This window comes from Oncorhynchus nerka, linkage group LG22 (assembly GCF_034236695.1).
Source record: "Oncorhynchus nerka isolate Pitt River linkage group LG22, Oner_Uvic_2.0, whole genome shotgun sequence".
Classification (NCBI taxonomy): domain Eukaryota; kingdom Metazoa; phylum Chordata; class Actinopteri; order Salmoniformes; family Salmonidae; genus Oncorhynchus; species Oncorhynchus nerka.
Window position 1 is genome coordinate 32100762 of NC_088417.1, and position 72089 is coordinate 32172850.

General features: G+C 43.3%; 2 protein-coding genes across 3 annotated transcripts; one reads left to right on the forward strand and one right to left on the reverse strand.

Moving 5' to 3' along the window:
* Window positions 1-15040: 15040 nt before the first annotated feature.
* Window positions 15041-27695, reverse strand: LOC115105104 (mitogen-activated protein kinase kinase kinase 8-like). Of its 2 annotated transcripts, none has more exons than XM_029626710.2 (8): window positions 27246-27695; window positions 26422-26845; window positions 24805-24978; window positions 23795-24056; window positions 20208-20314; window positions 18897-19049; window positions 17268-17511; window positions 15041-17045 (listed from the first exon to the last, which is right to left on the reverse strand). In XM_029626710.2, exons 2-8 carry the CDS (start codon window positions 26767-26769, stop codon window positions 16915-16917), a joined length of 1419 nt encoding a protein of 472 aa, XP_029482570.1. In that variant the 5' UTR covers window positions 26770-26845; window positions 27246-27695; the 3' UTR covers window positions 15041-16914. The 2 variants fall into 2 exon arrangements, with proteins under 2 accessions (XP_029482570.1, XP_029482569.1); XM_029626709.2 differs by having other exon boundaries at window positions 26422-26795; window positions 27246-27694.
* A 117-nt stretch (window positions 27696-27812) lies between these two features.
* Window positions 27813-54899, forward strand: mtpap (mitochondrial poly(A) polymerase). Its single transcript, XM_029626708.2, has 9 exons — window positions 27813-28002; window positions 36003-36169; window positions 36295-36528; window positions 37001-37225; window positions 40488-40699; window positions 42638-42864; window positions 45852-45944; window positions 46054-46127; window positions 52870-54899. Exons 1-9 carry the CDS (start codon window positions 27825-27827, stop codon window positions 53206-53208), a joined length of 1749 nt encoding a protein of 582 aa, XP_029482568.2. The 5' UTR covers window positions 27813-27824; the 3' UTR covers window positions 53209-54899.
* The last annotated feature ends 17190 nt before the right edge of the window (window positions 54900-72089 follow it).

The window sequence follows — 72089 nt, forward strand, 5'->3', positions numbered from 1 at the left end:
CGGTAGGTCAAAGTTGAAACAGAGAAATTGGATTGGCTGAAATATGGGAAATGTCCTCAAATCGAAGGATAAGTGGGAGCTAGCCAGCCAACTGGCCTTGCTCCCCGACAGGCGTTGATTGCGGCGAGTACTGAGGACGCGGCTACGGAGGATATGGAGAGAAGTTTGGAGAAGCAACAGCTGCGCTCAATACGGTTGACAGTTCTGATGATATTGGTTGGGAGGATGAGGATCAGCAATAAGAACAAGAGAGACCATCCTACCGAAAACAGTGGCATTTCTAGTGGAGAGAGCGTGATGATGGTTAAGTTAGGGAACAAGAGTAATGATGTATCAGAGTGGAAGGTAGTGATGGTGTTTGATGTGACCACAGGGCCACATCTACACCCTGTCCCATTAACCAATGACGTAAAGAAAGAGATAGGAGAAGTAAAACTAGCTAACTAACTTCATTGGAAATGTTAGACTGCTAATATTCTGTGCTAGCCATGCTCAGCACAGATGCTAAGTTCAGGGGAACCCACTACTTATGCTAAGTTCAGGGGAACCCATTATCTCTGTGCATAGATGATATTGAATCAAATTTGAAGGGTGGCATAGTGATTTTTTAGTTTAGCATTGCTACTGAGGTTTGAGAAGATTTTGCCTGAAAAAGTATGGACAGGATTCCTTAGTTTCAATGTCAGAGAATTTGTCCCATCCCCTTTGCGGTGTTTAGTAGCTGTTCAGTGGAAAGTAAAGAAAATATGTGCCAAGTATGGAGGGGAACATAACTACAGTCACTGTGGGAACAATGTGAAGGCTAAGTGTTGTAATTTTAGGGGGGAACATAGTGCAGCATTTGCTGACGCCAGGTGCAGAGAGATGCCCAGAGATATAGAATCAATCATGATGTCTCATATGCAGAGGCTGTAGGCAGATTGGTGGAACTACTAGGTGGACTGATGGTGCTACCATGGCTGCTCCCGTAGTAAGTGGACCTACTGTCAGAACTGGGGCTTCTACTAATCCTGGCATGCTTTCGAGGTCCGTTCAGAGAAATTGCTCCCATAAATGTCAAAGGACACTTTGATAGTAAATAAATTTGACTTATAGCTTTCATTGGAAAGGTTATCATCGTGACTCGGATTGTAGAAAGCAGAAATGGCAGGTGGAATATTATTGTGGATACGGCAACAGAGTTATTGGGGTCAACAAATGTCACCCACTAGGCACACACTGTTGAATCAACATTGTTTCCACGTCATTTTAATGAAATGACGTGACTTTTCTGGCCTAACCAAATCATTTTTGGCATAAGGAGTGCCAAGGAGTCGAATGATGGCACAGACTGCTACCCTACCCAGGCTAGACTTGACCCAATCAGAGACCTTCAATTCCCAATGTTCTACCATTCAGTTCATTGTAAACTCAGGGTTTTTAAACACATCACGTTTGTTATTTTATAATGTTGAAGGCCTCAGCAAGTACAGTACCCATCCCCAACACCCCTATCACCACCACCCCATGAGAACTAATTACATTTTCTACCCTCTGGACTCACCATTAACACACCACACCCAAAATACCATTACAACACTTTCCTACTTCCTTCCTGCATCACATCTTACCCCCCCACCTACCAATTTCCTCATGCTATCACCCCACTTCCCAAACGCCACACCATCCCATTCAGCAAACTCCCACACTTTTACCCTTGCACTTTCCCCAGGACCTCTACACCAGGCGGTGTCAGAGGAAGGCCCTAAAAATTGTCAAAGACCCCAGCCATCCCAGTCATAGACTGTTCTCTCTACTACCACATGGCAAGCGGTACCAGAGTGCCAAGTCTAGGACAAAAAGGCTTCTCAATTGGGCGAACCAACCAGTGCTCCCGCACATTGGCTAACTGGGCTATCTGCACTGTGTCCCACCACCCACCACCCGCCAACCCCTCTTTTACGCTACTGCTACTCTCTGTTCATCATATACAGTATGCATAGTCACTTTAACCATATCTACATGTACATACTCAATCAGCCTGACTAACCGTTGCCTGTATGTAGCCTCGCTACTTTTATAGCCTCGCTACTGTATATAGCCTGTCTTTTTACTGTTGTTTTATTTCTTTACTTACCTATTGTTCACCTAATAACTTTTTTGCACTATTGGTTAGAGCCTGTAAGTAAGCATTTCACTGTAAGGTCTACACCTGTTGTATTCGGTGCACATGACAAATAAACTTTGATTTGATTTGATATACACTGAGTATACTGTAGCAAGCATTAGGAACACTTACCTAATATTGAGTTGCAGCTAGGGCTGTGGCAGGAATGAAATTAGCTCAGCAGGTCATTGTCATGCAAAAGACTGCTGGTCTCACAGTAATTGACTATTAGTTAACATAAATACGTTGAGCGTCTCCAGGCCTCCATACAAGCAGCCTTATGGACGTCTACATTATTTTTGAAAAGTAAATGTATTTCAGAAGAAGAGAAAATGAGTTGATAACATTTAACTGTATGTAATCTGGCTATACACCATGCCATAGGCTGTAGGCTTGTTCATTTAGCAGACAAGATATGTGTTTAAGTCCCGTGGCATTATTTTATATGATTTTATTGTAAGAAGAATATAATTGAACTTAGCTGAATAAAATAGAAAGGATATTTTCCCCATTACGGCGCGAGTGCACATATGAAATGTCTATGTTGAGCATAAAAGTGATCATTTGAAACCGGTCCTATAAGCTAGATTTAGAGTTATTTGGTAACTTTAGTTGTGAATGATGCAAACCTTAGAATGTCTTAGAAATCAAAACATATATTGAACAAAAATATATACGCAACACTTAAAGTTTTGGTCCTGTGTTTCATGAGCTGAAATAAAAGATCCCAGAGATGTTCCATACGCACAAAAAGCTTATTTCTCTCAGATTTCGTGCACAAATTTGTGTACATTCCCTGTTATTGAGCATTTCTCATTGGCCAAGATAAACCATCCACCTGACAGGTGTGGCATATCAATAAGCTCATTAAACAGCATGATCATTACACAGATGCATCTAAAAGGCTACTCTAAGCATTTTTGTTTTGTCACACAACACAATACCACAGATGTCTCAGGTTTTGAGGGAGCGTGCAATTGGCATGCTGACTGCAGGAATGTCCACCAGAGCTGTTGCCAGATAATGTCATGTTAATTTATCTATCATAAGCCGCCTTCAAAGTCCTTTTAGATCATTCGGCAATACGTCCAACTGGCCTCGCAACCGCAGACCAGGTTTAACCACGCCAGCCCAGGACCTCCGCATCCGGCTTCTCCACCTGCGGCATCTTCTGAGACCAGCCACTCCTTTTTATTGATGGCAAATTGAATGCACAGAGATACAGTGATGAGATCCCGGCCATTCATCCACCGCCATCGCCTCATGTTTCAGCATAATAATGCACGGCCCCGTGTCGCACAAAACTGTACACAATTCCTGGAAGCTGAAAATGTCCCAGTTCTTCCATGGCCTGCATACTCACCAGACATGTCAGCCATTGAGCATCTTTTAGATGCTCTGGATCGACGTGTATGACAGCGTGTTCCAATTCCCACCAATATCCAGGAACTTACAGTCCGCACAGCCATTGAAGAGGAGGGGGACAACATTCCACAGGCCACAATCAACAGCCTGATCAACTCTACGCGAAGGAGATGTGTCGCGCTGCATGAGGCAAATGGTGGATTCTGACTGGTTTTCTGATCCTGTGACCAACAGATGCATTATCTGTATTCCCAGTCATGTGAAATCCATAGATTAATTGTATTTCAATATCCTTATATGAACTGTAACTGTAATTGTTGCATGTTGCGTTTATATTTTTGTTCAGTTGTATATGGGCTGCTAGTTAGAGAAGTCAATGAAAGAAGTGAAACATTCTTCCTTAGTTATTCATTTTCACGAAATATGAAGGCAGAACCTAGAATCGAGCCAATGTCTTAAGCAGTTGAACATGTTATTACTCAAACCTCGTGAAAGTGACCAACTGACACGTTTGAATTTTGGTCAAAAACAACTTTATATCGAAGGAGTGCTTTTGAGTTGACGGCCTGCACATGCACAGTCCGGCATAAGACGACTGGTAGACCCGACAGCATGTTTCATCGCATGAAATCTTCATACAGTACCGTCTGTCTTTAGTTTTTGTGGCCCCCACCCCCATCAAAGTTGCCCATCCCTGGCCTAAATGGAAGACGGGCGCCAGAAACATTTTGTCACTGAAAAATACTGTCGGCTGCAACTGTTAAAATCGGTTACAACATTGTACAGTAAGTGTATATTTTGAATTTGTGAAATTCTTTTTGATGTTATGTTGCCAGGCTGGAGGAGTATGCAGCCTCTCGCTGCACTACAGGTGATATTCTGCCCAAACTCTGTATGCCATGTGCTCTCCAACCCTGTTCCTGCAGCTAGCCAGTGCTTCATTTGGGAAACCAAGTGAAATCTGTTCGGGAACATCGATAGTAACATGTTTCACAATGAAACATATTTCATTAAACTGTTGACAGCCCCTGTCTGTGTGTGCTTGAGGAAGGAATGAAGGAGACAGGGGAGGACATGGAAATGCACAGTGGTAAGATCTGAGTCTGTAGTTAAAGGTAATGTGTCAGCCTATTCATTGTAAAAAAAAATGCCCTATTACTTGACTATTCAAAATCAAATACAAATTCACTATAATTGAAGGCTAACTCGGTAAGCCGGCCTGCACAATCAATGAACCAACAGCATCGCCTACGCCTATAGTCCCGCACAGTGGACGCATTATAATACCTATAAAACCTAGCGGTCAAACACGGAAACAGTTCCAATTGTCTTTCCACCATTCATTTTTCACATAGTGAATTTTAAAAACACTTCAAATTAAGTATTGTTTGGTGTAGGCTTACCTTGGTGTTACGTTTTGATAACCGTATAATTCTTTCTCGGACAAGTTGAGTTTTATCAACATACTCGCCGAATTTACTCTAAAAACAATTATTAGCAACAGAGAAGAATTTGCAACAGAGAAGAGCTGAGCAAGAGATACAAATTCCTGCAGGAAGCTCCTGCACGTCTTCTCTAGCTGACACTGTCAGCTATCATTCACCAGCAAGAACAGAGACCTGTGCCCAATCCATGATAAATCCATGAGCTGTCTCTGTTTTAGCTAGCCACTGACTACACTTTAGCTAGCTAGTTAGCAGAGCAGTAGATCAAAAATACATTTTTGCCTAGATAATTGTTTGTACAGTATGTCGACTTTTGGTGTCTATTTCATACCTTAAGGCATTTTTCAAGGATGAGCATAAGAGCATTAAAAGGGGAGAAGACCACTAAGTCTGGCCACGTGGAGAAGTGCAGCAATAGTGAGGGGCAACTTACTGGTTTGGTCAGGGCCAGCATGAGGGATAAAGTGTATCCTGTGTCGGTCAGTGTAGCTATTAAGTTAAGTTTGAGCATCTTAGCAATACAATGCCTTCTATATACACTACCGTTCCAAAGTGGTGTAAAGCTTGCCGCTATCAGACTCTGGAGCCGTGGAAAAGCTTGATCTGGTGTGATGAATCTCTGGCAGTCCGACGGACAAATCTGGGTTTGGTGGATGCCAGGAGTCACCTGTCACAATGCTTAGTGCAAACTGTAAGGTTTGATGGAGGAGAAATAATGGTCTAGGGCTGTTTAAAAAATGGTATATACAATACCGTTCAATAGTTTGTGGTCACTTAAATATGTCCTTCTTTTTGAAAGAAAGGCGTTTTTTTGTCCATTAAAATAACATCAAATTGATCAGAAATACAGTGTAGTCATTGTTAATGTTGGAAATGACTATTGTAGCTGAAAACGGCTAAAATGTTTAATGTAATATCTACATAGCCGTACAGAGGCCCATTATCAGCAACCATCACTCCTGTGTTTCAATGGCACGTTGTGTTAGCTAATCCAAGTTTATCATTTAAAAAGGATCAATACAAAACCATTTTGCCATGTTTACAAGAGAGAACTTGTAAATCGGTCCATGTTAGCACAGCTGAAAACTGTTGTCCTGATTAAAGAAGCATAAAACTGTCCTTCTTTAGACTAGTTGAGTATCTGGAGCATCAGCATTTGTGGGTTCGATTACAGGCTCAAAATGGCCAGAAACAAAGACCTTTCTTCTGAAACTCGTCAGCGTATTCTTGTTCTGAGAAATGAAGGCTATTCCATGAGAGAAATTGCCAAGAAACTGAAGATCTCATACAACGCTGTGTACTACTCCCTTCACAGAACAGAGCAAACTGTCTCTAACCAGAATAGAAAGAGGAGTGGGAGGCCCCGGTGCACAACTGAGCAAGAGGACAAGTACATTAGAGTGTCTAGTTTGAGAAGTCCTCATGTTAATTCATTCTGTGTTCCCGGTCCAAAATTACTGCCCCGTTATAGCTGATTATAAATCCATAATAATACATATATTATCACCTAATGTTGTGTTAGATCTTTTTGTCAACTTAAGTTCTTGTGAACTTTACACGTTTTGAATTTGCTAGTTATAGCCTGTAGTCATCATTGACCTGAGCTCATACAACTGGTTTTTGTTTTAAAAAGGCATGTATGGATTATTTTGACGATAACAAATTCTCAGATGAAACGTATTGTGCTATTTATCACAGACTACCTTGTGTCAAAGTTTAACAAGGACTACAGTGTCACGATCAAAGATATGATCAAGAGCCTCACATACAGTATATCGTTTGGTCATTGTGCTGCCACAGAATGAATTGTGAGCGAGGCCTTTATATACCAAAGCTGCGAGAAAAGTTCTATATATTATTGAAACGATGTTGCGATTGTTTGTGAGAATGCCAACAGGTGTGGTTCCCATGGGGGAAAGATTCTATTGGGGAAAGGTTCCCGTCGGGGTTGCCATGGAAGCCAAGAAGAGGAGTGAAGTGTGTCTGTGCGTGTGTGTGCTCAAACACACATGCATGTGGGGGTCTGGGAGAGGAAGTGTGTCCATCTTATGAATGGGCATGTGCCTGAACTAGATTTTATATACTAATTGTAGTCTCACCCATTGATTTCTAATGACCGGTCAAGACCGGGAACACCACAGGTGTACAAAAGTTAAATAAAACACCCCAAATTTGATGAAAATCATCAAAATGTATTTTTTTATTCAGATGCCTTGTGGACAAAGTCATGGAACCGTATGACAATCAGATTAAATGAACTACATTTTTCAGAGAGAACTTGTAAATCGGTCCAATTCGACCGGAACACAGCAGGAGGGTTAAACAAATGCATTTCAAGGTGTTCAAAGTCATGCATTGAAAGGCATGTGGCACTTAACATCCTTCCTGTTGGCAGATCTCTATAGGTGACCAGGGGATTCTCTCGACCACATGGGAATGCCTCCGTGGAGTTCATCAGTGTAGCCATGGAGCCTATTTTAACAGTTCACAATATCATCTGCATGGTTGTGGAATGCGAGTGGATGAAGATAGCCATGCCTAACCAGGTGCAGTCAGTGGAGGACCTGTACGGCCAAAGACTATCACCCTTTGTCCCGAGAGCCCACAGAGAAGGATCTTTAGTGGATAAGGAACCGGACGGAGCAGGTTCAGTGGAATGGCTTGTCAGACCACTGAACAACTATTGATTTAGAACCACAGAGAGTTACCACAAGTCGCAAAGAAAACAGGAGCTGCCTCCACTATTCCAGCACCATTTCAACTTCAACATTTCAACATCATCAAATCACCTCTGCTTAGTTTAATAACTAAAAGATACCAACAACTATTTTGTCCAATCAACATAAGCTAAATATAATGTGGCTATCCATGGTTCTGATTTCTGTTTGTGCGTGTGCGTGTGTGTGTATGCACACGCGTTTGTGCAAGTAGAAAAACAAGTAGACTCCCCGTACTTGTAGAGAAACACCTATGCCGTCCTCCTCTCTTTCATGTTGACGAAACGGTCTATCACTGTCACAGTACACACTTGTAGTTGTTGTCCTAGGCTACATGTCTAAAACGCTTTCTCGCAAGCCTAACTTACATTCATGGGCAACGTTATGTAACAGTGTAGCTTCCGTCCCTCTCCTTGCCCCTACCTGGGCTCGAACCAGGGACCCTCTGCACACATCGACAACAGCCACCCTCAAAGCATCGTTACCCATCACTCTACAAAAGCCAGGGGAACAACTACTTCAAGGTCTGCTCAGTTTAGCTCCATGCTGATTTACATACCGATTTCCATTTTTCCATCCAACAGTGCAGTAGTATCTAACAATTCACAACAATACACGCACACATTTAAAAGTAAAAGATTGGAATTAAGAAATGTATCAATATTAGATTGAGCAATGTTGGCATGGCATTGACTAAAATACAGTAGAATAGAATGCAGTATATAGAGTTGAAGTCGGATGTTTACATACACTTAGATTGGAGTCATTAAAACTCATTTTTCAACCACTCCAGAAATTTCTTGTAAACAAACTATAGTTTTGGCAAGTTGGTTAGGATATCTACTTTGTGGATGACACAAGTAATTTTTCCAACAATTGTTTACAAACAGATTATTTCACTTATAATTCACTGTATCACAATTCCAGTGGGTCAAAAGTTTACATACACTATGTTGACAGCTTGGAACATTCCAGAAAATGATGTCATGGCTTTAGAAACTTCTGATAGGCCAATTGAGTCAATTGTAGATGTACTTGTGGACGTATTTCAAGGCCTATCTTCAAATTCAGTGCCTCTTTGCTTGACATCTTGGGAAAATCAAAAGAAATCAGCCGAAGACCTCAGAATTTTCTTTGTAGACCTCCACAAGTCTGGTTCATCCTTGGGAGCAATTTCCAAATGCCTGAAGGTACCACGTTCATCTGTACAAACAATAGTACGCAAGTATAAACACCATGGGACCACGCAGTCGTCATACCGCTCAGGAAGGAGAAAAGTTCTGTCTCCTAGAGATGAACGTACTTTGGTGCAGAAGGTGCAAATCAATCCCAGAACAACAGCAAAGGACCTTGTGAAGATGCTGAAGGAAACGGGTACAAAAGTATCTATACCAACAGTAAAACGAGTCCTATGTCGACATAACCTGAAAGACCGCTAGGCAAGGTAGAAGCCACTGCTCTAAAACCGCCATAAAAAGTCGGACTACGGTTTGCAACTGCACATGGGGACAAAGATTGTACTTTTTGGAGAAATGTCCTCTGGTCTGATGAAACAAAAATAGAACTGTTTGGCCATAATGACCATCGCTATGTTTGGAAGGAAAAAGGGGGAGGCTTGCAAGCCAAAAAACACCATCCCAACCGTGAAGCACAGGGGTGGCAGCATCATGTTGTGGGGGTGCTTTGCTGCAGGAGGGACTGGTGCACTTCACAAAATAGATGGCATCATGAGGTAGGAGAATTATGTGGATATATTGAAGAAACATCTCAAGACATCAGTCAGGAAGTTAAAGCTTAGTCGCGAACGGGTCTTCCAAATGAACATTGACCCCAAGCATACTTACAAAGTTGTTGCAAAATGGCTTAAGGACAACAAAGTCAAGGTATTGGAGTGGCCATCACAAAGTCCTGACATCGATCCTATAGAACACTTGTGTGCAGAACTGAAAAAGCATGTGTGAGCAAGGAGGCCTACAAACCTGACTCAGTTACACCAGCTCTGTCAGGAGGAATGGGCCAAAATTCACCCAACTTATTGTGGGAAGCTTGTGGAAGGCTACCAGAAATGTTTGAACCAAGTTAAACAATTTAAAGGCAATGTTTCCAAATACTAATTGAGTGTATATAAACTTATGACCCACTGGGAATGTAATGAAATAAATAAAAGCTACTATTATTTTGACATTTCACATTCTTAAAATAAAGTGTTGATCCTAACTGACCTAAGACAGGGAATTTTTACTCTTATTAAATGTCAGGAATAGTGAAAAACTGAGTTTAAATGTATTTGGCTAAGGTGTATGTAAACTTCTGACTGTACATATGAGATGAGTAAAGCAGCATGTAAACATTAAAATGACTAGTTTTCCATTAAAGTGGCCAGTGATTCCAGCTAACGTAAACTCACTCACTTTTGTACATCGCCTTGGTACAATTGACCTTATTTTAGCTCCCCAAAAAGGTAATACTTCCAGATCAACTGTACTCTCAATACCATTGTAAAGCACAATTTCTCCCCTTTCCAACAGAATCAATTACATGACCCCCACGCTGCCCGTTTCTGCATAATTCAAGAAGACAATGAGCCCCGTCGGGTCTTTTTAAAAATGGCGGGTAGGGAGGCGAAACTAATGCGTGATAGTGAGAAGGAGAGATGTTACGTGGGAAAATTGCTTTTTTCACTCGATCTGTCAAACTTATCACCTTATCGCCTCTAAAATGTAAATAAAACAATATAAAGAGTTTATATAATGTGTCATTACATATCTATTTGAAGGTTTGTGTCGAAGTTTAATCAGGTTTTTAGGGTGATCTTAGAAGTAAACAGTGGCTTTGAGAATGATGATCGCATGCAATGATGACGCAAAAAAATTACTAGGTATCCCCCCTTTACCCCCGTCACTGTTCATTTCTGGTTTTTAAACGATGAGAGAAGTGCTACACCTGGTGGAGAGAGATTGTAAGACAGAAATGGTTGCTTTATGTGTGCTGTACGTTACGACATGACACGTCACGATGTAATGGAGGGTCCGTTTTTTCAACTTTTCTCCAATACTTTAGAGCCATTACCATGTCGAGCAATGCTTGAATAGAAACCTAGTTCACACCCCCGATTTTGAAGTCAACACAGTCGCTACAGTCCCATTAGTTTTCTTTGTAGCCTCGTTTGAATGTTGCGGTTGCGCACATTTGTACGGAATGGGGTGAGTTTACGTTATATCCATGCACTGGTGGGCTAACGTTAGCTAGGTAGCATGTCACCACATGAAAAAGTATGACCACACAAACCATGAGCTAATGTTAACTAGCTGGCTAGCACACAAAGGACTTGTCAGTGATAAGGTCACAACAGACATTATGCTAGCCTATGCTGGTTTTCTTTTTACTTGTAAGGAATATAATGTGCAACTACAGTCATTGGTTATCTAGCTAATTTTCAAAAGCATATAGTTAACCACAGATCTTTGACTTAATTAGCTGCTTGTTAGCAGCTAGCAATCATGGTTGGACAACCATAAAATGCATGTGTTCTTATCAGAGTAGTGGTTACAATCCGGTACATAGCACAGAACCATCCTTGCTTCTGATCGACTGAGAGACCTAAGGTTAGCTACAAACGCAAAGGTAATTTAAAAAAATTATAGTAATTCAAAACTGCTAATGTAGCTTGTAATGGAGAAATGTGGAGGTTTTACCCACCCTGCACCTTAAGTGATTACTTCAAAGCGTCCGACAGGATGTGTAGTTCTGTATGATATCCACATTAGCGGTTAATTACAGGCGAAACACAGACCTGTACGAAGTAGTTCTAAAATCCCCTACGGAAAAATGAATGTTGTAGAAACGATTGGAACCATTTCCGGGTTTAACAACTAAGTTATATGGGTATTATGACTCATACTGTTGTACTCAATACGCTCTCTAACAGACGCATGGATAGAATGTTTGGAGCGTCGTATAAGGTAACCAGTACATCCACATAATAATACAGTCCACAGTCAAAGGCGATTACTAGAATTTGTTACATTTTGGACTATAGGCTAGACCAATTATATTCCAAAGACATCTTAAATCTTTTTTCATCAATTTGTCCCGTGCGTAATATGCGGTAGGCTAAGTATTGTAAGAAGATCCGGCCTCTTCGCTGGCCATGGCAGCCATGGCAGAACACTGACTTTCCTGTCTTGCAGGAAATCACGCACAGAACGAGCAGTATGGCTGGTGGCATTGTCATGCTGGAGGGTCATGTCAGGATGAGCTTGCAGGAAGGGTACCACATGAGGGAGGAGGATGTCTTCCCTGTAACACACAGCGTTGAGATTGCCTGCAATGACAACAAGCTCAGTCCGATGATGCTGTGACACACCGCCCCAGACCATGACGGACCCTCCACGTCCAAATCGATCCAGCTCCAGAGTACAGGCCTCGGTGTAACGCTCATTCCTTCGGCGATAAATGCAAATCTGACCATCACCCCTGGTTAGACAAAACCATGACTCGTCAGTGAAGAGCAATTTTTGCCAGTCCTGTCTGGTCCAGCGACGGTGGGTTTGTGCTCATAGGCGACGGTGTTGCCAGTGATGTCTGGTGAGGACCTGCCTTACAACAGGCCTACAAGCCCTCAGTCCAGCCTCTCTCAGCCTATTGCTGACAGTCTGAGCACTGATGGAGGGATTGTGTGTTCCTGGTGTAACTCGGACAGTTGTTGTTGCCATCCTGTACCTGTCGCAGGTGTGATGTTCGGATGTACCGATCCTGTGCAGGTGTTGCTACACGTGGTCTGCCACTGCGAGGACGATCAGCTGTCCGTCCTGTCTCCCTGTAGTGCTCTCTTAGGCGTCTCACAGAACGGACATTGCAATGTAATGCCCTGGCCACATCTGCAGTCCTCATGCTTCCTTGCAGCATGCCTAAGGCACGTTCGCGCAGATGAGCAGGGACCCTGGGCACCTTTCTTTTGGTGTTTTTCAGAGTCCGTAGAAAGGCCTCTTTAGTGTCCTACGTTTACATAACTGTGACCTTAAAGATCTGTGAAGTTATTTGGATTTTTACTAATTATCTTTCAAAGACAGGGTCCTGAATTTTTTTTCAGTACTATTTTAATTCAGTACTTTATAGGCCTATGCATATGGGTGTTTTGAATGAATCATTACCTTGGAAAGCGCTATCCATTTCATTGTGTTAGGTTTTAAAGAACATCCATGTTGTCCACTTAGTTTCAACCTGTCAAATCAATCAATCACAATGAGGTGAGTTTTAAAAGCACATACTGTTTTCTGGATAAGTGTTTGGTGTGATTTTCAATTGCATTGATGTCAGAATGTTAGAGGGACAATAGAGCCCTAGGCCAGTAGTACCAGGCCAGTAGAGACCTGATTGATATTTAAGGAGTTGGGTACTACCAACTCATGTCCAGAGTGCATAAGAGGAGATTACCGTGACTCAATGGTCACTCAGCGGAATTTTACTGCTGTCATGACACATGACTGTCGGTTTGGCGTTGATATGGTCAACGCAGCAGTCTGTCATGAAGAGGGCAGGTGTCCTTAATGTTTTGTATACTCAGTGTACATCACCGGATTTACCTCATACTCTCCCTTGGGGGCTCATTGATAAACAGCGACATAAAATGGCTTCAGTGGATTCCCCTGCAACGCTCATCGCTGATAAGATCAAAGACTGACTCAGTGTCAATAATGAGTTGACCATAGCTTCATAATGAGAAACCAGCTATGGTCTCTATCTCTCAATTTCAATTTAAGGGCTTTATTGGCATGGGAAACATATAAAGCAAGTGAACTAGATGATAAACAATAAAAATGTACAGTAAACATTACACACAAAATTGTCATTGAAAATAAGAATTTGTTCTTTAACTGACTTGCCTGGTTAAATAAAGGTAAAATTAAAATAAAAAAAATGTGCAAATAGTGAAAGTACAAAAGGTTGCCTTGTGGCAACAAGTCGCAAATCTTCCTGTTGTGATGGCACACTGTGGTATTTCACCCAATAGATATGGGAGTTTATCAAAATTGGATTTGTTTTTGAGTTCTTTGTGTATCTGTGTAATCTGAGGGAAATTTGTGTCTCTAATATGGTCATACATTTGGTTAGGAAGTGCAGCTCAGTTTCTACCTCATTTTGTGGGCAGTGTGCACATAGCCTGTCTTCTCTTGAGAGCCAGGCCTGCCTACGGTCGGCCTTTCTCAATAGCAAGGCTATGCTCACTGAGTCTGTACATAGTCAAAGCTTTCCTTAAGTTTGGGTCAGTCAATGTGGTCAGATATTCTGCCACTGTGTAATCTCTATTTAAGGCCAAATAGCATTCTAGTTTACTCTTTTTTTTGTTAATTCTTTCAAATGTGTCAAGTAATTTTGTTTTTGTTTTCTCCTGATTTGGTTGGGTCAAATTGTGTTCTGTACTGGGGATATTATGATGTGTCTGTTTGTTCTCTCTCTTTCATTCTCTCTCTCAGAGATTCCACCTCAGGGCGAACGTTGGTGTGAGCTATTTATCATATTATCTCTGCGTGCATTTCCCTTTCACACTGACTGCATCCCAAATAGCACCCTATCTCCTATATAGTGCACTACTTTTCACCAGAGCCCATTGGGCTCACTATGTAGGGAATATGGTGCCATTTGGGATACTCGCTGTGTGGGGGATGGTGATCATCAGAGGGGTTTGCCTCAGATCTATTAGTGAATAACACAGAATTTACAGTAGCAGGTTTCTCTGCATCTCAGCCACTCATACAGCCATATATGGTCATCACGTCAGTGTTAGTCATAGTTATCTGAGGTCAGGGAATACCTAGTTGATACCCGCCCTCGCCCTGTCACCGGTCCTGCCCACACACTGTTACCATGACATCAGCGAGATTGGAGCAACATGCTTCCTGATAAGGAAATTGATCTCCGATGCTATCGAGGAACTGTTCTTCATACACAAAGTACCAGAAAACACAGAGACGGATACTGTAGTTGTGTAACAGAAACATTTGAGCATGTTGGATGGAGCCCACTCACATAGTAGTTGAAGGAAGAGTTGTAAATGTATATAGTATGCATTTACATTTACATTTAAGTCATTTAGCAGACGCTCTTATCCAGAGCGACTTATATGCAAACTTTATAATAACAATTTGCAATTCTTCAAAAACATTTCAGAATAGGAACTAGTAACTACAGGTGTTTGTGTGTATGAGCTGACTGCCTGCGCTGTGACATGTTCACACAGAGTGGAAGCTGACCAAAAATGAAAACCTCCCACTCGTTCACCAGATACCTTCAATATACCTTCAATATGATGTCCCCCTTCCATTTGATCTAGTTATTCAACCATTAACATGACAAAAACACAGGTGTTGACTTTTTCATTTTATTCAGATGAATTATATGACATGTTATTCAGTAATTCAACTTCATATTGAGACAAAGTACCGTGTAAGAGACTGAAGTCAATTTACAAAATGCTACAGACATTTATCTCGTTAGAAAACCACAAATCCAATAGGTAAAATACATGTAAAAGATCATTGATTACACATGTACTACATAGTGTAACTTGCATAGCAAGTACTCAAAATATAATATTCAGATTCCACAGGAACAAACAAAAAGTTCATTCAGACAATATGGTTTGTACAAACCGCAAATACATTGTCAGAAATCATATTGACACACAGAATGTCTCAATCATAAGACACATGCAGACATTTCTTTACGCTGAAAAAAAAAAAGGTTTTTAAATGGTTCTTCCTAAACTCTGAAGGTTCCTTGGGGAACTCTTTCTCGATAAAGAACCTTTGAGTTAAATGTGGGGTTCTTAACGTGATGATTCTTCGGAATTCTAAAAGGTTTTGGAATTGTATTGAAGCCTGCAGATGTGTGTCCCTTTCATAGCACACAGTAAATTGGCCAGTGTTAACTAGTGTTGATTTTTCAGTGTAACATTTCTAGTGTTGAATCAAGTTAAATTAACACTGTAGAGGTAAATTAACACTCAGTAGTGTAAAAGAACCCCATTGTTGGTGTTAATAACCAGAGTTGAACCAAAACCACACCCATCATTATCATATTTCCCAGCAGGCCCTAGTGCAGGTCGATTTTTTTTACATTGTTTTTTAAAATGTTTTTGCATGCACATTGATTGATTCATAAATCCTATGCTACTCAAATATAAATAACATACATTCTTATAAACAAATCCAATCTGTTACTTGGACTTATTGCACCCGTTGCTGAAATGGTTGTTCCAGTTTAGATGTTTAAGATATGAGTATCTTAGTCTCTCCAACCCTGGCAGTCATTTTGAAGGCAGGTTGTGGGTGAATAAAAATGTCAAACATTGAATATCCTCAGTCTGGCTGGATTCCAATAGGAATTACACATCACTTATAAAGCCAGCATATTGTGGCCTGTAAACTATGAGTTTCAGGCCACAACTAGGCACTCGAAAAAGGCCTTATGAAATATGTTTTGTTTTAAATAATTTGACTTAGGATTTCTCTTGGTGAAGCCAAAAAACTGAAAATGAGTGAATGCATCAAGCATGTCTTTATCACTAGCAAACAGTCATGGGTAGTACTTTTAACTCTAATATTCACTCGAAAGGCACCCTGGGAAATATGCAAATAAGGCTTAAAAAAAAAACCACACCGGTTTTGGATTTTTGTATGGTTGTTCAAAGAACCATCCCATTTATGCTTCTTCAAAGACCCTAACATGGTTCCCCTATGGCATCGCTCTCGAGAATGTCATTTGGTTCCAACTTGCACCTTTATTTTTAAGAGAGCAAGAAACAAACTTGTAAAACATGCTAATATATCATGTATCTACAGAGCACATCACAAGATGTCGCTTATTCCACTGTTGACCAATGAAACCCAGAGTTACTGAGTAACACATCTCTTTCAACCAATGAAGCTCAGCACTGTTGAGAGATGGCAAACTAAGATAGCTACAGCGTCCATTTCACCTGCTCTACCCAACCCTCTGTCCTTCTGGTGACTCTTTCAAAACATATCAGACACACATTCACCATTGAGTCTTCATGAGTTCCAAACTCAACTTCCTGAGAGTCTCTGACCTATCAGTTCACCCATACCAAAATGTCCCCATGGGGATAATAAAGTCATTATCTTAGTACCAGGCTAAGGTTAAAGGTTACAGTTATAGCTTTACCAGACCAATTTCTGTCAGAGGTCTTACTAAATGTGTCTTTGGGTTACGCTCAGGGTTAGCCATACTCTGTAGCAGGGGGGCCTCTTACTAGATTATAGTACCCAGTCATTGCCCCCAGGTCAATGTACAGTGATCCCTTCCTCCTCAGGTGGGCAGAGTCCTCAGGCTCAGAGTACAGAGACGATTCTGCAAAAAAAGGGAATTGTATTGTTATTGGTAACATACGCTCTCATGAAGTTTCATACAGATATTAGTGTGTACGTGTCGCTTGAGGAAGTGCGTAGGCATTTTACCACAGCACAGTTAACATTTGAAGTCCCTGCCTACCTTTGTAGGGAATATGAGGAACAAAGTATATTTTAGGGAAGTACGATGATAGAGAACAGGAAGATATATATAAGTCCCTACCCTGTGTGGTGTCAGGCTGCTGGCTGTGCTGCCTCAGAGGGTGGGAAGCCTCCACCAGGGCTGAGTCCAGGCTCCAGCAGCGTGGCTGCTCCTCCCTGGGAGGGTTGATGGCCTCGTCCCTCAGGAGCTCGGCAGCAGAGCTGCGCTGGGCAGGGTTCCTCTCCAGGGCTCGCTCCAGGAAGGACCTCATGGCACCACTGCAGTCCTCTGCTATGTCCTCCAGGGGAGGGGCCTGCTTGTGGATCTGAGGGGAGCCATGGAATTAGAATTGTAGTAAAGCCATCCTACCTCTGTGGTAGAACCATATAGATAATTAGGGTTTCACAGCTATTCTTATAATTCTACACTCTAAAAAAAAAATGCTGGGTTAAAAACAACAAAACTGCGCATCCAGTCTTCCGGTCTGACCCGCTGGGTCATTTCTCAATAACCCAGCATTGACAACCCAACACTGCTCTATTTAAAGAAAACAACCCAACTAGGTCTGATGCAACAGTTTCACATATGAGTCTTCTATTGGAACGTGAGAATGCGGTGTCAGGTTAGGCGAGACCTAGCCACCATCACTATAAGCATTCCTTGTCTTTTTAGTCATGGTGATGGCTAGGTAAGAATAAAAGCGATCCTGCAACTCATGCTATCTCTGGGCACAACTCCCCGAGTGTAAAACAAGTTTGATGTACAAGTAGGGTTGCAAAATTCCTTGAACTTTCAATAAATTCCCTGGTTTTCCCGAAATCTTGAATCCTGGAATAAGATCGAATTGCTAAACAACCTGCTTGTGTCATGCTTATGTTTGCAATAGCCTAATATATTACAACAGACAAATAACTACATTTGTTCCAACTGTTTTGTGTACAGGCGGCAGCGTGGAGTGACTGCACACTGAGCAGCAGCTGAAAGGACATAGGCTATTGGATGCCGCATAAGCAGAAATCTCAGTATTTTTAGCGACAGAAAGTCAGGTTCGGGAACTGCAGCCAATCCAAAAAAAGAAACGTGACCTCTTCAAATCAGGAATGTGATCATGAACAACACTGTTAAAAGCAAAACAGAACTATTGTACTGAGCCTGAAGGAGTATGCTGATAATGTGCCAGAGACAGATGCAGCATCCCAAATGGCAACTTATTCCCAACATAGTGCACTACTTTTGACCAGGGCCCCTAAGGCTCTGGTCAGAAGTAGTGCTCCATACAGGGAATTAGGGTGCCATTTGGGATGCAGGCAGTCACGTTAAGGGATCACATGATGTTTGAGAAATGATCTTGCAAGAATCTAGGCCTATGCCGTGGAAATGTAAACTGGGTGATGAAAACATCTGTCTGCTTCAAAGACTGGCTACAAGTGGGGGTTTCCCCTCCTTCAGCCCTGTCAGTGTAGCAAGAGGAAGGCCTGTATGTTCACCATTCTCTTATTTATACACTTCATCCATCCACTTTCCATTGTCCCATTACTTAGTGGAATGACTATGCAGAAACAACTTCTGCCACACTACTTTATATATTTGTGCATTTATTGGAAGTGCATAAATCACCTAATAGTTTTTTTTTTTTTTTTTACTTTTAGGAGATGCTTACTATGTAGAGGTAGGATGGGTAGAGAGGGAGATAGGGAGAGTAGCACTTACTATGTAGAGGTAGGATGGGTAGGACCTGCGTGGGTATCTCCTGACCCAGGGCGGGCTGCCAGTTTGCATGTGGATAATGGTGGTTCCCAGACTGTAGATATCCGTCTTGGTGTTGTGTCCTCGACACAGAACCACCTCCGGGCTCATATACATCTGAGGAAGAAAACACAAGACCACAGTTACTCAAAGGGTCAATGGTTACTCACAGGGTCAATGGCATAATGTCAATTGTTGAATAAGAAAATGAGTGTTTGGACAGTACCCAAAATTTTTCTTCATCAAATGTAAAAAATAAATAAAAATGTAGTCATGTTGCCAGTGATAATCATAATCATAACAGTTATAAAATTAATAATAAAGTGTCTCTATGACTATGTATTAATACAGGAACCCTAAGAGCAGCTGGGCTGGTGTTAGGCTCGGAACTGCACTGTGTACGGTCTGTGAAATGTGAAACAGTAAACATCAGACCAGAGTCCATCTCTCAACTGGAATTTCCAGCCTTCCCCCATGTTAGCTAATGTCAGCCTAGTCTCAGCAGCTCCACTCTGTTGGCTAGCTATCTCCCTCCCTGTTATTAATGCTGGGTGTCAGTCTCTCTGCCCTGGGACTTTCCCACTCAGCCATCAGGGGTATAGGTCACCACAGAGGGGAGGAGAGGGTTGAGGAGAGGATTAGGAAGAGGACGATGAGCAGAGGGAGGGTCGTGAGAAAGAACAGAGTGAATGCCTCCTCCAAGATTTTCCCAACTGAATAAGGATGTAAATTGGAATCTGAAAATGCTAGTGTTCAAAGGCTTTCAACCTACTGTATTATTACTGATAAACAATGTCAATTTGAGACAACTCTGTAGCCTAAGCATTGCTCACAAAACCTATAGTCCACCTATAAACCTATACAATATCTCTTCGTGTTTGATGTGATTCCCCTGCACCATTTCCTTTGCTATGGGACACTGTGAGACAAGCACTGACACGTCTACTAACTAAATAATTTTCAGAATGCCCTGAGGCATCGCTTGATCTCAATCTTGAACGGAAAAACTGCCATTTTCCCTTCTAGTAAACACACCTATTGAACTTCTCACGAAGTAAGAATTTGCTCTTGTTGTTGTCATGTCATAGGTCACCAGGAAGTAAACTGAAATCCCCCCCAAAAATGAATTGACTGAATTGAAAATTAATTGACCCTAACCCTGTATGTCATGTCGTAGGCCTGAGAGTGTCTTTTGTTGTTATGTCATAAACCTAAGAGTGTCTTTTGTTGTTATGTCATAGGCCGGAGGGTGTTGAAGAGAGCAGAGTCACTTACCTCTGTGCCGCGCAGGTCCCTAGGGGTGTACAACTCCTCTGTCATCTGCACCGTCAGGCCAAAGTCCACCAGCACCGCTTTGTCTGACATCAGAACAATGTTGCTGGCTGAATAGAGAAAGGGGGGAGAGAGGGTGAGTGAGATTCACCAGAAAAGCTGTGCAGTTCAGCCATGTCAAAGCTAAAGAACATGTGCTGCAAGATACAGTATAATCTCAGAGCCTAATATAGTGTGTGCTAACATGCGACTCTGTTAAATGTTTGTCACAAGGTCCACATTTCTTCTATCATTTGCTGAAATTGCTCTTGACATACAGTATGTGTGATAGGAACTGTATGTACATTTAAGGAAGCGAGAAGTATCAACATTTGCACTGATGTAAAGTTAAAGTTCACACAGAGCATGCTATGAGGCATGATGAGTCTCTGAATATGGCTTTTGACTGAGCTTAAAGAAAAAGGGAACTAAAGCATTTAAAAGTCATTACTGAAGTCAAACAAACATCTTTCAGGGTTTTGGCACAGAATTTGACAGTTATAATGAATAAGCAGGCTTTCCCAAACCTCCTCTCCCTCCTTGTCCCCCTGATCCCTTACCTCACTGAGGTAACATTACATATTTTGTGTGTCCCAAATAGCACCCTATTCCCGATATAGTGCACTACTGTTGACCAAAGTCCTATGGGCACTACATAGGGTACTTCATAGGGAATAGGGCGCCATTTGGGATGCACCCTTTGACTGGAGGACAGGAAGAGCACAAGACCACAGTGAAACATCAGAAAGTAATAACTCACTGGTTTTTCCTAAGAAGCCCTACAGTCAATCCTGCTGCAGGGAAGGAGGGAGGGTCTGACTGGAATTTCCAGATGCTACATATAGTGCATTTAGTCTTTAGTCAAGCCCTGATTGACTGACTGAACAATAATAGACTGGTCCACAGGTCTTTGTTTAAAGTTCATTGCAATACATTAACCCCTATAGATAGTATAACTTTTACTAGGGAACACCCAACATTATAAAGTTAACGTTAATACAATACATTTACTGGAGGAGAGGGTATCGCTCGCTGAGTTTAAAGCTCTGCTGCTGACCATTGTAATTGTTTTTAATTTACAGTATTGTGCTCGTGTCGCATGTACACGCCGACTACTTCCTGCTGACCTCTCGCCAGGTCCCCCTCAAAAAAGGGGGTTTCTAACCTCAAAGGTCTTTTCATGGTTAAATTAAAATGCATTTATCAACACCGTGTTGACTGATAGCTGTAGCGCCACAGAGCTTTGAATGCTGTGTTGTGATTGACTTTAGCTCACTACAATCTTGGAAGCAAATCTCACGTGCGACGGACAGCGCTGCGCTACTCCACTGTTAGCTCACTGCCACCTGCCTGCAGCCCTACTATCTAATCTATCTCACTCTAAAATCCTGTGTTTCAGCAACTTCAGTAGCTAGCTAATCAGATACTGGGTTTCGCCCCAAATGGCTCCTATTCCCTATATAGTGCACTACTTTTGGCCAGGTTAAAGGTAGTGCACTAAATAGGGGTTTAGGGTGCCATTTGGGACAACCCCTATAAAAAAAACCGTTAGCTACCTGACCTGAACACCGTCAGCAACACCACAGCTTCATCCTGCCTTCTTACAAGGCTCACGTGGTTTCTTTAGTTGTCTGTGGTCGGGTTTCCTATGAAGCCGTTGGTTCAAGGTGCAGTTTACTCTAAAGTCCTATCTTGGTTACATTTGACATAAAGTGGATAATGACAGTAGCAGCCCACTGGGCACACCATGTCATTTCAATGTGGAGCATTGGGCAGTATTGGTTACATACGTTGATCAATGAGATTTTAACCTTTTTTCCCAATATTGTTATCACCATGCTTTCAACCATGTAAAAGCACAACCAAATTCCAATAGAAAATCACTGTCTGGTTTTTGGTTTGGTTGTCACCTAAACTGCACTTTCAACCATTTAAAAGCACACCAAAGTTCAAATGGGACTACAATGTCAGATGTTTTGTTTTTACAACAACTTAATGTGTCATCACTGCTTCATCTAATAGCACAACCAAATTAACTGGAATGCAGTTAGTTGAAATGACATTAAAGTACATGGTGCAAGTGAACAATGCCATTTGAGAATCTGTGCAAATTATTATAGCCATTGTTTCGATTTCCAAAGACCTTCAACCCTGAACATGCACGCTTTCCACGATTACATAAAAATACATTTGTTACAGTAACTTCAAAATGTGGTCATGGATGCGTTACTCATTTTAAAGTTGAATGTTACATTAGTTTGTTAGTAAATAGCCTATCTTACAAAAGTCATATTGAATTGTGTTTGATTGACAATGCAATCAAGCACAATTCTACTGGTTGGATAGTTCCCTCTAATCCACTGGCTTAATCCTATTCTTTAACTTTTATTTTTGGTTGAGCTGGAGATGTGAATCCAACATGTAATTTGTTAATTTCTCGACAGTTAATAGGCTATTTACTGTATTGCAAAAGTGATATTGAATTGTGTTTGGTTGTTAACGCAACCAAATATAAACTTTTGAAGGAGATCGCTCCATGTTTGCCAGTGAGTCTTGCTTTAATTCCAGTTTGTCTACAAATTAATAATTGACAATGTCGGATTCACGTCTCCATTTTGACCTAAAATCTAGGTGAAAGAATAGGACGAAATCAAATCAAACTTTAAATTCATTAACTTCCATTTTTGGTTGAGATGGAGACGTGAATCCAACATATGCTATTACCTGTATGTTTCATTTGAAATCCTAGGCCTACAAGGGCTGAATTTAAACAATATCTGTTGATGACTGCTCAAATGCTATATAGGCCTAAATAGCATCATTGAGGATATATGATTCATAAAGTATGGTTACATTTCACTTACTCTGTTGAACCTAATGTTTGGAATTCATTTGATAGTTCCAGTGAATCTATTAAGTGTAGATTTCTCCACAACAATTCTCACGATAGCACATTGGTAATAGTCCGTGACAAATATCAAAGCTAAGCTGGGCTTGGTTAAAACCCTGGATGGGAGACAGAAATAAAAAAAACTGCTGGTGATAGATCGACTCTCCGGTAGGAGGTGCAGCCCAGCCTAGTTTTTTTCTTCTAGTGGATATTGCGTTGAAGATCTGACGTTGTTTCAAAGGTACAAATTCAACATATCTTATACAAGGTTTGTCTCTGTTGAAAATTGGTTACCGTGATGGCATAATCCTGTGGATGAAATGTTACCCTCAAAACAACTTTTTTTTTAAAAATCCAATGTATTTTCCACGTAGATTCCATGTCATAATATACTAACAAATTATGTTGAAACAACGTTGATTTAACCAGCTTGGGCCCAGTGGAGGCCACACATATACTACTAATGTGCATGTGTGTGTTTTGGACACATACCTGGGTTCCATTTTTATTTGTTTGGGGCTAGAATTTGAGAAAAACTGAGTTTCGAAACCGTGGTAAAAGCAGAGGCTATAGGCCTATAACTTGCTCTAACTCTAATGCTTACTAATTGAGTGTACTAATGTGCATTTTTTAACGTTTGTTTTGGGCACTTTCCACTCACGTTTGATGTCGTGGTGGATGACATTGTGAGAGTGCAGATACTCCAGGCCCCTGAGGACCTGCTGGGTGACCCAGATGATCTCAAACTCCCTCATGGGTCCACAGCTGTCCAGTTTCTCCAGAACCGAGCCTCCCTCGCCGGCCTCCATGAACAGATGGATGTTCTGGTCCCAGAGGAGAGCACCGTAGAGCTCTGCAATGTTCTCGTGGCGGAACCGGGCCTGGATCTCCACATCGGCTGGTTTGAAATGCTCCATGGGGATCTAGTAGCATGAATAGAACCATTAAGGCATTAAAGAACATCCTATAGACATTATATTTAAAAAGAGATTTAGACATGTACAGTAAAATATGTCTATTATGCAAAGTATCTACAAAGTCTTTAGTATGTAAACATTCCACTGACTATGGAATTGCCAGACCAGGAAGCCACTCCCATCGTGTGTAACTATTTGTGGGCAGAAATAATATAAAAGCCATATCCTCTTCTACCCCAGGTGAAGTACCATTGTGATTAGAGTGCCTGCCTCAGATTGGAAAGTTGGGAGTTCAAACCTTGGCCGGGTCATACCAAAGACTGTAAAAATGGGACCTGATGCGTCTCTGCTTGACACTCAGCACTAAGGAGATAGATTGGGGGTTAGGCCCTGCGATAAACTAGCGTGGGGGGTTTCCTGTGGGGTAACCAGACAAATACTTTCAGTTTCTATCTGTCTGCAATACTGGCTTTTGAGATGTCGCAGATAAATATTTGTCTCTTTCTACAGTACATAGTGTTCCTCTTTCTAGATGTTCTGTTGCAGCTTTCAAAGTTTATGGGTGCAAATACCTGACTGACTTCACATGTGACATTCTGCTTTTATATTGGCCTAACAAATTAGTTTCTATTGCTTTGAAAACAAAACTTCCTGCCAGAAATCAATCTTGGCACATAGATCGGCCAGAAGCATTTTCGAGAAATCCACTCTGCAAACATGCCAGACATTCCTGCACGCGGACTCATTGACTCACTCGTTTACATGCCATCCGCTTCCTGGTAACGGTATCCTGGGCCAAGTGGACTTTCCCAAATGAGCCCTTTGGAACATGGCCGCCGGAGCCTGGAGTCTTGTAGGTCCACATCCATGGAAACAGAAGTACATCCAAATCGATGCGATAGCGTCCCTTCTTCAGCACCATGTGTTTCTGCACAGAAGTAGTGAAATACGGTGTGAAAGGTGTTGCTGAACCAGTAAAGGCTTTAAATAACCCTACAGACAGATTGTCTATACTTGACCACATACATACACGCAGACAAACAGACGGACTGATTGACTAACAGACGAAGGGACAGACAGTTTCAACCACACTTATACACACAATGCCACTTCTAAGATTTCATTGTCCTTTGCATATGACAAATAAACTTTGATACACTGTATATACAAAAGTATGTGGACACCCCTTCACATTAGTGGATTTGGCTATTTCAGCTACACCCATTGCTGACAGGTGTATAAAATCTAGCACACAGCCACACAATCTCAAAAGACAAACATTGGCAGTAGAAGGGCCTTACTGAAGAGCTCAGAGACTTTCAACGTTGCACCATCATAGGATGCCCCCTTTCCAATAAGCCAGTTCATCAAATTTCTCCCCTGCTAGAGCTGCCCCGCTCAACTGTGAGTGCTGTTGTTGTGAAGTGGAAACATCTAGGAGCAACAACTGCTCAGCCACACAAGCTCACAGAACGGGACTAGGCCACACAAGCTCACAGAACGGGACTAGGCCACACAAGCTCACAGAACGGGCCTGCCGAGTGCTGAAAAATAGTCTGTCCTTGGTTGCGACACTCACTACCGAGTTCCAAACTGCCTCTGGAAGCAACGTCAGCACAAGAACTGCTCGCCAGGAGCTTCAAGAAATGGGCTTCCATGCCAGAGCAACCACCATGCGCAATGCCAAGTGTTGTCTGAAGTGGTGTAAAGTTTGCCGCCATTGGACTCTGGAGCGGTGGAAATGCGTTCTCTGGAGTGATGAATCCCGCTTCACCAGCTGGCAGTCTGATGGATTAATCTGGGTTTGGCGGATGCCAGGAGAACGATATCTGCCCGAATGTATAATTCCACCTGTAAAGTTTGGTGGAGGAGGAATAATGGTCTGGGGTTGTTTTTCATTGTTCGGGCTAGGCCCCTTAGTTCCAGTGAAGGATAATCTTAATGCTACAGAGTACAATTACGTTCTCTAGACGATTCTGTGCTTACAACTTTGTGGCAACTGTTTGGGGATGGCCTTTTCCTGTTTCAACATGACAATGCCCCAGTGCACAAAGCGAATGTCAATACAGAAATGGTTTGCCGAGATCGGTGTGGAAGAACTTGACTGGCCTGCACAGAGCCCTGACCTCAACCCCATTGAACACCTTTGGGATGAATTGGAACGCCAACTGCAAGCCAGACCTAATCACCCAACACCGGCACCCAACCTCATTAATGCTCTTGCGGCTGAAAGGAAGTCTGTCCCCGCAGCAATGTTCCAACATTTTGGATTGAGATGTCCACATACTGTACACCACATGACCAAAAGTATCTAATGAGACCTTTGTGGGGACAGATACAAAAAAAAAACACTAGTGTCCTGACGTCTCACCTTGTTCAGTAACACACCCATCTCCTCGGGCTGGTGCTGCAGTGATTCTGGTGGCATGTTAGAGATCAGGTTGACGAAGGAGAGCAAGTCCGACACCGTCCCGTACCGGACCATACCACCACCGTTCCCCTGCTGTGTGCCCTGGGTCCCTCCCGTCACTTCGTCCCCCGAATCATCCACAGTCTCCTCGTTCTCATCCATCTCCTCATGAGAGAGACCTTCTTCACACAATGCCCCAGCCTCTTCCTCCTCGGTGTGATAGAGATTCTCAACAGCGCCAATGATATCCTCTATGTTCATGTGAGCCAGCAGGAGTTCTATTCCAGCATTGGCATATTTGTAATCCATTTTGATATTCTAGCTTCTGCTGATTTCTGAAATGGAACGGTGATGATTCATTAGGCAACTGAAATTCCAATATGGGCTGGAAAATAATAACATATAATTTATAGATTGCAAATTGACCGCAAGAAGCCCAACCAGATATAATATCTGACTAAAACATTTCAAACCTTGTATACAATCATATACCTCTCTATTATGCGTGGGAATACTTTTGAACAGATTTCTTAAATTAAAACCACTTGTAGATTATTTGCTCGTGTTTTTTAGAGAACTTGGGTGGCTAATAAAATCACTCGCGGACCTACCCTGCTGTAGGTTATCGCTAAGTGAAGAAGAATGTACTCGAGTGTAGACTACGTCAACCAATTGCCCTCCCAACACTGCAACACTGAACACTCAACATAACTAAAGTCACCAACAAATAGCAAATATAAACGGACCATTATTTGTTTGAAATAGCGTAATAACGATGTGCTTACCTGATTCTATGTAATAAATAACGTAGGGTAGGATCCCCTCCGAATGCGCTACTCCATTCTTGCGTCCGACTGCTGTCAACTCTAACGCGCACTAAAGAGCCTACGGACTGTAATTCCCACTCACGAGCTAGGAAGTATAAGAGGAAGTCCGTATCAGTCTCTGTGTTTAGGTGGTATTGTGTAAATAAAAACATAAGCCGAAAGTGGTGTCTTGTAACCTTAGCGTATTCCTCTGTAGTTTCGTTTTCCTTTTCACAGTCTTGGATTTCCCCCTAATATTTGATTTCTGTAGGCAAACGGATTCATCAGATTCCATGGGATAGTTCGGTATTTTCACTACTCCAACAATTCTGCCTGTGCTTCGATACAAATATTGTATATGAGAGAACTGACTATATAGTGACAGCATGATAAAAAAAAGTGTCATCATGAGACTAATTTGCAGGTTACCTAACTGAGGGCACATACCATACACTCATTGGTTTTGCAAATATAGGAAAAACGCAAAACTCATGTTTGACGCTGATTGAGCTTTGATTTTTGGCACGTTTCGGATGCCATAGAACATACAGCACACGCATGCGCTTTCACGGCAGTCTCAGTGCAGCGATGGCGTCTTCCATTGCGGTGTGCAGGTTGCATTTGAGGGGCAGCCTCTCTAAATGCTTTAAAAAAGTAGATTCATGTTTTCAAAGAAAGTTCGGAACTAGTACTGCTGCTACGAAGACCGATGCACCCAATAAGAAATATAAAATCGGTAGGTTTCTCATCCACCGACCACACACACAACAGGGCTGTAACCACATGATTTGTAACGTTAGATTGCGGACGTTGCTACCTAGCCAAATGTGACCGACCGACCGGATCAAATAGGTCTTATGTAGCAACATTTGCATTTTATTTATTTGTTTACATTGGATAAAGTAGAGACTCAGATTTACAGAATGGTATATCATCATTTTTGAGGAACAATGGTTAAGTAATTCTGCTTTGAAAGTTGATAAACTTCTCACTTTTGAGAACGGCCTTTGAATGTTTTGGTAGCTACTGGAGAGCTCTTCTTTGTCTACACCCATTCAGCATCGTTCACACCCTCTTAAGCTTTAGCCCCACCCATCTCGTTTCGATCTCGGATCGTTCAGAGCCACGCTCAGGCCGATGATTTGTTTACCACTGATTTCAAAACTAGATCCTCCAGAAAGTGGAGATCAACACTTATGCAACTCCACTACACAATACATTTAAAAAAAAAGACACGTTCACCAGGATTACCAACACAGACTGGCCAGCTCAAATAGACAGAAGCAATCTATATGGCAGACCAATCTGAACTCCTCTCTTCACATGTCCAGCCCACTCATTATCTCAGCTAATCATGGCTAGTGGGAAGGTTGCTGGCTTTTTCTGTGGCTTAACCAACAAGGCTCGTACTTTAACAATTGTATTCGTATTTACAGATGGCATACACGTTTGTTATTAACCTCTTGCGTCCCATCTAGACATCTGGAAATGCAAATGCGCTACGCTAAATGCTAATAGCACTCGTTAAAACTCAAATGGTTTTTTTCCCATTAAAACACACATGCAGGGTACTGAATTAAAGCTACACTCGTTGTGAATCCAGCCAACAAGTCAGATTTTTAAAATGCTTTTCGGCGAAAGCATGAGAAGCTATTATCTGATAGCATGCAACACCCCAAAAGACCCGCAGGGGACGTAAACAAAATAATTAGCATAGTCGGCGCTACACAAAACGCACAAATAAAATATAAAACATTCATTACCTTTGACAATCTTCTTTGTTGGCACTCCTAGATGTCCCATAAACATCACTATTGGGTCTTTTTTTCAGATTAAATCGGTCCATATATAGCCTAGATATCGATCTATGAAGACTGTGTGATCAAGGAAAAAAACAGCGTTTTATAACGCAACGTCATTTTTTTAAATTAAAAAAGTTGATATACTATACTATATTATACTACAGTATAATATACTATATTCCTGGCATGAGTGGCAGGGTGCTGTAATGTTGCGCGATTTTTAACAGGATGTTCGAAAAAGTAGGGGGTAGTAGGATCAACAGGTTAAGGCACATGAAAGTTCACATTTTCCCATTTCTGGCAAAAAATACTTTTTTAAATGATCAAAATGCATGTTTCCATTCAAATGGCTTTCCTGTGAAGTAGTGACAAGCGACATACGCCTGGTTTCCTGAAATGAGTCACATGTCTTAATTATAGTGAGCTGCCAGTTCTCCAAAGAGTTTCAATGGATAACTGCTTATCTCCAGCACAAACTCCCTTCCACTTGTCAGGTCATGTAGCTAGAGCCATTGTCTCTTGCATGAAATCGACTAGCCCAATAAGCCTAACGTTAAACCAAGGACCTTCGCTACATGTTCTGTTTCGAGGCGAATTGGTTCTGGCAGCCAAAAAAGCTATCTGAACGCGAATGGACTCTCAATTGCGGTACAGTTCTAGAAAAAATAAAGCCCTCTACTTTCATATCACAATATACACTTACTGTACAACACAGGAGGTTGGTGGCACCTTAATTGGGGAGGACGTGCTCCTGGTAATGGCTGGAGAGGAATGACATCAAATGCAGTGCATTCGGAGAGTATTCGGACCCCTTGACTTTTATTACATTTTGTTACGTTACAGCCTTATTCTGAAATGGATTAAATAGTGTTTTCCATCATCAATCTACACACAATACCCCATAATGATAAAGCAAAAACTGTTTTGGGGGGGCAAATTTATAAAAAATAAACGTCACATTTACATAATTATTCAGACCCTTTACTCAGTATTTTGTTGAAGCACCTTTGGCAGCGATTACAGCCTCATCTTCTTGGGTATGATGCTACAAGCTTGGCACACCTGTATTTGGGGAGTTTCTACCATTTCTTCTCTGCATTATTGCACAGCTATTTTCAGGTCTCCAGATATGTTCCATCTGGGTCAAGTCCGGGCTCTGGCTGGGCCCCTCATGGACATTCAGAGACTTGTCCAAACCACTCCTGCATTGTTTTGGTTGTGTGCTTAGGGTCGTTGTCCTGTTGGAAGGTGAATCTTGCCCCAGTCTGAGGTCCTGAGCAGATTTTAATAAATGATCTCTGTACTTTGCTCCTTTCATCTTTCCCTCAATGCTGACGAGTCTCCCTGCCGCTGAAAAATTTCCCCACAGCATGATGCTGCCACCACCATGCTTCACCTTAGGGATAGCGCCAGGTTTCCTCCAGAAATGATGCTTGGCATTCAGGCCAAAGAGTTGAATCTTGGTTTCGTCAAACCAGAGAATCTTCTTCCTGATGTTCTGAGAGTCCTTTTGGTGGCTTTTGGCAAACTCCAAGTAGGCTGTCATGTGCCTTTTACTGAGGAGTGGCTTCTGTCTGGCCACTACCATAAAGGCCTGATTGGTGGAGTGCTGCAGAGATGATTGTTCTTCTGGAAGGTGCTCCCATCTCCACAGAGGAACTCTGGATATCTGTCAGAGTGACCACTCCCTGACCAAGGCCATTCCCCGCCAGGCAGCCAGCTCTAGGAAGAGTTTTGGTGGTTCCAAAACCAGCCAAAAATGTGGACACACCTACTCATTCAAGTGTTTTTGTTTATTTGTACTATTTTCTACTTTGTAGAATAATAGTGAAGACATCAAAACAATGAAATAACACACATGGAATCATGTAGTAACCAAAAATCAAAATATATTTTATATTTGAGATTCTTCAAAGTAGCCACCCTTTGCCTTGACAGCTTTGCACACTGTTGGCATTCTCTCAACCAGCTTCACCTAGAATGATTTTCCAACAGTCTTGAAGGCGTTCTCAAATATGCTGAGCACTTGTTGGCTGCTTTTCCTTCACTCTGCGGACCAACTCATCCCAAACCATCTCAATTGGGTTGAAGTCGGTGATTGTCGAGGCCAGGTCATCTGATGCAACACTCATCACTCTTCTTGGTTATATAGCCCCTACACAGGCTGGAGGCGTGTTTGTTAATTTTCCTGTTGAAAAACAAATAATTGTCCCACAAAGCGCAAACCAAATGGGATGGCGTATCGCTGCAGAATGCTGTGGTAGCCATGGTGGTTAAGTGTGCCTTGAATTCTAAATAAATTACAGACAGTGTCACCAGTAAAGCACCCCCACACCATCAAACCTCCTCCTCCATGCTTCACAGTGGGAACCACACATGCAGCATGCAGATATCATTACTTTCACCTACTCTGCATCTCACTAAGACATGGTTTTCAGAACCAATAATCTGGCTGTCCTCATGAAAACCAGTTTCATCATAGCGCTTGATGGTTTTTGCAACGGCACTTTCAAAGTTCTTAATTTTCCAGATTGACTGACCTTCATGTCTTAAAGTAATGATTGACAGTCATTTCTCTTTGCTTATTTGAGCTGTTTTTGCCATAATATGGACTTGGTCTTTTACCAAATAGGGCTTCTTCTTCTTTATACCACCCCTACATTGTCACAACACAACTGATTGGCTCAAACCTATTAAGAAGGAAAGAAATTCCACAAATGAACTTTTAATAAGGCACACCTGTTAATTGAAATGCATTCCAGTTGACTACCTCATGAATCTGGTTAAGAGAATGCCAAGAGTGTGCAAAGCTGTCATCAGGGCAAAGGGTGGCTACTTTGAAGAATCTCATATAAAATATATTTTGATTTTTTTAACTTATTTTGATTGCTACATGATTCCATATGTGTTATTTAATAGTTTTGATGTATTCACTATTATTCTACAATGTAGAAAATAGTCCAAATAAAGAAAAATCCTTGAATGAGTAGGTGTGTCATCTTTTGACTGGTACTGTATGTAAAGATGCTATTAAAGTTTTTTTAATATATTTGCAAAAATGTCTGAAAGCCTATTTTTGCTTTGTCATTATGGGGTATTGTTTGTAGATTGATGAGGAACAAAATGAATTGAGTCAATTTCAGATTAAGGCCATTCCATTTACTCCGTTCCAGCTATTATTATGAGCCGTCCTCCCCTCCGCAGCCTCCTCTGCTGTACAATGTTTTAACCTATTTTAACAGTTGCAGCCGACAGGATTTTTTTAGTGACAAAATGTTTGTGCCGCGCCTGGCTTCGTTTAGGTCAGGGATGGGTAACTTTGATGAGGTAGGGGCCACAAAAAATCTCCACCCAGTGAACCTGCCCTGAACTTAGTCACTGTTACTCAACCTTGCACCTTAGAGGCTGCTGCCCTATGTAAATTGACATGGAACACTGGTCACTAATGGAACACTGGACACTTTAATAATGTTTTGTTTTACTAATTTCATATGCGTCATACTGTATTCTAGTCAAGGCCATCCTATTCAACTATTGCTGTACATATAATATTCTATCCTACAGATATACTACGTATTCTATCCACAAGGTCTATATATCCCATATCATATATATTCATATTCCGGACCCCGACATTGCTCGTCCTAATTTTTCTATATTTCTTAATTCCATTATTTAACTTTTAGATTTGTGTGTATTGTTAGATATTACTGCACTGTTGGAGCTAGGAACGCAAGCATTTTGCTACACCTGCAATAACATGTGCTAAATATGTGTGTGTGCAGGCAATAAAATTTGATAAGGAAATCAGTCAATTGAAATAAATTCATTAGGCCCTAATCTATGGATTTATTTTGACATGACTGGGAATACAGATAGCTTTTAAACTTTTCTTTAAAGGTAGGGGCGTGGATCAGAGACCCTTTCAGTATCTGATGTGACCATCATCTCCCTTATACAGCGTGACACATCTCCTTCGCATAGAGTTGATCAGGATGTTGATTGTGGCCTATGGAATGTTGTCCTCCTCTTCAATGTCTGTGCGATGTTGCTGGATATTGGTGGGAACTGAAACAATGCTGTTGTACACGCTGATCCAGAGCATCCCAAACATGCTAAATGAGTGACATGTCTGGTGAGTATGCAGGCCATGGAAGAACTGGGACATGTTCAGCTTCCAGGAATTGTGTACGGATCTTTGCGACATGGGGCCGTGCATTATCATGCTGAAACATGAGGTTATGGCAGCGGATGAATGGAACGACAATGGGCCTCAGGATCTCATCACGTTATCTCTGTGCATTCAAATTGCCATCGATAAAATGCAATTGTGTTTGTTGTCCGTAGCTTATATCTAGCCCATATCAATACACCGCCACCACCATGGAGCACTCTGTTCTAGAGGGCGACCGATTAATCAGAATGGCCGATTTTAATTTGGGCCGATTTCAAGTTTTCATAACAATCGGAAATCGGTATTTTTGGGCGCCTATTTAAAATTTTTATTTTTTATTTTTTTATATACCTTTATTTAACTAGGCAAGTCAGTTAAGAACACATTCTTATTTTCAATGACGGCCTAGGAACGGTGGGTTAACTGCCTTGTTCAGGGGCAGAACGACAGATTTTCACCTTGTCAGCTCGGGGGATCCAATATTGCAACCTTACAGTTAACTAGTCCAACGCAATAACGACCTGCCTCTCTCTCATTGCACTCCACAAGGAGACTGACTGCCTGTTACGCGAATGCAGTAAGCCACGGTAAGTTGCTAGCTAGCATTAAACTTATCCTATAAAAAACAATCAATCATAATCACTAGTTAACTACACATGGTTGATGATATTACTAGATATTATCTAGCGTGTCCTGCATTGCATATAATCTGACTGAGCAAGTATCTAAGTATCTGACTGAGCGGTGGTAGGCAGAAGCAGGCACGTAAACATTCATTCAAACAGCACTTTTGTGCGTTTTGCCAGCAGCTCTTCGTTGTGCGTCAAGCATTGCGCTGTTTATGACTTCAAGCCTATCAACTCCCGAGATGAGGCTGGTGTAACCGAAGTGAAATGGCTAGCTAGTTAGCGCTCGCTCTGAGCCTTCTAGTAGTTGTTTCCCTTGCTCTGCATGGGGAACGCTGCTTCGATGGTGGCTGTTGTTGCTGGTTCGAGCCCAGGGAGGAGCGAGGAGAGGGACGGAAGCTATACTGTTACACTGGCAATACTAAAGTGCCTATAAGAACATCCAATAGTCAAAGGTTAATGAAATACAAATGGTATAGAGGGAAATAGTCCTATAATTCCTATAATAACTACAACCTAAAACTTCTTACCTGGGAATATTGAAGACTCATGTTAAAAGGAACCACCAGCTTTCATATGTTCTCATGTTCTGAGCAAGGAACTGAAACGTTAGCTTTCTTACATGGCACATATTGCACTTTTACTTTCTTCTCCAACACTTTGTTTTTGCATTATTTAAACCAAATTGAACATGTTTCATTATTTACTTGAGGCTAAATTGATTTTATTGATGTATTATATTAAGTTAAAATAAGTGTTCATTCAGTATTGTTGTAATTGTCATTATTACAAATAAATATATAAAAAAATTGGCCGAATAATCGGTATCGGCTTTATTGGTCCTCCAATAATCGGTATCGGCGTTGAGAAATCTTCGACCTCTACTCTGTTCACAACTTTATCATCAGCAAACCGCTCGCCCACATGTTGTCATACACACTATCTGCCTGGTACAATTGAAACTGGGATTCATCTGTGAAGAGCACACTTCTCCAGCATGCCAGTGGCCATCAAAGGTGAGCATTTGCCCACTGAAGTCGGTTACGACACCAAACTGCAGTCAGGTCAATACCCTGGTGAGGACGACTAGCATGCAGATGAGCTTCCCTGAGACGGTTTCTGACAATTTGTGCAGAAATACTTTGGTTGTGCAAACCTACAGTTTCATCAACTGTCCAGGTGGCTGGTCTCAGACGGTGCTGCATGTGAAGAAGTTGGATATGGAGGTCCTGGGCTGGCATGGTTACACGTGGTCTGTGGTTTTGAGGCCGGTTGGACGTACTGCCAAATTCTCAAAAATGACATTGGAGGCGGCTTATGGTGGAGAAATTAATATTCAATTCTCTGGCAACAGTTCTGGTGGACATTCCTGCAGTCAGCATGCCAATTGCCTGCTCCCTCAACTTGAGACATCTGTGTCATTGTGTTGTGTGATAACTGCACATTTTAGAGTGGCCTTTTATTGTCCCCATCACAATGTGCACATGTGTAATGATGCTGTTTAATCACCTTCTTGATATGCACACACTTGTCAGGTGGATGGATTATCTTGGCAAAGCAGAAATGCTCACTAACAGGGATGTAAACAAATTTATGCACAAATTTTGAGAGAAATACGCTTTTTGTGCGCGTGAAACATTTCTGGGTTATTTTATTTTGGCTCAAGAAACATGAGGACCAACAATTTGCATGTTGCGTTTTGTATTTTTGTTCAGTGTAATTAGCGCAGGTACTCCTCTTCGAATGGTTGTTTTCCGTTTAACAAGCGCTGTAACATGGACGTGTGGGAACCTTAACCCTATAAAGGTAGTGTAGTAATCTAACCTTTTTTTAGTTTTTTGAAAATGATTTATTGCTGATATGAAAGATGCATTCCTTATGTTTCCCAAACCGTGCATTTTAACATTCAGAACGAGCGTCATGGTTCTTTAATAAAACTCCCCCGGCCAGAACATACTGAAGGTAGTTGGCGTCCTATGAATGTTATAAATTAACTTTCCATGATGTGACTCTTTGTTTTTGCCTTGTCTTTAGAATTTAATGATGGCTAGATTTCGACATGGGTTACGATTTTCAGACCAAAATAAATGATATCATCTTGCTAAAGTATGTCTGTCTGTTTTCTTGGTTTTAGACTCAAAGGATGGAAACAAATCTTTTTACACAGTCCAAGAGGAGAAGATAGAGCAGGCAGAGAGATCTGTCCTTATCAGCTGCCCGGCCAAAACCAACGAGAAAAAGTTCCTCAGCTATTTATCCAGACATGGAGATATCAACAAATGTTTCTTTTATGAAAGCTACGTAAGTATTTCAGTTGTGCTAAGATGTGAGTCTACAAATAAACACTCAGAAATAAGTAAATAAAATAAAAACATGCTGAAAAGGTTGTGACTGTGCTGTCACTGTGCTCATGTTTGGCCTTCCAGGGTACATATGCTGTGGTGGAGTTTTCCAACAAGGAGAGCCTCACATCACTCCACGAAGGGACGGCCATCCCCAGTATCAACCATGAAGCTACAGTGCCTTTCAAGTCCAGACTGCTTTCGCTCAGAAACGCTGGTCCTGTGGACATGTCCAATGGCCAGTCCGCCCCTCCGTGCCAACCACAGACCACCATACACATTAACGACCTCATACAGAGACTTTCCAAAGAAGCCAGTGTAGGTCGACATGACCTGGTTTCAAATACTACTGAAGTTGTCTGTCTGAATAAAGATTAGCATAGATACATAGAGTACCGGTCAAAAGTTTCTACATTGTAGAATAAAAGTGAAGACATCAAAAACTATGAAATAACACATATGGAATCATATAGTAACCAAAACAGTGGTACTACAAACAAATCAAAATCTATTTCAAAGTAGCCACTCTTTTGCCTTGATGACAATGTAGAAAATAGTCCCAAAGAATTAAGAAAAACCCCTGAATGAGTAGGTGTCCACATTTTTGACTGGTACTGTATGTCTCAGGGACAACGTATAGGTATTGTTAGCTTTTGTGCTAATTGTTTCCAAGATATTCAATTATATTATTGTTGGTTAACAAGGATCTCCAGATAACCCTTGCTTTAGGCTTAATATTGAACGCACAAATAATAACACTGTTTTGGTGTTCTCTCTTTCTTTATCTCAGATAGACCAACAAATCTCCTCCCTTACAGAGGCATACCAGCTGACGGAAGAGAACGTCTGCCTGCGCTTCCTGGTCTGCTCTCTTCTAAAGGACATAGCTGCTGCATATTTCCCAGAATGCACCATTCGGCCCTTTGGATCCTCCGTCAACGGCTTCGGGAAGCTGGGCTGTGACCTAGACATGTTTCTGGACCTGGACGGCATCAGTGGAAGGAATCTGAAAGGGGTGAGGATGAGGACTATGTAGAAACCACATCAGTCACGTTCAGTAGGGCACACCGTAGCAAAACGTCCATCAACGGGGGGAAAAAAACTTTATTTTTATTTTTATTGGGCAAGTTTAGGTAGGAATCTACGAGAAAAACACATCGGGTCTGTTTCCCAAAAGCTTCGTAGCTCTGAAATTAGATCATATAAGCAATGGAGGAAAGATTATGCTAGTGCTACACACCTTCTGGGAATCTCTCCAAGTGATTATCCCTTACCTTTTTTTGTCATGGTTCTTAGATGCCAATTTTGACCTCGGTTTGTTTTCATCTCATAAAACAGCTGTAGAGAGATTTGTCTCATGTTTTCTGCCTCATACCTTTTCCTTTTGAATTAGATTGCCTTTGTTTACATCTATCGTTACAATAGCTTGTGTAAGATAGGACATCAAGAACCCTGTTAACCAGACCCTTACTGTTGTTGAGCTGTAGAGCATTTGTTCAAAGAGACGGGGGGGGGGGACTTCCTGTAGCTATTTTTTTTTTTTCATTGACATTATAGTGTGGGGGAAAAGCCCCATAAGAGGACAACTAAGGCCTTTATCAGTGCTTCTCTCTCGTGCGCTCCCTCACACACACACACACACACACACACACACTGGGTAAACATTCCGCTAAGAAGGATCTTAGGGAAGTGAGAGATGTGCACAATGCTACAAATCACCATTTCCTCACCTGTAGTCAAGGCTGTTCAGTAGAAACAGAAGACCCTTGTGCGTAAAGAGAGTTTGCAGAGCTTGTCAAAGCTCTGTCTTCTATGTGAATGTTGAGAGTCAATCTGACTTGCAAATATTGACTTGGTTTTATTAGATTGAAATGATGCACTTTTCTCTATGTATGGTAGGGTTTAAAAGTGGGAACCAGGTTACCGAGATTTTCCGCCCAAACCATTCTCATTTCCCGAGATAAATAATGTTGAGAAACCTGTATTTTTTTGTCTAAGTCTGGCTTATCTAAGGCCTTCTCTGCTCTACTATCTGCATGATCAATCATCAACGCTCAGTGTGATTTACTTAAGTCTATTTACTTAATTCGCCATAAATGGAAAGGGCTGGGTGCGACAGCTTCTCCTACCTTGCCACCATCCCGTTGCATCAGATCAGCACAGAAAAAAAGAATCCATTGAATATGTCACAACTGGTGAGATGATATGCAGAGAGAGAAGGTCAATTTAGCCGAGATGCAAAAATGCTAAATATGCACGTGCGACGTAGCCTATCAACTCTGGCTTCATTCAAACATTAGACAAGTCATCACAACGCTAGCAGCCTACCATATTTACTCAACATAAAGTCCCCAGTAGCAGATGACATCCTGCAACTAGTGAGGTCTGGCCGCCTGACAACCTGCCCGCTCGACCCCATCCCCTCCTTTCTTCTCCAGACCATCTCTGGAGACCTTCTCCCATTCCTCCCTTCTCTCATCAACTCATCCCTGACCACTGGCTGTGTCCCCTCTGACTTCAAAATGGCCCGAGTTGCTCATCTCTTCAATAAACCAACACTAGACCCGTATCCCTTTTCTTTCCAAAACACTTAAGCGTGCTGTCTATGATCAACTTTCTCAACCATCAGATCCTCCTCTCTACTCTCTCAGGGCTGGTTGTCTCAGGCTCTGCAAACTTGGATTGCATCTTATCTGGCAGGCCGCTCCTACCAGGTGATGTGGAGATAATCTGTGTCTGCACCACGTACTCTCACTACTGGTGTCCCCCAGGGCTCAGTTCTAGGCCCTCACCTCTTCTCTCTATACACCAAGTCACTCGGTCATATCCTCACATGGTCTCTCCTATCAATGCTATGCGGATGACACTCAACTACTTTTCTCCTTCCCCCCCTTCTGACACCCAGGTGGCGACACGCATCTCTCCGTGCCCGGCAAATAGCTCAACTTGGATGTCGGCCCACCACCTCAAGCTCAACCTCGACAAGATGGAACTGCTCTTACTCCCGGGGAAGGCCTGCCCGCGCCAAGACCTCTCCATCACGGTTGAAAACTCCACAGTATCACCCTCCCAGAGTGCATAGAACCTTGGCGTGACCCTGGACAACACCCTGTTGTTTTCTGTAAACATCAAAGCAGTGACTCGCTCCTGCAGGTTCATCTCATGAGTACAACCCTACTCACACAGGAAGCAACCTAATCCAGGCACTTGTCCTCTCCCGTCCGGACTACTGCAACTCGCTGTTGGCTGGGCTCCCTGCTTTTGCCATCCAACCCCTACAACTTATCCAGAATGCAGCAGCACGCCTGGTTTTCAACCTTCCCAAGTTCTCTCATGTCACTCTGCTTCTCCGCACACTCCACTGGCAAGACCATGGTGCTTACTTACGGAACCCTACCTTCAGGCTCAGCTCAGTCCAAGCTGTTCCTTGTCCTGGCACTCCATTGGTGGAACCAGCTTCCTCCTGAAGCGAGGACAGCAGAGTCCCTGCCCATCTATCGAAAACGTCTGAAACCCTACTTCTTCAGACAGTATCTTAAATAATCCTCCTCACCTCGACCCCCCCCTCCAAAAATAAATAAAATAAAATGCATCCCTGACTTGACCCCCCCCACCCCAACTCTGACTACTGACAGCTACATTATCGAGGGAAAAATGTGCTTTCTATGCGGGTGTCCCACCTAGCTATCTTAAGATGAATGCAATAACTGTAAGTCACTCTGGATAAGAGCTTCTGCTTAATGACTAAATTGTAAAACGTCCCTTAGGCTTCTTGCATGGCTTCTATAAATGTAATTGCTTACTATACGTGCAGGCTACACATGACCTCTGGACGCAGTTAAGGTAGACAATTCCCTGTTAAGGTTATATCAACGAAATAGCGTGGTGACTTCGAGAGAACTTTGATTAAATGGCAACAAATACAACAAGAAAATGGATTTTAGATTTTAGATGTATATATATTTCTCCATTAACAGTGGTATAACCCTGTCAGATTTTTCTCCCGCTGGCATTATATGCGTTTCAATAGAATGGGAATACCGGGATGCCTTGTACGTTTTTTCAATTTTCTCGGGAAGGAAAATTGATAGATTCTATGGTAAAATATTAAACCCTTATGTGTGGGCAGGCACACGCAATTGTTAGTGTCTATGTCGTCCATACATATTATTTTTTCAGCCTCGGGCCTGCCATCTTCACTCACAATACTCACTGTAACCCTATGCATTTTAACACTATGTTTCAGTAATGTAAAATGTTATGTTCCATCTGTCCAGCCAAAAGCAGGGCTCTCCTTGGAGTACCAGACAAAGAGGTCTGCGTCTGAGCGGGCGGGTACCCAGAGTATCCTGTCTGTGATCGGGGAGTGTGTAGACCAGTTTGGGCCTGGCTGTGTCGGGGTGCAGAAGATCCTCCAGGCTCGCTGTCCCCTAGTCCGATTCGCCCACCAACCGTCAGGGTTCCAGTGTGACCTCACGGCTAACAATAGGTAACACACACACACACACACACACACGGTCACAGATCACACATATTTTTTGGGTTTAATCAGTCTCAAACAGAAGTTTGTTTACATCCATCATGGTTAATCATCAGTGTGATTAAATTAGAACAGCTTTTATGATGCTTAACCAGTGCCTTTTAAACAATTGTGAATCATGAAAGCACATTTCTGACTGCCTAGGTGTGATTTTGAATTGTTCATCTTTAAAGTTCCCTTTCACAGAACTATTAGTCACCCTTTTAAATGGCATTTAGGTCTCATGCTTCATCGAAACTCTCTACCGTGTTAGTTCCTCGTTGCCCTTAATCTACTGGCTTTGCACAAACGAGACAGAAACTTAAGTTATGTAGAAACGGCTCGGAATGCTGGTTCCAAGCTGGCTAGTCCAAAACTGGTTGGGCACCAGAGAGGGGGGAGGAAAAGAGGGAACATAAAAAAGAGGTGGCTTGTGTTTGTGCCCTGAAACTAGTCAGGCACCAATGAGGGAGGGGGCACCAATGAGAGGGAGAGGGCACCAATGAGAGTGAGGGGGAGAGAGAGGGAGAGGGCACCAATGAGGGAGGGGAGAGAGAGAGAGAGGGCACCAATGAGGGAGGGGGCACCAATGAGAGGGAGAGGGCACCAATGAGAGGGAGGGGGAGAGAGAGGGAGAGGGCACCAATGAGGGGGGGAGAGAGAGAGAGGGCACCAATGAGGGGGGAACCAATGAGGGAATGGGGGAGAGAGAGAGGAGAGAGGGCACCAATGAGGGAGGGGGAGAGAGAGGAGGGCACCAATGAGGGAGGGGGGAGACCAATGAGGGATGAGGGAGGGGGGGGGAGCGGAGAGAGACAGGGCACCAATGAGGGAGGGGGAGAGAGAGACAGGGCACCAATGAGGGAGGGGGAGAGAGAGGGCAATGAGGGAGGGGGAGAGGGAGGGGGAGAGAGAGCGAGAGATGGCACCAGTGAGGGAGCGAGGGAGAGAGAGAACCAATGAGGGAGGGAGGGGGGGAGAGAGAGCACCAATGACAGAGAGAGGGCACCAATGACAGAGAGGGCACCAATGAGGGAGGGAGGGGGAGAGGGAGAGAGGGCACCAATGAGGGAGGGGGAGAGAGAGCGAGGGCACCAGGGAGGAGAGAGCGAGGGCACCAGGGAGGAGAGGGAGAGAGAGGGCACCAGGGAGGGAGAGAGAGCGAGGGCACCAGGGAAGGAGGGAGAGGGCACCAATGAGGGGGGGGAGAGGGCACCAATGAGGGAGGGAGGGAGAGAGAGAGAAGGCACCAATGAGGGAGGGAGGGGGGGCACCAATGAGGGAGGGGGAGAGAGGGCTCCAGGGAGGGAGGGTGAGAGAGAGAGAGTGCAAAAGGGAGATGGGAGAAGTGAGACTGCTTGTTGTTTCACTTCTTCTCTTGGTCTGACGGATACTGTGGTTAGCCTGAGAGTTAAGCTACCACATACACACCTTCTAATGTTCAGAAACAAACCCACCCATGCCTCAGTTTATTAGGAAATAGAGTAGAGTAGAGCGCGTTTCTCAATGATTATGTTAAATCATTGAAGGGTATGGTTATGGACGATTTGTCATACGGAACCTTTCAAAATAGATGGATGTTTTGGTACTAAGTGAGAATTGTAAAGTTCAGCTAAATGCTGCCCTCTGGAGGATATTGTGCCACTGTCTTTCATATTCTCTTCTCACCAACTTCTGTAACCTTCATGGTTTCTCACATCAGATTGAGAAGTTTTGTACAGAGACTATACTATATCAAACAAATATATATCAGATCGAAAGTAGCATGTTATACCTGTTATACATTTTTATATTAGGAATGGTGATAGAAAGTAATTTAAGAAAGATCCATTTAAAGGCGCAGACAGGGTTAAGTGTGTAATTTAATGAGACTACTGTAGTCTTAACTGTCATTCTGTGTGTCCACAGGGTAGCGATGAAGAGCTCGGAGCTTCTGTACCTGTATGGGGGGCTGGACCGGCGGGTGCGTTGCCTGGTGTTCAGTGTCCGGTGCTGGGCTCGGGCCCACAGTATCACCAGCAGCATACCTGGAGCCTGGATCTCCAACTTCTCTCTCACTGTCATGGTCCTATTCTTCCTCCAGAGGAGAACTATTCCTATCCTACCCACCCTGGACCACCTCAAGGAACTAGCAGGTATCTTACAATGGAGCACTGTGGACAATTTAACAATCAATACTATCGGTATCTCACCTCCAAAAGAGCTAGCAAATAGTAGTCTGTAGTTCTGCATTGTTACACTTCCTAGTTGTATTCAGAAAGGTAGAAATTGACATTCAGCGGGTAGCAAATGGACCACTGAGCGAGTGGCAATTGGGTTATTAAATGATTATTTATTTAATTTCAAGCAATTGATTGTTGAGCCTCGTTGTCAACAAATATCTGTGTTGGTGTAGTGCAGTGATGCTCATACTCCTGCTTCCCTTGTCACCTTGGCTGTCAGATAATTGCATTCCTCCCTCCCTCCATCCACCTTAGCCTAGACAGAGACACTATCCCAGGCAGCATCACATAGTGCTTAAAGGCCCCATCACTCTGGCAGGGGCCAAGACCCTCCCAGCATTGGGCATCTATTTAATCACGCACAGCACATTCATACACACCACCAGCCTCTCCTCTGACCCTCAGCTGACATGGTCAAGAAGATTGGTACCAAGGCTCTGATGGAGAGCCAAGCTTGATCAGATTTTTTTTCTTCCTGTTTTCCCTCTTCTTTCTCTCGTTTGTAATTGCTCTCTTTGACATCTCTTCCTCCTTTTTTGCTCTCTATCCATCCCACTCTTTGCCTGTCAGTTTTCTGAGTGACAACATTAATCTTTTAAGGCTCTGTAAAAATCTGCGTTGTGGAGGGAATAACGTAATCCAGACGCTAATCCAAGATGTCGTAGCAGTCGGACGTGTGTTTGTCTTGTCCCATGTAAAGAGTCGGTTTCGTGTTTTTTATTCGTACATGTTTTTCATCACACTTTCCACTGACGATCTAAATATACTTTCCTGCAACTCGCCTCACCCAATGTGGTACTGATCTGCTATTTTTATACGTTATAACCGGAACCTCCATCAGAAGCTAGCCAGCTGACTAGCTAGTAGTCACTGTTATCCACGGCTAGCGGTCTTTGTCTTTTTAGATCGGACACCAGCCAGCTTTAGCTCGGTCAATACCTGCCAGTCTGCACAGCGCGATATCAACCCAGAGCATTTCGGACTGCTTTTCTCCACCACATCACCGGATTCCTGACGCAAGCTCTGGGCCATTACACCGGATCATTTTAGCTAGCTAGCTGCAACTGACTAGCTACTGCTGGCTAACGCCTCTGTCCAGAAGCAAGCACCTGTTAGCCTTGAGCTAGCCTCGAGCTAGGCCCATCTCCCAGCTAGCCGAAGAGGTATACCTGCTAATTTTGTGGGCAACATTACTTTTGCCAATTGGCCTGGACCCTTTATTGCCGACGCGGAGCCCCGCTGATCCATCACGACTGGTCCATCCCCAACTACAACATTTTCCGTCAAGATAAATCCCCATTTGGCAGGTCTTTCTATTGTGTTATTAACTGTACGTTTGCTTATCCCAGGTGTAACTCTGTGCTGTTTTTGCTGCTGTGCACTAAATTTCTTAGATTTTCCACAGAACTCAGGTGTAACCCTGTGTTGTTTTTGCTGCTGTGCACTAAATTTCTTAGATTTTTACTGTTATTTTCACCGCATTTGTTGACAACAAAATCCGAAAATACTCTGGATACATTCAGTAACATGATAATAATATTCCTGGAAAATGGGGTGTAGGTGCAAAGTGTGGAAAACTGTCATCAAGGCAAAGGGTGGCTACTTAGAAGAATCTCAAATTTAAAATATATTTTTATTTAACACTTTTTTTTGGTTACTACATGATTTCCATATGTGTCATTTCATCGTTTTTGATGTCTTCAGTAGTATTCTACAATGTAAAAAATAAAGCGAAATCCTTGAATGAGTAGGTGTCCAAACTTTTGACTGGTACTGTATATATGTACTACAAAATGTGGCTAGCTCTCTTGCTTAATTTTGGAAGAAATTAATTTGTTGAAAACTTTTCCAACTATTGTCTTTCTCTCTCTTTTACGTCAACTACTCATCACATTTTATGCACTGCGGTGCTAGCTAGCTGTAGCTTATGCTTTCAGTACTAGATCAATTCTCTGATCCTTTGATTTGGTGGACAACATGCCAGTTCATACTGCAATAGCTCTTTTAGGTTGGAGGACATCCTCCGGAAGTTGTCATAATTACAGTGCAAGTCTATGGAAGAGGGTGAGAACCAGGAGCCTTCTAGGTTTTGTATTGAAGTCAATGTACCCAGATGGGCTCAGAAGGTAGCTGTCCTCCGGCTACGCTATGTTGCTACCGTACAGAGTGCTGCTGAGGCTACTGTAGACCTTCATCGCAAAACAGTGTGTTTTAGTATAGTTTTATCTAAAAATGATAACTTTTAAAAAATGTTTCATTATTTTTATGAAATTCACTGAGGATGGTCCTCCCCTTCCTCCTCTGTGGAGCCTCCACTGATAGCATGTTACTTTACAGCCGCTTCGTTCCAATGCTTATTGGTTCCCAAATCGGCCATTTTCAACCTTGTATACAGGTATGAATGTATAGGGTTAAGCATTGTTCTGGACTTAGAACATCCACTTTTGTTGTTTTCTATTAAAGTTTGATTTTGAGACCTAAAACCTGGAAAAACTAAATGGAGAGAACTGAATTTGGGGGAAAAACAGAATCAGGCAAATAATAAAACAGATTTTATGGGGACCTAATCTTTGTCTTGTTCAGGCTGCCCAATTCTGGTCCTGAAGGGCTGTGACACTTCTGTTTTTCATCCAGGGACTAATTCAGATCTAATTCAGATCTGGGATACCAGGTGAGTGCAATTAAATACCAAGTAGAAACCAGAAGTGTTTTGGCCCTCCGGGACCGGAATTGGGCATTAGGTACTAGACATCTTGTATATTATATGTAATTTAAGCTTTCCCCTTTCTCTTATACAAGGCCCTGCATGTGTAATGTGTCATTTACCTTGTGTGTCTTTACCTTGTGGTATATACCTTATCATTTACCTTATGCTCCCCCACCCCACCCTTTTCTACAAGGCCCTCTAGATAAGAGTGTCATCGAGGGAAACGACTGCACATTTGTCAGCGACTTCGCAAAAATACGACTGCAAGACAACACAGAGACATTAGGTGGGCTCATAAATGTGATTATTTTGTATTTTATTTCCACATGGAAACAGGTTTCTTCATCCGTATGAATGTGGTATTTCTTAACATACTCTTTTGTATTTCCTTTCAGAGCAACTGCTGCAGGAGTTCTTTGAGTTCTATGGAACCTTCGCGTTCAACCGCATGTCGATCAATATCAGAAAGGTAACACACAGACAAACAATGAATGCGCACTAATTGGCGGGAGTCAGTGTGCATTAGTGGAGAGAAACATGCCTAGCGCGTCTTCGCCATATACTCTTTTTTTACATTTTTAAATCTCTGGTTAAAGATTTGAGTTTTGACGGCTACTCTAAAGTTTTACCAGCGCACCGGTTTAAACTTGATATGACCTGCGTATGGTCTAAATCGGGTATTCCCAAACCCCAGGGGTACGAGCAATGCCGTCGGGGGTACGCCAAATAAAAATGTGATTCACATTTTAAAACGAAAAATTATATATATATATATTTTTTTTCAAACAGTACATTTATATTATCCAACTGGGCTATACATTTGGGTATTTTTTATTTTTTTGTAGAATAAATGTATAAAATCAACAGATACCATTAATAAGAAGGGGCTAGAAGTGTCTCATATGGTGAGCTACCGAGTGGCTAGGACATGCAAGCCCCATACTATTGTGGAGGACTTCCTGCTGCCACAGAAATGGCTGGGACAAAATGGAGGAAAAGTCCAAAAAAACTATACAGACAATGCCTCCATCAAACAACAGTTTCACGACGCATCAGTGACATGGCATGAGATGTTTTGAAACAGTTACTGCTTCACATACAAGCCAGTGAATTCTATGCATTACAGCTGGCTTGGCTCAGCTACTGGTATATGTCCGTTACATTTATGGGGGAAACCAGGACAACGTGAGAGGATATTTTAAAGTACTGGACAGCTTTGTGAAATGAAATGGACTCTGATGGTCAAGATGTGTTGGTACCAAAGCCATGACAGGGAGACATATTGGAGTGGTAACGTGCGTGCAAGCAGTTGCTCCCGACTTCACTTGGGCACTTCACAGCATCCACCGAGAGGCTCTTGCTGCCAACAGCTTGAAAGACGTTTTGGACACTACAGTGAAAATGGTTAACTTTGTTAAAGCAAAGCCCCTGAACGCTCATGTATTTTCTATGTTATGCTATGATTTGGGCAGCGACCATGTAGCGCTTTTACAACATACATAAGTACGCGCTGGTTATCAAGGGGCAAAGTATTGTCACGTTTTTTTTAAATTGAGAGATTAGTTTGTTTTCTTTACTGACCATAATTTTCACTTGTCTGACCGCTTGCATGATGAGTTTGTCACACGACTGGCCTATCTGGGGGATTTTTCTCGCCTGAATGACTCTCCGGAACTACACTACCGGTCAAAAGTTTTAGAACACCTACTCATTCAAGGTTTTTTTATTTTTTATTTTTTTAAACTATTTTCTACATTGTAGAATGATAGTGAAGACATCAAAACTATGAATAACACATATTGAATCATGTAGTAACCATAAGTGTTAAACTAAACAAATCAAAATATATATTATATTTGGGTCTTCAAATAGCCACGCTTTGCACACTCTTGGCATTCTCTCAACCAGCTTCATGAGGTAGTCACCTGGAATTAATTTCAATTACCAGGCGTGCCTTGTTAAGTTCATTTGTGGAATTTCTTTCCTTCTTAATGCGTTTGAGCCAATCAGTTGTGTTGTGACACGGTAGGGGGGTATACAGAAGATGCCCTATTTGGTAAAATATTACTTTAAGACATGAAGGTCAGTCAATACAGAAAATGTCAAGAACTTTGAAAGTTTCTTCAAGTGCAGTTGCAAAAACCATCAAGCGCTATGATGAAACTGGCTCTCATGCTGCAGAGGAGAAGTTCATTAGAGTTACCAGCCTCAGAAATTACAGCCCAAATAAATTCTTCCAGAGTTCAAGTTACAGACATATCTCAACATCAACTATTCAGAAGAGACTGAGTGAATCAGGCCTTCATGGTCAAATTGCTGCAAAGAAACCACTACTAAAGGACACCAATAAGAAGAAGAGACACGAGCAATGAACATTAAACCAGTGGATATTTGTCCTTTTGATCTGGAGTTTAAAAAAAAAAATGAAATTTTAAGTTCCAACCACCGTGTCTTTGTGAGATCTCCACATGTGTATTTCCCACCATAAAGCATGGAGAAGATGGTGTTATGGTGTGGGGGTGCTTTGCTGGTGACACTGCTTGTGATTTATTTAGAATTCAAGGCACACTTAACCATCATGCCAACACTGCATTCTGCAGCGATACACCATCCCATCTGGTTTGCCCTTAGTCCCACTATCATTTGTTTTTCAACAAGACAATGACCCAACACACCTTCAGGCTGTGTAAGGGCTATTTTACCAAGGAGAGTGATGGAGTGCTGCATCAGATGACCTGGCCTCCACAATCACCCAACCTCAACCAAATTGAGATGGTTTGGGATGAGTCGGGCTGCAGAGTGAAGGACAAGCAGCCAACAAGTGCTCAGCATATGTGGGAACTCCTTCAAGACTGTTGGAAAAACATTCCAGGTGAAGCTGGTTGAGAGAATGTCAAGAGTGTGCAAAGCTGTCATCAAGGCAAAGGGTGGCTATTTGAAGATTCTCAAATATAAAATGCACTGCTCAAAAAAATAAAGGGAACACTAAAATAACACATCCTAGATCTGAATGAATGAAATATTCTTATTAAATACTTTTTTCTTTACATAGCTGAATGTGCTGACAACAAAATCACACAAATGATCAATGGAAATTAAATTTATCAACCCATGGAGGTCTGGATTTGGAGTGACACTCAAAATTAAAGTGGAAAACCACACTACAGGCTGATCCAACTTTGATGTAATGTCCTTAAAACAAGTCTAAATGAGGCTCAGTAGTGTGTGTGGCCTCCATGTGCCTGTATGACCTCCCTACAACGCCTGGGCATGCTCCTGATGAGGTGGCGGATGGTCTCCTGAGGGTTCTCCTCCCAGACCTGGACTAAAGCATCCGCCAACTCCTGTACAGTCTGTGGTGCAACGTGGCGTTGGTGGATGGAGCGAGACGTGATGTCCTAGATGTGCTCAATTGGATTCAGGTCTGGGGAACGGGCGGGCCAGTCCACAGCATCAATTCCTTCCTCTTGCAGGAACTGCTGACACACTCCAGCCACATGAGGTCTAGCATTGTCTTGCATTAGGAGGAACCCAGGGCCAACCGCACCAGCATATGGTTTCACAAGGGGTCTGAGGATCTCATCTCGGTACCTAATGGCAGTCAGGCTACCTCTGGCGAGCACATGGAGGAAAGAAATGCCACCCCACATCATGACTGACCCACCGCCAAACCGGTCATGCTGGAGAACGTTGTAGGCAGCAGAACGTTCTCCACGGCGTCTCCAGACTCTGTCACGTCTGTCACGTGCTCAGTGTGAACCCCCACCTGTGGACGTCGGGCCCTCATACCACCCTCATGGAGTCTGTTTCTGACAGTTTGAGCAGACACATGCACATTTATGGCCTGCTGGAGATCATTTTGCAGGGCTCTGGCAGTGCTCCTCCTGCTCCTCCTTGCACAAAGGCGGAGGTAGCGGTCCTGCTGCTGGGTTGTTGCCCTCCTACGTCCTCCTCCACGTCTCCTGATGTACTGGCCTGTCTCCTGGTAGCGCCTCCATGCTCTGGACACTACGCTGACAGATACAGCAAATCTTCTTGCCACTGCTCGCATTGATGTGCCATCCTGGATGAGCTGCACTACCTGAGCCACTTGTGTGGGTTGTAGACTCCGTCTCATGCTACCACAAGAGTGAAAGTACCGCCAGCATTCAAAAGTGACCAAAACATCAGCCAGGAAGCATAGGAACTGAGAAGTGGTCCGTGGTTACCACCTGCAGAACCACTCCTTTATTGGGGGTGTCTTGCTATTTGCCTATAATTTCCACCTGTTGTCTATTCCATTTGCACAACAGCATGTGAAATGTATTGTCAATCAGTGTTGCTTCCGAAGTGGACAGTTTGACTTGGAGTTACATTGTGTTGTTTAAGTGTTCCCTTTATTTTTTTGAGCAGTGTATATTTAAATATGTTTAACCCTTTTTTTGTTACTACATGATTCCATATGAGTTATTTCATAGTTTTAATGTCTTCACTATTATTCTAAAATGTTGAAAATAGTACAAATAAAGAAAAACCCTTGAATGGGTAGGTGTTCAAAAACGTTTTACCGGTAGTGATTATGATTAGGCTATGATTATGAAGTTGGAGCTCTCTTCTGTCTGCATTAAGGACAACACACAGGTCTTTCCATCATTGTATAATTTTTTGTGTGGAAATTAACTCAAGCTTACGGACATTGTCAAGTCTGATATTGCGAAGCACCTGAGTGAGTTGGGTGCACAATTTACCCAGGTACATTCCCAAAACAAATGACACAAACAACTGGATTCGTTATCCCTTTCATGCCCTGCCTCCAGTCCACTTACCGATATCTGAACAAGAGAGCCTCATCGAAATTGCAACAAGTGCTTCTGTGAATATTGAATTTAATCAGAAGCAACTGCCAGATTTCTGGATTGGGCTGCGCTCAGAGTTTCCTGCCTTGGCAAATCACGCTGTTAAGACAACAAATGCCCTTTACAACCATGAACCTATGTGAGAGTGGATTCTCAGCCCTCACTAGCATGAACACTAAATACAGGTACAGACTGTGTGTGTAAAAAAAATTCAGACAGACTCACTCCAATACAAACCAACATTGCAGATTTATAACCTGTGGTTATTCACAATTTTCAATGAACAAGTAGTATTATATGTAAGATGGCTAAATAAAGAGCAAAATTATTGATTATTATTATTTGTCCCCTGGTCCTAGAAGAGCTCTTTGTCACTTTCCACGAGCCGGGTTGTGACGACTCTCACTCATTCTTATGTTTAATAAATGTATTGTGTGTGTGTGGCAGGTTTACAATGATCCCTGGTTCGAATCCAGGCTGCATCACATCCGTCCGTGATTGGGACTCCCATAGGGCGGCGCACAAACTGGCCTAAGCATCGTCTGGTTTTGGCCGGTGTAGGCCGTCATTGTAAATAAGAATTTATTCTTAACTGACTTGCCTAATTAAATAAAAATAATAATAATTGAACCTTTAAGTATAAAGCATGTGCGTGCACACACGCACAACATTTTAGTTTTAATCTGCGTCAACTAGCAAGTCATTCTGTTTCTCCATTCATCCTTAGACATAAGGTGACAGTGCTTCACTGAAAGCTTTAAACAGAAATAACCTCTTTCTTTTAGCTCTACACAGACTCTTTCAACCCTGTGCCTAATTGCCATAGTTTATAAATGGCCAGCTCTGAGGGAAGCTAGTGGTCGTAAAGTGTTTGTCGATCACACACCAACATCACACTGACGTCCCTCGGTGCCTGCTAAGACTACAGCTGTCCGAGGACTGTGTGATTGATGGCTGCTCCTCCTCCACCCATCTCTATATGAACCCAACCTCTAGTTCTTCACGCTCAGTAAGCAAAAACACACAACGTGTTTATTCAGTCTTAGACGCCTGTTCATTTGGATACCATTTACCCAGTTAGTTTTTTTTTGCTTGGTTGCTCATTTTCATTGTCGCTCCTCCTTAGTCTAAAGATATAGTGTAGTAAAGATGTTTACCTGGGGTCTGTCGTGTGCATGTCCCAGGGTCAGGATTGACGTATTGAAGGAAGGCCTGTAGGAAGTGTGGTGGCCATTTCCTTTCAGTAGTCGAGAAATCACCATCAATCATCTTTACTGTGTGCTGTCCCTCTCCTGTCTCCCTCTACCTACCATCTCTCCCCCCTCTTCTCTACCTGCTCCACTTCTCTCTCTGACTGATGGCTTTATGCTCCATGGTCATCAATCCCTCCATCCAATTGAGATGGAGGCTCCACCTCTCTCTTTCTCTCACCGTCTATCCAGTCAGCCTTTTTTATTTATTTGTTACAACCCCAGGCTTAGATAGGAGTTCATGTTTTGCAGGCCATGTTTGACCTGAATTCAAATAGTACTTGTTTAGTGTCGAATACCTTGTGTGGTTCGATTGAGCCAGACTGGAGTGTTGCACCTTTGGGACTATTCCATTGGTTCCATTTCGTCAGGCAAGCTCGATCGGGCAGCAGCTAAAGCTTTTGAAAGAAAACCAACGCTATTTGAACCCAGGTGGGTAGGTTGCGTGCATAGAACCTTGGAGGGCTCTGCTTACGTCCTGAATGGCACCCTATCCCCGTGTCACAGACACATTATCCAAAGCAGCAATGGTGTAGCCTTGCTGTCATGCGTGACAAGGACTTGATGGCAGAAACAGATCTAGGACCAGCCTAGTGATGGTGTCAGAGAGGGTCAGTGGTATGATAGATGAGGCGTGGTGAATCTGTGTCTACCCTGCTGGTGCTGCCCCCAGGCTCGTTCCTCATAGCTAAGCTGACACTGGCTGTGTCCCAGATGGCATCGTATTCCCTACATAAGTGCACCACTTTTGACCAGAGCGCCATGGGCCCTGGTCAAAAGTAGGGCACTATATAGGGAATAGGGAGCCATTTAGAATGCAGCCACAGCCACGTGTTAGCCTGGCCTGGGAAGAGGAGAGGTGTGCCAGACTCAGACCAGCCCGATCCATTCTATCTGGGCCCATGTGGCATAGATAACAACAGCCACAAAACACCTGACCTCACCAGCGTGACCAATAAGATAAATGGACCGTGTATAAAGACCAGTTGGTGTTTTGACAGCTCTTTCTCACTTTCACCATCTCGTTCCCTCTTACTTTTTCTCTCTTTTTCTCTCTCTCTCTCTCACGCTTTCTCCTTCTCTCGTTCAATCTCTTACTTTCTCTTTCTTTCTCTCGGTCTCACAGGGCAGGGAGCAAAACAAACCCGAGATGTCCCCATTGCACATCCAGAACCCCTTTGAGCCCGCGCTGAACATCAGTAAGAATGTTAACGGAACGCAGCTGGAGCGCTTCGTGGCGCTGTGTCGGGAGAGCGCCTGGATGCTGCAGCAGCGGGAGTTCAACGTACCGCACGGCGGCAGAGCTACCGGAAACAACGCCCCCTGGGGCCTGGCAGCGCTCCTCATGCCCTCGGTCTCCCAGGTGGCCGGGGTTAAAGGTCGTAAGAAGAGGAAGAGGGAGCCGGCCAGCGAGAGGATAAAGGGCCTGCTGGAGTCTCTAAAGAACAGTGAGGTGAAGAGCTAGAGAGCGGCCATGCAGTACAGCCCCACTAGAGGTCAGTGGTGAGTTCTGGGTCTATGGGTAACAGTGGCTACATGGCCATAAAGAATGGACATGTGAGGACTTGTCCAATTGCTTTTCACACAACTGCAAATAACCGATCAGAAGCCAAACCAAGCTGTACTGATATGGCTTGCGCCATGGTTGCTGCAACCTACCTGAAAAGGACAATGTGACAACAGTTTGGTTTTGTTCAGCACGGTAGTGTGAAAAGGGTGCCTGTGACCAGATGCTCGTTATAAGAAAGTCAGACTACTCTACATGGCGACGTTTGCACATCGATGTACATAAAGACATGAAGTTATAGCGTCCGCTGACATCGTTTTGTTTGTATACATTTAGAGCCGATGTATTCAGATGTTTTTTATTAAAGATCCTGAACAGTAATTCTGAAAAGTCATTCTCTCATGGCTAACTACCAGGAAGTTTGAAAAGACAGGCTGAGTGAGCGGGGAGCTTATATTTATGAGCTCGCCTTGACTGACAGCTCTTTGAAACGCTTATGTCAAGCAACTTGGATGCAGTCAGCAGTGAAATCATCTCAAGCAAATTTGGTGAGACACAAAGCAACTCAAACAACATTGAAATTGCATCTATTAGGCCTCCCGAGTGGCGCAGTGGTCTAAGGCACGACATAATAGTGCTAGCTGTGCCATTAGAGATTCTGGGTTCGAGTCCAGGCTCTGTCACAGCTGGCCACGACCGGGAGACCCATGGGGCGGCGCACAATTGGTCCAGCGACGTCCGGGTTAGGGGAGGGTTTGGCCGGCAGGGATGTCCTTGTCCCATCGCGCACTAGCGACTCCTGTGGCAGACCGGGCGCAGTGCACGCTGACACGGTTGCCAGGTGTACGGTGTTTCCTCCGACACATTGGTGCGGCTGGCTTCCAGGTTAAGTGGGCATTGTGTCAAGAAGCTGTGCGGCTTGGTTGGGTTGTGTTTCGAAGGACGCACGGCTCTCGACCTTCGCCTCTCCCGCGTCCGTACGGGAGTTGCAGCGATGAGACAAGACTGTAACTTCCAGTTGAATACCACGAAATTGGGGAGAAAAGGGGGTTAAAAAATGTTTTTTTTAATTGCATTGTTTACATAATAAAAAATACATCTCCCCATTTTGGCATGTCTCTTGTGATGTGGTTCACAGCAGCACTGATGGCTGTGTTCACTTGACAAGCCCTAGCTAGCCAGTAACTAGCTAACACCAGACACAGATGAAAGGGGAAATGTGTAAGTATCTTTGCCATAGATGAACAAGGTAAACTTTTAATAAGATTTTCTGACACCCTACAGTCAAATTTTGGCACCAGTAGAGTAGCTATTTAGCCTCTCTGCAAACACGCCTTCTCTGTTGGTGCTACCTAATTTAAATAAGTAGCACCAAGAGAATATCGTGTTACCATTGTTGTATTAAAATGTGTTAAATTGATGTCCCCTTAATGGATCCAAGTGTTTGACATCGGGGAGGGAACCAGTAACTTTATGATCAAACTTTATCAGTGTAGAAGAAACAGTTATTTTTCATACTTTGATCTGGTTTCCTTCAAATATCATCACATTTCATGAAAAACATCATTTTGACTGTTCAGGACCTTGAAATCAGTGTCACACAATGGACTAAGACTTTTTAATGACATAATAAAAACAGTTGTGGTCAAGTTTATTGAAATATGTTTGGAGGATAATGAACACTATGACAGTCACTCATTCAATGTGCTAAAGGGATCTGTTATTTCTGGATTCAACTTTTACCATCAACCGTCGAAAAGCAATATCTTCGCCCCAAATGGTACTCTATTCCCTATATAATGCACTACTTTTGACCAGAGCCCTATGAAAAGTAGTGCACTACATAGGGCATAGGATGCCATTTGGGACACCTCCAATGACGCACTCGTGCGTCATTGGACACTTAGTCCATACCGTTGGTTGTCCAGTCAGTCTGGAGCAGAGAGGAACCAGCGGTGTGGTTATTTTGTCAAATGGATTGACCTCTTCCTGGCTACTGGTTAAGCTAACATGTAAAATATGTAGCTAGAGAGTAGGCACATTCCACTTTAAACACAGGTCCTTCGTTTTCTCGGTGGAGACGGAGAGAGACAGGGCCTTAATGTTGTTTTTACAGAATCTGCTCACAATGCCTGATTGCCAGTCATGTTAATTAGAAATGTGGCATTTCCAAGCCAAGCCCTGATAAGCTCGGTGAACTGTGTACACAAGATCAGGCCACTTAGACCGTTATTTCATCAAAACTTCTTGCCACCTAATCACTCTCTGTGAATGACCCCCTACTCACTGAATAGTTTGCCGTTAGGGAAAGGGAATGTGTGTTTTTTTCCAGCTACTGTACGTGTCTGCCTCATTTGCGGTTCTTCAAACCATAGAGGTACTACTGTAGGACTCATGCTAAAAAGTGGGTGTGTTTTGAGAGAGTGAGTGAGAGTGTGGGTGTGTTTTGAGACGGTGAGAGTGGGTATGTGCATGAAGGTCCCAGGAGATTGGTTCAGGAGCAGGAGTGTGCGGTGGCCCCACAGCTGTTTTTCCGCTCTGTGCAGCGGGAGGTTAGGGGGTGAAAAGGGATCCAGTTTTAACGGTTCCTCCTCTGAGACGGGAAGGAGAGGAGCACCAACTGCCTCCTCTCTCACTCACACACACACACACACACTTTATACACTGATTGACTACATACACAAATACATTTTTATACACTCACGCCAGGATAGCTTTGAACTTAACTTCTCTCCTCCTCTCACTGATTCCCCCCTCTCTCTACCCCGTCTGAGTAGCTGTAGGTTTAGAGAGCTTGTGTTTGAGGTTTGTTCAGGAGGGTGCAGCTTAACAGAACGTTGAGATAGAAATTCATTTAGCAAAACATACTATGATCAGATTTTCTGTCCAGTACTTAATTATGACCGGCGTACAATTAGGAATGTATTCTTACACAAGAACAATGATTTAACATGACAAACTCTTCTCTTGGATTTATCACTATGTAGGTACCGTAGGTATTCACGTTGTAATACAATCGTAGTTTCTGACCATTTGCGGACATGAGCCAATACTTCCTCAACTCGAGAGGTAGAAAGGTTCCGGGTCACAATAATACTGTGTTATACCTATGGTATGTAACTGACTGGTTCTTCCAGTATGTAGCCCACCCGCATGTCTGTCCTCTGCAGAAGTCGTACCACTCCACAGAGAAAGGGGGGGTGTTTCCTAAATGATAGCCCATTCCCTACATAGTGCAGTACTTTCCCATATGGGCCCTGGTCAAAAGTAGTGCACTAAATGGGGAATAGGGTGCCATTTGAGAGACACCCCTCACTCCCTGTGCAGGGGTACTCCTTCTGAAGAGGGTGCAGTGTGTCTAGCTGCTCTTGGGATTCTCAAGGGGTGTGTTTGGCTAACCTGCCAGCGCTGGTCCCCATCCCCAGTGTCTGCGGGCAGCACACCATCGGCTCTGATTTATGAGCCAACGTGGTGATAGGTCGGCGCTGGATTGGAACACTCAGAGGAACTCGGGAGGTTCTAGCGGCGAACACGCCGTGGACGTGGACTGGGTTCAAATAGTATTTGAAATCTTGCAAATATTATTAGTGCTTGTTTTAGCCTGCCTACAGTGATAGCTGGAAGGGGGTCTCTGTTGTACAACTGTTTTATTGCCACAGTACAAGCAAGCTCAATCAAGCCCAGCTAGAATAGTTGAAATGATTTAATATAGTTGAAGCCAGGTCTGGTCAGTTTGTTACTTGGGGATTTTCTTGGCTCCAAGCTGCTCGCCCTTCAGAGCCTTAAAGGAATTTAAAAGGGTGGATTGAGGGTTTGAAAAACGGAGGGATTGGGGGCAAAAATCAGATGGAAAACAGGATTAAAAAATGGTCTTGGCTTGCAGTTGGATTTGGAATTCCACTTTTAAAAGCTTTTATTTTGCAAGCTTTTAACAATTTTTTTTATTTTTTAAACTAAAATTAAATGTATCCTTTTAAAACCTGGTGTGAAATAGTTGACCACTGAGAGCGCAGTTTTTATTGTAATTTCAGAAATGACCTCTTTTTGTAATTTGTTTGAAAACACATTCCAGTGCTATAGTGTGTCTCTCAAATGCCACCCTATGTCTCAAATAGTACCCCGGCACTACGCTTGACCAGGGGCTCGTGGGGCCCATAGGGCTCGTGGGGCCCATAGGGCTCGTGGGGCCCATAGGGCTCTGGGGCCCATTGGGCTCTGGGGCCCATAGGGCTCTGGTCAGACGTAGTGTGCCATATAGGGAATAGGCTGCCATTTTAGTCCTTATTTTGATCAAACCATCTGATCCATGCTACTCCCCAGGCTCCACACACATATTGCCTCCCAAAATGGCACCCTATTCCCTATATAGTGTTCTACTTTTTACTGGCTCTGGTCAGAAGTAGTGTACTCTACAGAGTTGGGCTTTGACGATACCAATATCACTTTTTCTCCACTCCAAAAATGAAAACACGAAGCAGACCAAACTATTTGGTCCTTTTAAAAACCTGCTTATGTAGAATAGTGTGCTACAACTTGGAAAATAAATGCATGCGACTCTGGATGACAACGATGTTTAAAGTTGTTAAATATGGTTCATGTTTACTTTCCTTGCCACGGTACTAACGAGTGTCATGATACTGGTATCGTCAGAACCCTAAATTAGAGAATACGGTGCCATTTGGGTCGTACTCTCAGTTTACAGAGACCTGTGGGTAGTAGAGCAAGTTTATCTCCAATCACTTCCCCTCCCAGTTCCATGAATTGTTCTAACAGTGTTGTCCGGGGCTATTACATGGGTTCCGTGTGTTGAGGGACAAACGGACAACTGTCCCAAGTCTCCCAGGCAGCATATCAGTGTATAGCTCCACCAATCCTCTTTTTAATCCACACCACCCGCTCCCCCGTCACCCAACCAAGCAGAATTGTCCCTCTCCCAACTCCTCTCTCTCCCTCTTCCTCTACCCTCCTGTCTGTCTCTCCCTCTTCCTCTACCCTCCTGTCTGTCTCTCCCTCTTCCTCTACCCTCCTGTCTGTCTCTCTCTCCCTCTTCCTCTACCCTCCTGTCTGTCTCTCCCTCTTCCTCTACCCTCCTGTCTGTCTCTCCCTCTTCCTCTACCCTCCTGTCTGTCTCTCCCTCTTCCTCTACCCTCCTGTCTGTCTCTCCCTCTTCCTCTACCCTCCTGTCTGTCTCTCCCTCTTCCTCTACCCTCCTGTCTGTCTCTCCCTCTTCCTCTACCCTCCTGTCTGTCTCTCCCTCTTCCTCTACCCTCCTGTCTGTCTCTCCCTCTTCCTCTACCCTCCTGTCTGTCTCTCCCTCTTCCTCTACCCTCCTGTCTGTCTCTCCCTCTTCCTGGGTACCCTCCTGTCTGTCTCTCCCTCTTCCTCTACCCTCCTGTCTGTCTCTCCCTCTTCCTCTACCCTCCTGTCTGTCTCTCCCTCTTCCTCTACCCTCCTGTCTGTCTCTCCCTCTTCCTCTACCCTCCTGTCTGTCTCTCCCTCTTCCTCTACCCTCCTGTCTGTCTCTCCCTCTTCCTCTACCCTCCTGTCTGTCTCTCCCTCTTCCTCTACCCTCCTGTCTGTCTCTCCCTCTTCCTCTACCCTCCTGTCTGTCTCTCCTCTTCCTCTACCCTCCTGTCTGTCTCTCCCTCTTCCTCTACCCTCCTGTCTGTCTCTCCCTTCCTCTACCCTCCTGTCTGTCTCTCCCTCTTCCTCTACCCTCCTGTCTGTCTCTCTCTCTTCCTCTACCCTCCTGTCTGTCTCTCCCTCTTCCTCTACCCTCCTGTCTGTCTCTCCCTCTTCCTCTACCCTCCTGTCTGTCTCTCTCTCTTCCTCTACCCTCCTGTCTGTCTCTCCCTCTTCCTCTACCCTCCTGTCTGTCTCTCTCTCTCTCTCCCTCTTCCTCTACCCTCCTGTCTGTCTCTCCCTCTTCCTCTACCCTCCTGTCTGTCTCTCTCTCTCTCCTCTTCCTCTACCCTCCTGTCTGTCTCTCTCTCTTCCTCTACCCTCCTGTCTGTCTGTCTCTCTCTCTCTCTCTTTCATTTGTATTGTATATGCCATTTAGCCTGTCTCTCTCTCATGGGAGGGGTGTAGGTAGAGCAGACTCTGGTCCCATGAGATTATCAGTGTGTGTATCTCCTCTCAAGTTCTCCTAGTTGCGGTGGCACGTCAGTCTAGCTTTCATTTTCAGTCACTGAAAGCTCCCAGGTCTGGAAAAAAAATAAACTAGCTATCGCAGTTAAACTATGGGAAACCGTTTTCACCTCTAAGAAAGCAGAGTAAAGGTAGCCATTGGCGACTCAGCCAACTATGTAAGCAATGTGTACAGTGGAAGGGAATGCCTCTGTCTCACTGTACCAAAAGGGCAATTGCTTCAGGTCAGGGTTCAGGGCGCTCTGCTACCTTGCCCTAGTTGGTGCCTGGCACAGGGTTGGTCATTGAATTGGATGGTGGCACCGTGGTTGTTTGCACCTTTTATATCCGTCATAGCAGACCTAGGGTGGGTGACCGAGAAGGCCACCCATTCAGTAGCTAGGGTGGGTGACCGAGAAGGCCACCCATTCAGTAGCTAGGGTGGGATGACCGAGAAGGCCACCCATTCAGTAGCTAGGGGGGATGACGAGAAGGCCACCCATTCAGTAGCTAGGGGGGGGGATGACTAGCTAGGGTGGGTGAAGGCCACCCATTCAGTAGCTAGGGGGGATGACCGAGAAGGCCACCCATTCAGTAGCTAGGGGGGATGACCGAGAAGGCCACCCATTCAGTAGCTAGGGTGGGTGACCGGGAAGGCCACCCATTCAGTAGCTAGGGGGGATGACCGAGAAGGCCACCCATTCAGTAGCTAGGGTGGGTGACCGGGAAGGCCACCCATTCAGTAGCTAGGGGGGATGACCGAGAAGGCCACCCATTCAGCCGGGAAGGCCACCCATTCAGTAGCTAGGGGGGATGACCGAGAAGGCCACCCATTCAGTTGCTAGGGGGGATGACCGAGAAGGCCACCCATTCAGTAGCTAGGGGGGATGACCGAGAAGGCCACCCATTCAGTAGCTAGGGGGGATGACCGAGAAGGCCACCCATTCAGTAGCTAGGGGGTGACCGAGAAGGCCACCCATTCAGTAGCCTTCTATTGATTCAACATCTGTATGGCTTTAATTAATAAAATGAACTGGGGTATGGGCCCACGCCATATACAGACACCGTTGTACCAGATACCTACCCCTACCGGAATGAAGGACAAGGGGTGAGTCTGTCTCCATGGTAACACCCTCTCCGGAACACTTTCACAGCCTCCCAAATGGCACCCTATTCGCTATATAGTGCACTTATTTTTTACCAGGGCCCCGGCTCCTGATCAAAAGAAGTGCAGTACATAGGGGAGAGGGTGCCGTTTGGGACGAATCCTGGAGGCTGGCCGAGGATGGCTTCTTAGGGGTCAGCTGCTCATTGGAAAAGGATGTGATGGCAAAATGTTTACAACATTGTTACTGTACATCCTGGCTGTGGTTAAATCCAGCATTGTTTGCGATGAAGATTGGGACTGGTAGGCTACCTGTACTGCCTATTTGAATGCCCTGTGAAGCCCCCCTCCCCCTGGTTGGTTGGTCTCAATGCAAAGTTCTGTGTGCCCAGTGCGGGCCTTTCTGTGGTTGCCCTGGACACTGGTAGGACCCAGGATACATCCAGGTGGGTGGAACAGTCTGTCCATGGGCTGAGGGAGGGTAGCTGGCGAATGGCTCTATGCCAACGAGATGATCAGAATCCGCCAGGGCCAGATCTCCTCCCTCTCTTTTTCATAATCAGCCAGAACTGAGAGAGAGCCTGGCTCCCCTACACACACACACACACACACACACACACACCTCATCTCCACCTCCCATTGCCCTAATAAACCACCATACTTTAAGACTGTCTGACCAACCACTATCAGGGGACACAATTACTACCACACCAAATATAGCCTTCTTGAGATCCATTCATCCTTTTAATCTGACTTCTGTTGTACCATACCACTTCAATTAGCCAAACACAACCGTTTCCCCCTCCTGTTTGGACCAGGAGAATGAGGGCAGTGAGTAAGTTTGAATAACAAGGGGCTGTTAGCTAGCTACAATACCATATGGTAGTCCGATTCGTTTAGTTCACTTTCCCTTATGACCGCTGATTCTGATCAGGATTCATTGTTACTGGAAGACTGACTGACTAGACTAAAAACAGGAAGCTATTTAAGGAATTCAGCGGCCACATACATCTGAAATTAATCGTCCGAGGAGGAGGAGGGGGTCTAATGTATTTTGTGGAATTGGACTGGTGGGGGAAGGGAGGTGGCCTATGCTCCGTATCGAGTATGAACAATACCACTGAAGGGAAACATTTAGCAGGGAGGGAATAGGAATGAAATGTGGTGTGAAGAAAGGGAGTAAAAGGAGGGACTTACTAGTCTGATTGTAGTGACAGAGCCTCAGAATATGTGGGTCCATGGTTTCCCAGAATGAATTCCATTACCCACTGTTACTGCATGAACAAACCACAGCCAATGTAACCTAAGACGGCACATAGGAAGGGTTTCTGCTGCTGGGGTCTGTCTGTTGGGTGTTCAGAGACGTCGACCAATGTCACCCGCCTTCTGGCTGTGCGCGTTGAGAGGTGTGTGTGTGTGTGGACAAGCACCTTTTATCTGGTCAGCTTATCTGGGACAGAACAGGGCAGGAAGTGTGTGAGAGGTACAAAAGAGGCCCTGTCTGAAGCTATTTTTCACACCCACCGTCAGAAGTAGGGTAGCTTTGCTGGCTGGGAGACATTACTCCCTATTGTCAGCTATCTATTGTCTCGGTGGACAATCAGTGGCGTAGATACAGCAATCCTTCACTGGTCATTGGTCACACCCCCCGCAGTGTGATGAGTTCCGTGTCCACTCTGCAAGATCTGATTGGCTGAGGGACTTGAGAATACGGTGGAGGAGAAATGGCATACAGAAGAGCTACAGAATGCACATAGAGTCTTCTCCTTATTCCCCAGATATGTCCTCCCTCTTTTCCTCAACCTCTTTTTTCTTTTTTTTCCCCTTGCAGAATCAGGGAAATATGGAAAATGCTGATATGAAATAATACGCTGCCCACCCCCCCTCTACTCCCACATTCCTGATTGGCTCCAATTAAATCCGTCCTAGTTTAGCTTGTGTAATTAAAGTTCTATCGGCTTCCTGGTGCAGGTTCAGTCTCTGGTTAACGAAGGCTCCATCAACTCATTACACACATACTCACTCACATAGCGGTGACTACTTACATTTACATTTACATTTACTTCTTGTTAAAGCTTCTGGGATGTGAGGACTTTACAGGTTCATTACTGTCTGATCTAGGATCAGGTCCCCCCTGTCCTTTATGATCTTATGTTCTGAAAGGTGAAACTGATCCTAGATCAGTACTTTTTTTATATATACAAATTATTTATTGGCGCATCCCCTATTCTGAAGACAAAAGTTGTTTTGGCTCTACTCCAGCACTTTGGTTTTGAAATGAGGGTATTTTCATCCATATTGGGTGAACCTTTAAGTCATTTTTGTACATAGTCCCCCATTTTTAAGGGACCAAAAGTATTGGGACAAATTGAGTTTAGTATTTTGTCCCATATTCCTAGTACGCAATGATTATATCAAGCTTCTGACTTTACAAACTTGTTGGATGCATTTGCTGTTTGCTTTGGCTGTGTTTCAGAAATCTATTTTGTGCCCAATATATATGAATGGTAAATGATGTGTTGTCATTTTGGAGTCACTTTTATTGTAAATTAGAATAGAATATATTTCTAAACACATCTACATTAATGTGGATGCTACCGTGATTACGGATAGTCCTGAATTAATTGTGAATAATGAGTGAGAAAGTTAGATGCACAAATATGATACCCCAAGACATGCTAACCTCTAACATGCTATCATACATCATTTAAAAGCACTTTTCATAGAGCGTGTTACAAACTAGACTGTAGGTAGTAACGTACTTTTAAGAGATCGTGATTGGGTATAAATAGGCGTTTTGGCGATTTGGTAGGCTAAATTCATTGTACTTCTCCTTCATTTCCATATCCTGAAAGTCAGACTCTTCCCACATGCCAACTCAGTTCGCTCAGCTTCAGAAGACTCTGCATTCACCAAGTTTTAGATGCATTCTCCAGACTTTTTTATTTTTTACAATTGTGATATGATTAAGTGTAACACCCCTTATTAGGGTGTGACACCTTGTCTTAAATGCATGAGGGTAATGGATTGTAGTGTGATTTCCTTTAGATCAACACACCTACTTAAAGACGTTAGTGCCTCATTGGAAGGACATCTGTAGCAGCAGCCCAGTCCCAGTGACGAGGAAGACTGACTGGGCTTCAAGGATGACTGGCTGTAAATGCAGAAACAGGTCTGTGATCCTGTGATGTCCCAGGAGGAGCTAACTACTGTGGTCACCCACAGCTACTGCCTTGAAACATTAATCACCGTTAATACCTTCCTACCTTGTTCATTGGAGGCCTAAGCTAGATGATGGCATTGTTACAACAGCTTCCAGGGAACACTGGGCCCACATCTCCAGCCACGGCTCAGCACAGCAAAACCCAGACCCATACAAACTGTCCATCCCATCCTGTCCCAACCATTCGCTGTACTGTAGGGCTTCAGCTGCCCACACAGCATCTCTTATGACTAAATATTTTGATTCTGGAATTTGCAAAGTAAGCCTGTCCGAGCCAGGAAAACAACAACAACATCGTGCTGGTTCTTTGCATGGCCTCTTCTCTTCCTCAACTATTATACCCAGACAGAGCTATCGTGTTACTTTAATGAACCCCATTAGGAAGGGTAGTCCCTGTTGGGCCTCCAGTGGGTTTGCTCTGTGCTCTCCATCCCTCCCGCATCCCCTCCCTCCACTGGCTGGTTGGGTTGCTGGGCCACATTACTGTCTGTCTGACAGCTTAATGACAACCCCCCCCGCCCAGAGAAGTGGAAACACAGAAGCTCCACCGTCGTCGTCCCCCAGACAATGATAGCCTGTTTAAGGGACCCTCTAGAAGGCCAGGGATGTGGGAAGGTATGCATCGGGCTGGGGGGCAGTAGACAGGCTAACTCATATTGCATTAGTGATGGGCTCCATAATGAACAACAGGCTGTGTGTGTAACCGGGGGTTCCTGCATGCCACACGACCTTCAGGATGCGAACTCCATGACCTGGCTGACCTTGTGGCTCCGCCAGGGGAAGATTGGCCATTACCCATGCTAACTCATTTAACCTCATCAGGAGACATCCTTATTCCAACAATCTGATCACATTTTATTTGTCACATGCTTCGTAGACAACAGGTGTAGACTAGAACAGTGAAATGCTTACTTATACAGGTCCCTTTCCAACAATGCAGAGTTAAAGATAAGATTTTTTTATATGTAAAAAAAATTTGAAATCGTGATCTGAGGAATAAATACACAGTGAATAACAAATAGAAATAACGAGTAAAAATAACATGGCTACATAGAGGCAGCAGAAAATAACATGGCTATATATAGGCAGTAGACAATAACATGGCTACATAGAGGCAGTAGAAAATAACATGGCTATATATAGGCAGTAGACAATAACATGGCTATATAGAAGGAGTAGAAAATAACATGGCTATATATAGGCAGTAGACAATAACATGGCTACATAGAGGCAGTAGAAAATAACATGGCTATATATAGGCAGTAGACAATAACATGGCTATATAGAAGGAGTAGAAAATAACATGGCTATATAGAAGGAGTAGAAAATAACATGGCTATATAGAAGTAGTAGACAATAACATGGCTATATAGAAGGAGTAGAAAATAACATGGCTATATAGAAGGAGTAGAAAATAACATGGCTATATAGAAGGAGTAGAAAATAACATGGCTATATAGAAGGAGTAGAAAATAACATGGCTATATTTACATTTACATTTACATTTAAGTCATTTAGCAGACGCTCTTATCCAGAGCGACTTAGTAGACAATAACATGGCTATATAGAAGGAGTAGAAAATAACATGGCTATATAGAAGGAGTAGAAAATAACATGGCTATATAGAAGTAGTAGAAAATAACATGGCTATATATAGGCAGTAGACAATAACATGGCTATATAGAAGGAGTAGAAAATAACATGGCTATATAGAAGTAGTAGAAAATAACATGGCTATATATAGGCAGTAGACAATAACATGGCTATATAGAAGGAGTAGAAAATAACATGGCTATATATAGGCAGTAGACAATAACATGGCTATATAGAAGGAGTAGAAAATAACATGGCTATATAGAAGGAGTAGAAAATAACATGGCTATATAGAAGTAGTAGAAAATAACATGGCTATATAGAAGTAGTAGAAAATAACATGGCTATATAGAGGCAGTAGAAAATAACATGGCTACATAGAGGCAGTAGAAAAGAACATGGCTATATAGAAGTAGTAGAAAAGAACATGGCTACATAGAGGCAGTAGAAAAGAACATGGCTACATAGAGGCAGTAGAAAAGAACATGGCTACATAGAGGCAGTAGAAAAGAACATGGCTACATAGAGGCAGTAGAAAAGAACATGGCTACATAGAGGCAGTAGAAAAGAACATGGCTACGTACAAGCAGTAGAAAAGAACATGGCTACGTACAGGCAGTAGAAAAGAACATGCCTACGTACAGGCAGTAGAAAAGAACATGGCTACGTACAGGCAGTAGAAAAGAACATGGCTACGTACAGGCAGTAGAAAAGAATTTGGCTACGTACATGCAGTAGAAAAGAACTTGGCTACGTACAGGCAGTAGAAAAGAACATGGCTACGTACAGGCAGTAGAAAAGAACATGGCTACGTACAGGCAGTAGAAAAGAACATGGCTACGTACAGGCAGTAGAAAAGAACTTGGCTACGTACATGCAGTAGAAAAGAACTTGGCTACGTACAGGCAGTAGAAAAGAACATGGCTACGTACAGGCAGTAGAAAAGAACATGGCTACGTACAGGCAGTAGAAAAGAACTTGGCTACGTACAGGCAGTAGAAAAGAACATGGCTACGTACAGGCAGTAGAAAAGAACATGGCTACGTACAGGCAGTAGAAAAGAACATGGCTACGTACAGGCAGTAGAAAAGAACTTGGCTACGTACAGGCAGTAGAAAATAACTTGGCTACGTACATGCAGTAGAAAAGAACTTGGCTACGTACAGGCAGTAGAAAAGAACATGGCTACGTACAGGCAGTAGAAAAGAACATGGCTACGTACAGGCAGTACCAGTACTGAGTTGATGTGCAGGGGTACGAGGTAATTGATTGAGGAAGCTGTGTACTGTTCATATAGGTAGGGGTTCCTGTACCTAACAACATGTTCTTACTCTGCTGACTTCTGCTGCAACTTATCATTATCGGTCATTTCAAACATGTAACTGAATAAAGCAGTCAAACCTTTTTTTCCTTCTATGTATTTCCTTCCAGGTGATTATGGTATGGCCTAGGCATACATCCTGAGTGCTGTCTGGGTGTGTCTCTGCCTTCCTCAGTGTGTTTAGGTAGTAGGCGTGGGGGCCTGAAGACACAGGCCAGGCCAGATGTCTGATTCCATTTTTTGTGTCCCAAATGGCACCCTATTCCCTATGTAAGTGCACTACTTTTGACCAGGACCCGCGTAAAAGTAGTGCAGTGTATAGTCAATAGGGTTCCATTTCAAACTTTGAGTCTCCATGCCTAAACCTCAGACAGAAGGTTCCAATTCTGGGGCTCGGCCAATAGGGACAGGTTGACCTACTCAGACGGACAATATTTGAATGTGGCCAGGTTTATTTTCTTTTGATTAAATAGGCATTTGGTGCAGTTGGACAAGACTCTGTAACACTAATGCTTTTATTCTGCTCCTGGCCCTCACAAGGGATCAGGGGGGTGAGGAGGTGGTGGTTCAGGATAGCTTTTGGTCTTAATTTAAGGTTAGGGATAAGGTTTCCAGTGTGATTAAGGTTAGGGTTGGGGTTAGGTTTAGGTTTAAAATAACATTTTAAGAAGATAAATTGTAGAAATAGGTGGGTTTTAGTCATTGTGGCTTAGTGGCTGTGTTAGCTAGTGACAACTGAGCAGGTGGGGTGAGGAGGAGGAAAGGTTGGGAGGAGGTGGGGCAGGGGTGATGAGGAGCAGTTGGAGGAGTAGCCAGCAGATGGCGAAATTGTCGTTTCATCTTACCGTCCAAATGCATTTTACTCTGCCGGCAGTACATTCGTATCCCTCGTTGACCGGTTCGTACCCAAGGCATTCTCCATTCAGGCTGCATAGGCTTTGATTTTCTAAACTTTATTTAATGACAAGAAGGCAGAAAAAAAGGGAAAATAAACGTACATTCTTTATGGAACACCATTTTCCACCACCATGCTAGAGTGGCTAAATGCTAATCCCGGATGTTGTGTATCGTGTTCAGCCAATCAGACTGCAGCAGTCATTTTATTTTCTATTCATCCCTAACGTAACACAGCAGGAATGAAAAAAACAGAACCCCTGGTCTGATAGTTTCAACCTGATTGGCTGAACCAGAGATATTTTTGAGGAGTTTGGAAACCCCATTGGAATCATATTAACACCCATTGTGTACGTTGCCAATGCGTTGCCAATGGGCCAGGAGGTATATTCTGGGCGATTCTGGGACAAGGACGAGACCACTCCTCCAAGTAGTGAATGGGAGTCAACATTAGCAGGAATTACGTGAACAAGAAGTACAACATTACAAATCTTTTCCGAGATTTGAGATAAGCTAATTGCCACCCAAGATGTGAGTTAATTAACAACCGCATGACGCAGCATGACAACGTGATTGGTCGACAGTCTGCCAGGAGGAGCATTATACGTTTCTCCATTAATTTCCCGCTGGGATTCTTATCTCCTACTTTTTTATTGTCTCTGGCTGAACGCGATACAGAACATCCGGAATTAGCCTTAGGCGACTAGCATTAGGACGGTAAATGGTGTTTGAGAAAGAAAGGATGCATATTTTCCCCAATACATTGTTTTCCGACCTTCTCGCCATTAAATAAAGTTGAGGAAATTGAAGCCTTTGCAGCCTGAATGGAGAATTATTTTAGGTACGAACCGGTCCACAAGGGATGTGAATGTATTGCCGGCTGCATGCAAATGCGTTTGGCCGGGAAAATGAAATGACTCAATATCGCCATCCACCACTTTTGGGCTAGCTACCTCTTCCTCATTGCTCTGCCTCTTGTCTTGCGTTTCTAATGAGTTGTATACCGTTTATATACCGAGGGGGAGGATCTGGAATTCTGCTTACAGTAACCAGCTGTACATTTTATCCAGTCATCACCTTTCCGCCCCAATGGTATCCCCCCCCCATCCTCTCATTCTCATTTACACCCTTACATTTAGACAGCCGTGAACAAGTAGAGGGAGTGACAGCCAAACGAATGGGACATATTTTGAGACAGACTCCATTTATTTTGCACACGTTCGTTAGTTAGGCACCCCTCTTCCAATAACCCCACCCTGTCTACACCCCCCCCCCCCCCTTCACTCTAATTACATCTGGGTTAACCGTTGAGGAAGGTGAGGGGTGGAAAATTCCAGAGCGGTAAGATAACTTCACTCTTGGGCTCCCTTCTTTCCAAATGAAAGGCATATGTGGAATTTTGTGCCAGAGCTCTGACAGGGAAGGAGCGAGTGGAGGAAAAAGAGGGGGGAGAGAAGTGTGGTGTTGCTGCGATTACGGGACGGAGCACATGTGCTTCTCCACCTTCTCAATCCACCTCACCCCATCTTCCCAAAAGCCCATCTTAGCATGGGCAGTACCATTGAGGACTTTCACCATTTTGAAGTACCCGAAAACTTAAATTAAATTCTATATCTTATATAGCTGCCTGTCCCTTTTTAATAGCAAATAAATACCTGTAAATGTTGGGTATAAATTAATTGTTTACACAGCTCATGTTTTTTTATTACAATTCTGTCATCGTTGCTCTCCATGGCGCCACCAACAAGAAAACACAACATCATATTCAAGCTAACATTGATCAAATTCGCTGAGCAAGATTTGGGCGAGGCAGCTGCCAGGCATTTTGGAATTGATCCAAAACGAGTTAGAGAATGGCTAAATCAAAAAGTTGAAATTCAACATTTGAGTTGGATCAGAATAGGGCAAGACTGAGAGGTGGGTGGAAGCTGTCTACATTAATGAAACAGGCACCTGGCTCAAATAGATGCCTGTATCTAATAAGCGCTGGTTGTGTTCAGTGATTGAAGCCCCCAAAAAATGCCCAGGCTATTAATTTAAGTTTAATGGTATTTAACTGGGTGGGACTTCACCCAGTTAAATACTTGGGTGAAGGAAAGATCACATAATTCCATCCAGGTCTTAAGGAGGTTTCAGCCAATGAATTATACTTGTGAGCAAACATTCCATAACTGCAGGTGGCAGTAAATCGCCAACCTTGTCTTTATATCTGTTCAAACGACACACTCCAGGTGGCAGTATGCACCCTTTCAGTTTGTTTACCAACTCATAGAGAAGAAGAAAATGGACTACTTCAAAATGGATATGGCCTCATCGGCGCTGCCCGTGCACTCAGATACCAAAATAGGACAGATGCAAAGAAGAGTCCTCTATCATTCTCTATGGTCTGACATTTCCTCCTATTCTATTCAATCCCACAATGCCATTCTTCTACCCATCAGTGATCTTTCTCTTCTTCTATCTGTCCTCCTGTCTGTGAACCTGCTTACTGTATTATATATCACAGGATCATATTGGATGAGACCTAAATGACACCCTATTCCCTACATAATGCACTACTATTGACCTGAACCCTATGCGGGTCCTGGTCAAAAGTAGTGCACTGTATAATGAATAAGATGCCATTCAGATGCAACCCTTGTGATGCTTCTGCCAGATACAGTATGTTAGACCAGTTAGCTCAGTGTTCCACCACATGGCCTGCTGCTCTTGTACTCTGGCTTCGTTAATGGCACCCTATTCACTCCATAGTGCACTACTTTTGACCAGTGCCCAGTAGTACATTATACAGGGAATAGGGTGCCATTTCGGATGCATACTCTGTCTTCTTGTCCATGGTTTGATTTCTTTCTGCTCTCCTTTTGTTTAAGAGAGAAGAAAGGCAGGGTTAAAAAAAGAATACTGCTGCCTTTGAAGTTGTAGAGGAGAACTTGTGTGGAGGAGAGGAGTGTGGAAAGAGTCCCTGCAACTTGAAATAGTAACTACAAAAAAACGCTTTGATATTTTGGATACTGGAGGAACACGGCCGGTACGGTAAACCCTACTATTTACACTGGGGTAATAGAGGCTTTCGTCCCAAATGGCACCTTTATTTCCAATAGGTGCACTACTTTTGACCAGGGCACATGGGTTGAAAAAAGTGCACTATATAGGGTAAAGCGTGCCATTTGGGATGCAAGCAGAGAATTTCCATTTTCTCTCAGATAAATAACCACACTGATCTTTGAGACAGATTTCCATCTTTCCATTTCAAATGAGTTCAGAGACGAGACGGTGGATTGAACAGAGGCTTTTCTCTCTTCGGTTTCTCTGTTCAGAACCTGAACCCTCTGGGATGAGATTTGAAAGCACAAATTAATATCTTTAATGGCAAGACTTTTTTTCTTTTTTTCGTTAATGACATCATTCTTAATGAATGTAAATTTCAAGTAAGTAGCGAGATGTGTACGCTATATTAACCAACGATTGACATATATTGGATGCGATAGATGGGAAGCAATGGCCAGTACATCTGATCTACTTTTCAAATAGTTTTGATTGTGAACTGCAAATACACTAGCTATTGGCAAGCAGACACCCGTTATTACATTACTGTATTGGCGGCTGTCTGAATGTCAATGTATGAGTAGACTCTGTATTTGGCAGCAGAGTGTGAACGGGAATACACACCCATTTTGATTACATGAAAATCACCTCTCTCCAACGTCTGGCCCGTGCACTCTCTCTCTCTCTCTCTCTCTCTCTCTCTCTCTCTCTCTCTCTCTCTCTCTCTCTCTCGCTCTCTCGCTCTCTCGCTCTCTCTCTCGCTCTCTCTCATATTCCTCTGGCCAGCAAATCAAAACATGGGTGTGTGCTGAAGGGGGGAGAGAGAGACCTGAAGCGGAAGAAGTGTCTAGCTCTTCAGAGACACCTACACCTCTAAAAGTAAGATAAAAAAAAATGTTAAAAGCTCAAAGTAGAAGGAAGATTGGAGAAGTGAGTGAGAACTATAACACAGTGGAGGAGGAAGCAGCTGGTTTGTTGTCCATGTCCTCTCACAGCATTTTGACTACGGCGGTATCCCGAATGGTACCCTATTCTCTATGCACTGCTTTCTGCACTGCTGGTAGATGGTCAAGTAACGTTTTACACGCTATGACATGGTTATAACCTGTCGTATGGTCATAACACTGTCACGACACATATTTAGACCAGCTGTGACTTGTATCGCTATGTAATGGCTGGTTATGACACCTACATAAGTGTCCAAACCCGCATTTTATTCAAATGAGTTTGTTTCTTCAATCTTTTGTTGTAATGAGTTATTTACAGTCGTGGTGTAACTATGTGGGTCATGAGTGTTATGGCACGCTATGTCAGCTGTTATGACATTATCGTGTCATAAAGTGTTAGGACACTGGGTGTCAAGTAAAGTGTTCCCTGACACTCAACTGTCACTTCTCCATACTACAATGAAAATAATCATCAGATATTACTGGGGGTGCAGAAGAGAGAGAACATGTATGTGTGGGATGCTATAGGCCCGGGTTAACAGTAGGACACTATAAAGGAAAGCGCTTTGGTTATCTGGTTCT

Excerpts from the sequence above, each read along its gene's own strand:
- mtpap (XM_029626708.2), top strand. The coding sequence starts at position 27,825 with ATGCGCTTTCACGGCAGTCTCAGTGCAGCGATGGCGTCTTCCATTGCG. Across the intron at positions 37,226-40,487 it reads GTGGAAGGAATCTGAAAGGG|CCAAAAGCAGGGCTCTCCTT; the intron begins GTGAGGATGAGG and ends CCATCTGTCCAG. Across the intron at positions 46,128-52,869 it reads TGTCGATCAATATCAGAAAG|GGCAGGGAGCAAAACAAACC; the intron begins GTAACACACAGA and ends TCGGTCTCACAG.
- LOC115105104 (XM_029626710.2), bottom strand. The coding sequence starts at position 26,769 with ATGGATTACAAATATGCCAATGCTGGAATAGAACTCCTGCTGGCTCAC. Across the intron at positions 24,979-26,421 it reads TGGGTGTGTTACTGAACAAG|AAACACATGGTGCTGAAGAA; the intron begins GTGAGACGTCAG and ends ACTTCTGTGCAG. Across the intron at positions 17,046-17,267 it reads GCAGCCTGACACCACACAGG|AATCGTCTCTGTACTCTGAG; the intron begins GTAGGGACTTAT and ends CTTTTTTTGCAG.